This window comes from Coregonus clupeaformis, chromosome 21 (assembly GCF_020615455.1).
Source record: "Coregonus clupeaformis isolate EN_2021a chromosome 21, ASM2061545v1, whole genome shotgun sequence".
Classification (NCBI taxonomy): Eukaryota; Metazoa; Chordata; class Actinopteri; order Salmoniformes; family Salmonidae; genus Coregonus; species Coregonus clupeaformis.
This window is the reverse complement of record NC_059212.1, coordinates 14,075,661-14,147,749: the sequence shown is the minus strand read 5'-3', so window position 1 is coordinate 14,147,749 and position 72,089 is coordinate 14,075,661. Positions and strand designations below refer to the sequence as shown.

General features: G+C 43.4%; 1 protein-coding gene across 1 annotated transcript; it reads left to right on the top strand.

Annotated features, from left to right (window-relative positions):
- The first annotated feature begins 34,919 nt into the window (after positions 1-34,919).
- On the top strand, positions 34,920-67,440 carry LOC121534571 (carboxyl-terminal PDZ ligand of neuronal nitric oxide synthase protein-like). The gene is made up of 10 exons (XM_041841147.2): positions 34,920-35,293; positions 35,766-35,837; positions 45,254-45,346; positions 46,100-46,158; positions 46,293-46,401; positions 50,170-50,314; positions 50,666-50,790; positions 54,099-54,251; positions 59,398-59,566; positions 66,309-67,440. Exons 1-10 carry the CDS (start codon positions 35,189-35,191, stop codon positions 66,845-66,847), a joined length of 1,569 nt encoding a protein of 522 aa, XP_041697081.1. The 5' UTR covers positions 34,920-35,188; the 3' UTR covers positions 66,848-67,440.
- Positions 67,441-72,089: the final 4,649 nt, after the last annotated feature.

Below are 72,089 nucleotides of genomic sequence, written 5' to 3'. Positions count from 1 at the left end.
ACCCCTTGACTTTTTCCACATTTTGTTACGTTACAGCCTTATTCTAAAATTAATTAAAATGTTTTTTCCCCTCATCAATCTACCAACAATATCCCAAAAAGACAAAGCAAAAACTGGTTTTTAGAACTGTTTGCAAATTATAAAAAATACAAAACTGAAATATCACATTTACATAAGTATTCAGACCCTTTACTCAGTACTATGTTGAAGCACCTTTGGCAGCGATTACAGCCTCCAGTCTTCTTCGGTATGACGCTACAAGCTTGGCACACCTTTATTTTGGGAGTTTCTCCCATTCTTCTCTGCAGATCCTGTCATGTTCTGTCAGGTTGGATGGGGAGGGTCGCTGCACAGCTTTTTTCAGGTCCCTCCAGAGATGTTCGATCGGGTTCAAGTCCGGGCTCTGGCTGGGCCACTCAAGGACATTCAGAGACTTGCCCTGAAGCCACTCCTGCATTGTCTTGGCTGTGTGCTTAGGGTGGTTGTCCTGTTGGAAGGTGAACCTTTGCCCCAGTCTGAGGTCCTGAGCGCTCTGGAACAGGTTTTCATCAAGGATCTCTCTGTACTTTGCTCTGTTCATCTTTCCCTCAATTTTGACTGGTCTCCCAGTCCCTGCTGCTGAAAAACATCCCCACAGCATGATGCTGCCACCACCATACTACACCGTAGGGATAGTGCCAGGTTTCCTCCAGACGTGACGCTTGGCATTCAGGCCAAAGTGTTCAATCCTGGTTTCATCAGACCAGAGAATCTTGTTTCTCATGGTCTGAGAGTCCTTTGGTGCCTTTTGGCAAACTCCAAGCAGACCTTTTACTGAGGAGTGGCTTCCGTCTGGCCAATCTACCATAAAGGCCTGATTGGTGGAGTCCTGCAAAGATGGTTGTCCTTCTAGAAGGTTCTCCCATCTCCAAAGAGGAACTCTGGAGCTCTGTCAGAGTGACCATCGGGTTCTTGGTCACCTCCCTGACCAAGGCCCTTTTCCCCCGATTGCTCAGTTTGGCCGCGCAGCCAGCTCGAGGAAGTGTCTTGGTGGTTCCAAACTTCTTCCATTTAAGAATGATGGAGGCCACTGTGTTCTTGGGGACCTTCAATGCTGCAGAATTTTTTTGGTACCCTTCCCCAGATCTGTGCCTCGACACAATCCTGTCTTGGAGCTTTGCGGGCAATTCCTTCGACCTCATGGCTTGGTTTTTGCTCTGACATGCACTATCAACTGTTGGACCTTATAAAGATGTGTGCCTTTCCAAATTATGTCCAATCAATTGAATTTACCACAAGTGGACTCCAATCAAGTTGTAGAAACATCTCAAGGATGATCAATGGAAACAGAATGCACCTGAGCTCAATTTTGAGTCTCATAGCAAAGGGTCTGAATATTTACGTAAATAAGTTGTCACGAGTTACAAAGCCAGAACCCAGAAGCAGACCAGGACAAGGTAAGTTGAAACGAAGGTGAGTGTTTATTTACAAATTCAAGAGTGATGCTGAATAATCCAGGGAACAGAGCGGGCGGCGTTGATTAGTTGTTGGGGGTGCAGTGGTTGATCCAATCATGGCTCGGCAGCCGCCGACCACCAGGCAGAGGTTGGATGAAGGTTCCGGACGAGTGACTGCAGATGGAACAAAACGGAGGTAAGTAAACAACAAACCAACAAGGTGCAAAACAACAAAACTAACGCTAGAAGCTCTAAGACTGATACTCTGGTAAACCTACTGTTCATGGCTAACGATCCGGCAGGAATGGATGTTAGGCCAGAGCCTAAGAAGGGTGATGATCAGGACCAGGTGTGCAGATTGCTGATGGGATGCAGGTGCGGAAATCAAGAGAGCTCCCGCCTAGCAACGTTGCCCGGCAACCAGGCAGGGAGCGTTCCAGAACCCTCGGGAAACTGGAGATCATGAGCAGAAAAACTAGTACACAGACCGGACCCGACTCAGACTGCCGGGATCGTTACAGTACCCCCCCTCCGACGAACGCCACCGGGCGGACTCCCCGGAGCGCCAGGATGGAGGCGGTAGAAGTCACGGATGAGGTCAGCATCTAGGATCTGTCGCCGCGGAATCCAACTCCTCTCTTCAGGACCATACCCCTCCCAGTCCACGAGATACTGGAAACCCCGGCCCCGCCGTCTGGAATCCATGATGCGTCGCACCGTGTAGGCAGGACCACCTCCGATCATCCGAGGAGGAGGAGGAGGAGGCGGAGGAGGCAACAGAGGACTGAGGAAAACAGGCTTGAGGCAGGAGACATGAAAGGTGGGATGGACTCTGAGCGTCCTCGGGAGTTTGAGTCGAACTGCCACCGGATTGATCACCTTCTCCACCACAAACGGACCAATGAACTTCGTAACAACTTCCTAGACTCAGTCCGTAAAGGAAGATCCCGTGTGGCCAACCAGACCCTATCTCCGATGGTATAGGTGGGAGCGGGGATCCGGCGACGATTCGCCTGGAGCTGATACCGGTCCGAAACTCTAAGGAGTGCCTTTCTGGCCCGATGCCAGGTCCGGTGGCAACACGAATATGGGCCTGAACAGAAGGCACTGAGAGCTCCTTCTCCTGAGAAGGGAACAAGGGAGGTTGGTAGCCATACAGGCACTGGAAGGGAGACATCCCAGTGGCAGATGTAGGGAGAGTATTGTGGGCATACTCAACCCAAGGCAACTGAGAGACCCAGGAGGTGGGGTTGGAAGAGGCCAGGCAGCGTAGCGTGGATTCCATCTTCTGGTTGGCTCTCTCCGCCTGACCATTAGATTGGGGGTGAAAACCAGATGTGAGACTGACTGTAGCTCCAATGGCCAAACAGAAGGACTTCCAGACAGCAGAGGTAAACTGAGGGCCACGGTCGGACACGATATCACTGGGCAAACCGTGGACCCTGAAAACCTCCCTAACCAGGATCTCGGACGTCTCCGAGGCAGAGGGAAGCTTGGCAATTGGCACAAAGTGGGCGAACTTGCTGAATCTGTCCACGATAGTCAGAACGACCGTGTTCCCCTCAGAAGCGGGCAACCCAGTGACAAAGTCCAGGGCCAGATGCGACCATGGTCGCCGGGGAATAGGAAGGGGGTGAAGTAGTCCAGAGCTGGGCCGATTGGTACTCTTATTCTGCGCACACACTGGACAGGCAGCAACATAACCCCGAGTATCCTCGGCCATGGCAGGCCACCAAAAACGTCTGCGAAGAAACGCCATCGTCCGAGCCACGCCAGGGTGACAAGCCATCTTGCTGGCGTGGGACCATTTGAGGACCGCAGGACGAACCGACTCAGGCACAAACAACCGACCGGGTGGACCGTTACCGGGACCGGGCTGCGTCCGAAGGGGCCGCCATCACCTCCTCCTCAATCTTCCACCTAACAGCTCCCACGACGCAGTTCCGGGGGAGAATTGTCTCGGTCTTGGACCCACTCTCCTCCGTCTTGGAGAACATCCGAGACAAGGCGTCCGCCTTGCCGTTCTTAGATCCAGGTCGGAACGTCAGGGAAAAATTGAATCGTCCGAAAAACAACGACCACCTGGCCTGACGGGAGTTGAGACGTCTAGCCGATTGCACGTAAGCAAGATTCTTGTGGTCAGTCCAGACAATAAACGGTTGCTCCGCCCTCCAACCAGTGGCGCCACTCCTCCAAGGCAAGTTTCACCGCGAGAAGCTCCCCGGTTACCCACATCGTAATTCCTCTCCGCAGGCGAAAGGCGACGAGTAGTAGGCGCAGGGATGGAGTTTACTGTCCGTGGAGCATCGCTGCGACAGGATGGCGCCAACTCCCACATCAGACGCGTCCACTTCAACGACGAACTGACGGGCCGTGTCCGGTTGAGAGAGAATCGGTGCGTTGGTGAATCGCCTCTTCAAATCCAGAAACGCTCGATCCGCCTCCGGATTCCACTTGAAGCTCCTGATACTGGAAGTCAAGGCAGTTAACGGCGCGGCCACACGGCTGTAATCCCGGATGAATCTGCGGTAGAAATTCGCAAACCCCAAAAATCTCTGGAGCTGCAATCTCGTACCGGGCTGGGCCCATTCCAGAACCGCTCTAACCTTCTCCTGGTCCATCCTAATCTCTCCCCTGGAGATGATGTACCCGAGAAAGGATGTCGTGTGGGCGTGAAACTCGCACTTCTCGGCCTTCACGAACAGGCGATTCTCCAACAATCGCTGCAGAACCTGCCGGACATGCTGGACGTGGTCGGAAGGTTCCTTCGAGAAGATCAGAATGTCATCCAGGTAAACAAACACAAAGAGACCGATCATATCTCTCAGGACGTCGTTCACCATACTCTGGAATACCGCTGGAGCATTGGTCAGTCCAAACGGCATCACCTGATACTCGAAGTGACCCATCGGTGTATTGAAACCCGTCAACCACTCGTCTCCCTCTCTGATCCGGACCATGTGATACGCATTGCGTAGGTCCAGCTTGGTGAACACCGTAGCACCCTGTAAGGAGTCGAAGGCAGAACTCATCAAGGGCAGGGGATACTTGTTCTTGACCGTGATGTCATTCAACCCCCGATAATCAATACACGGTCGAAGAGAGCCATCCTTCTTACCCACAAAGAAGAATCCTGCCCCCAGGGGTGATGACGAGGGACGAACGAGACCAGCAGCTAGGGACTCCTTGATGTAGGTCTCCAAAGCCTCACGTTCAGGGCGGGAGATACTGTATAACCTTCCCTTGGGGTAGACAGCTCCAGGGAACAGGTTGATGGCACAATCATATGGTCGGTGGGGGAGGGAGTGACAGAGCCTTCTGCTTACTGAACACTTCCCCAAATCGTGATATGTCTCGGGAACCAGGGACAAATCTGGGGGTTTTAGCCTCAATCACCTGACTGGGAACCGAATGGGGACAGGCAGTCTTGAGACAGTTAGCATGACAATCAAGGCTCCAACTCGTTACCTTGCCCGTCACCCAATCGAACGTGGGATTGTGTTCCTTCAGCCAGGGGTATCCAAGGACCAGAGGAACATGGGAAGACGGCAGAATGAAGAATGAAATCATCTCCGAATGATTCCCCGACAACAGCATCTTAACCGGTTCAGTCCTCATCGTGATACGTGCCAGACTACTGCCGTTCAGAGTGGTCGCTTCAATGGCTTCCGGCAATTGCTCCTTGGAAAGCCCCAGCTGTTCCACCAACTCGGCATCAAGAAAGCTTCCATCGGCACCTGAATCGATAAAAGCGTTAATCGCTAAGCTCTGATTCCTGTTCACAAGGGTAGCCGGGAAACGGGGTCTGACAGAGGTATTGAGAGGTCGAAACTGGCTCGCTAAAAGTCCTCCCAACTTTAGTGAGCCGCGCAGTTTGACGACCGCCGGGAACAGGTGGCGAGGTAGTGTCCCGAACCACCACAGTAGAGGCAACAGTTAGTCCTACGTCTGAGTTGGCGTTCCTCCTTGGTTAACCCGTGCCGCCCTACTTGCATTGGTTCAGAATCGGGAGACAGGACCTCTCCACTAATCCTGTGTGGTGGACGATGATCGACGTATTCTGGTCCAATCCCCGACCCGACTGGAACCTGAGAAGCTGATCGATTGGACGGACCCCATTGCTTCTCCCTCCTTCGCTCTCGGACTCGATTATCCACCCGAATAGACAAGGCTACCAAGCTGTCCAGGTCACTAGGCTCCGGATAGGAGATCAACTCATCCTTGAGCTGCTCCGACAGACCCTGGTAAAAGGCCGCTTGCAGAGACTCCTCATTCCACCCACTCTCCACAGCCAACGTCTTGAACTCGATCACGAAGTCGGCCACGCTGCGAGTTCCTTGGTGAAGCGAAAACAGGCGCCTAGCTGCGTCCCTCCCTCGGACGGAATGGTCGAAGAGCTTCCTCATCTCGGCCGTGAACCCCTGGTATGAAGCCATGCAGGGGTCTTGTCGTTCCCAAACGGCTGAAGCCCACTCCAGCGCTCGACCACGCAGCAACTCAATCACAAAGGCTATCCTAGCCTTGTCTGTGGCATAAGAGTAGGGCTGTAGATCGAACACTAACCCACACTGCATAAGGAAAGAACGGCATCTTCCCAGCTCCCCTCATATTTATCCGGCGTCGGAACCTTGGGCTCACGGAAGGACACAGCTCCAGACGCGGCAGGCGAGATGGGTGAAACCGGTAGTGGATCCTCCACCGGAAACTTGCGCTGGTTCTGGACCTCCGTCAGACCGGTAGAAAGGTTCCGAACTGCCAACGCGATCTCCTGTAGCTCCGTGCTATGATGGCCCAACATCTTCTCCTGATGGGTAATGGCATGGCGAACAGAGTCCAGGTCCGCTGGGTTCATTACTGGCCGGATCGTTCTGTCACGAGTTACAAAGCCAGAACCCAGAAGCAGACCAGGACAAGGTAAGTTGAAACGAAGGTGAGTGTTTATTTACAAATTCAAGAGTGATGCTGAATAATCCAGGGAACAGAGCGGGCGGCGTTGATTAGTTGTTGGGGGTGCAGTGGTTGATCCAATCATGGCTCGGCAGCCGCCGACCACCAGGCAGAGGTTGGATGAAGGTTCCGGACGAGTGACTGCAGATGGAACAAAACGGAGGTAAGTAAACAACAAACCAACAAGGTGCAAAACAACAAAACTAACGCTAGAAGCTCTAAGACTGATACTCTGGTAAACCTACTGTTCATGGCTAACGATCCGGCAGGGAATGGATGTTAGGCCAGAGCCTAAGAAGGGTGATGATCAGGACCAGGTGTGCAGATTGCTGATGGGATGCAGGTGCGGAAATCAAGAGAGCTCCCGCCTAGCAACGTTGCCCGGCAACCAGGCAGGGAGCGTTCCAGAACCCTCGGGAAACTGGAGATCATGAGCAGAAAAACTAGTACACAGACCGGACCCGACTCAGACTGCCGGGATCGTTACATAAGTTGTGTTTTTATGTGCAAACATTTATAAAAACCTGTCTTCGTTTTGTCATTATGGGGTATTGTGTGTAGATTGATGAGGAAATCCATTAATTTAATCAATTTTAGAATAAGGCTGTTACTTAACAATGTGGAAAAAGGGAAAGGGTCTGAATACCTTCCGAATGCACTGTACAGTACCAAGATAACATCCCTGGTCATCCCTACTGCCTCTGATCAGACAGATTGACTAAGCACACATGCTTCGTTTGTAAATTATGTCTGAATGTTGGAGTGTGCCCCTGGCTATCCTTAAATAAAAAGAAAAAAAAGAAAATGGTGCCGTCTGTATTGCTTAATAACCTTTTACTTCAGTGTGCTAAATCAGAGTGTTTCTTGGTAGTCTTAAACAAATCTACTTTATAACAAAAATATCGTGTCAGATATAGAGTTGAAATGTATTCAATTTTGAGTTTCCATCCAAATATTACGCTTTATATACATCACAGAAGACTGAAATAAAATAAAACTGTGACATGGAAAACACAGGGTTTTCGGCGTTTCTTTTTGAAAAATGTTTATTAATTATGAAATTATGAAAAAGATTAATAACATTCCACCCATGAGGCCACTAGGTCATTTGATTGCATGGAAGGGATACTATAAGGAATTTGAAATTCTTTTTACTTTTGATACTTAAGTATATTTTAGCAATCACATTTAGTTTTGATACTTAAGTATATTTAAAACCAAATACTTTTAGACATTTACTCAAGTAATATTTTACTGAGTGACTTTCACTTTAGTCATTTTCTATTACGGTATCTTTACGTTTACTCAAGTATGAAAATTGGGTACTTTTTCACCACTAATTCTCTCTCTCTCTCTCTCTCTCTCTCTCTCTCTCTCTCTCTCTCTCTTCTCACTCTCACTCTCACTCTCACTCTCACTCTCACTCTCACTCTCACTCTCACTCTCACTCTCACTCTCACTCTCACTCTCTCTCTCTCTCTCTCTCTCTCTCTCTCTCTCTCTCTCTCTCTCTCTCTCTCTCTCTCTCTCTCTCTCTCTCTCTCTCTCTCTCTCTCTCTCTCTCTCTCTCTCTCTCTCTCTCTCTCTCTCTCTCTCTCTCTCTCTCTCTCTCTCTCTCTCTCTCTCTCTCTCTCTCTCTCTCTCTCTCTCTCTCTCTCTCTCTCTCTCTCCACACACACACACACACACACACACACACACACACACACACACACACACACACACACACACACACACACACACACACACACACACACACACACACACACACACACACACACACACACACACACACACACACACACACACACACACACACACACACACACACACACACACAAACCCTTAACTCTGTGAGCTAACTTGTAACAAATAAAGAACAACAGTCACATTTAACATGGTAAATTCATAAGCACAAATAAGAATAGTATCGAAAATGATATTTTTCAAGTAGAGAAAGTTTATATTGCAACGTGACTAGATGCACATATGTTATTTCTCAAAACGAGTGATAATTGGAAATGGTTATATTGGGCTTATTTTTTTGAGTCCCAAGACAACTTTGGTAGTATTGTAAACTTTGAAACAACTGATTTCTATTAAGCTACAGAATTAGAGAAGGGCTGTTTCTCCGAACCTCAGGCAGTAGGCTCAAGCAAGCCTGTTTCTCTTCTCAGTCAGAGGAAGCCTGCCTGTCTCCCAGTCTCTGACCAGCAGCAGCAATCTATCCTCCTTATTTATGTTTAGAAAACACATTTGAAGGCCAAAATTGTGGAAGTAAAACACTCGTCATGTTTATGCAACCTAATAATCACCCTAAGAATACCTCCGGAACCACCTTTATATATTTTATTTCAACTGAGAAAATCTACTAAAGATGCATGTGACATTGCACAGCAGTAAGCTGGTTTATTTCTCCTTTATAAAATTGTTCTTCTTGATTTCAATATGGAAGGAAACCAGGTACTCGTGTTTGTATGTATTGTTTCTTGATGAGTAAAAGGTATTTTTATACCAACACACCAGCCTGATAATCTGGAAGAATTTGTTGTTAGGCTAATTTTTTGAGGTGAAAATTACATTTTAATGGTCTCACCATAATTTTATTTTCATAAATTTTGGAGTAGAAAAGTCACCAGGGCTGCGTTCAGTATGAAAAAAATGTAATGCAACATTCAATTAAATGGCAACGGTGCTGTCCTGAATGACCAGTTGAAAAACGGGGAGAGACTCGTTTGTGGGTTGAAAATGCACCACTGCTCTTCAAATATGTCACTCATTGCTTCAAGCCACACCCGCCACACCCGCCACACCCGCCACACCCACCAAATTGAGAAAATGTTGGCTACCTCAAAGTCTGTTCAAGAACGTTGAATAATTTTTTGGGATACATTTCATTCAGTGCAAGCCGTTACGCAACGTAGCTAACATTCAGTCAAACTGAACACACCCCAGAACTGACTTTCTCACAGTCATTCTACAAAAAAATTGCCAAGTTTAAAGTAATACAGAAATTATTGGTATTTCAGTTGTGGTTGGGATATATTGAACAAACAATCAGGAAATGTATTTCCCCTTCAAAATTCACCAGAAACAACCATTTCACAGCTATAAATCTCCGGGGGGCATGCCCTCTAGAAGGGGGTTGACCCTGGAACCCATTGAACCTGACCCACCCAATATACAACACACAGTTACGCCGTTGGTCTCAGGGTTCTTGTGTATGTGGGGGGGGTAGACTGCAGGAACATCTGGAGGAGCAAATTCTCCAGTACACCCAGCATCCCTGAGGGGTTTTCCCAGAAAGCGTCTTCCGAGAGTATGGGCTGGCCGTGGTATTGCGATCACCCATTGCGCACCTCTTCAGGTTTGTTTGATGCGGCGCCACGGCCCACGAGTGAACCCCTCAGAGCCGCGGTGACTCACTTCACATACCCTCTCTTCCCCCTTTCCTTCCACACATCAACGCAGTATGCAATACAGACTCCCACAGAAAAGTGGGTTAGGGAAAAAAAGGGCTGTTAATCAAAGCCACTCATCACATGGAGAATGATGGTAGCCAACAGATGTCTCCGGTCAACCCGCTAACTCAGTGACTATAAGGTTAAAGATTAATGGCACATATTCCCAATACAGTGCACTACTTTTGACCAGGGCCCATCCTCTCTCCTAGGAGTATGTAATCCGACCAGAGGGCAATAGACAGAGCAGTAAAGCAAAGGATCTTTGGTCTGAACTATAGACATCACGTAATAGGATTTGATTGTAACTGTGGCAATAGTTGGAAGAGATGCATTATTTACATATATATTGCATACAGTTCATAGTATTGTAATGAGCATGAAAAAATTTATGAATGATTTAATGATTCTATGTCATTGTTGATTAGAAGCCCTGTATCTTCTACAGACAAGGTCCACTGGAGTAAGAATACAGCCCTCACTTGACTGTATAGGGAAAAAATATATATTTAGTATGGTGGTCAAATCCTATGTTTACCATTCAACTTGGTTGATCGATTACAGCTACTGAGTCTTAATCAAGGGCCTTGAAATCCCCTACTAGAAAGTGTCACAAATGTATTTCTCCCCAGTTCCACCTGTTCCTACACTCTTAGAAAAAAGGGTTCCAAAAGGGTTCTTTAGCTGTCCCCATAGGAGAACCCTTTTTGGTTCCAGGTAGAACCCTTTTGGGTTCCATGTAGAACCCTCTGTGGAAAGGGTTATCCTATGGGGACAGCCGAAGAACCCTTTTAGGTTCTAGCTAGCGCATTTTTTTCTAAGAGTGTAGAGATATTTAAATGACCTTCAACCAGCAGATAATCTTAACAACATGTCTAGACTAAGTCCTTAGTCAGGCCTAGACCAGAAGGAAGTAGCTGCGACTCACGTGTGGGTCTCAGACCACCATTTGAAACTCTATCCTAAGTGTCAGTCTATTGGGTCCAAGCAAATTTCCTTGGAAATGGTTTTACTCACTCACTACGCCATCCCTAAGGGAATATTTCCTGATTTCGGTTACTGGAAGTATGTTCCCCTTACAGTGTCAAACTCCTAACCCCTCTGGAAAGAAGTTGGCGAAGTCAGAAGTCTTTCCAGGGTAACAGTCACACAGTAGGAATTCCTTTGAGTACTCCAACTCTGCCCCGTTGTGGTGAGATGGATGGAGAACAATGCACTTTTGGCTCAACAGAGATTACCCTTAGTTTAAAATTTAGAAAAATCCAGGCCCTAGTTACAGGTATAGAGAGATTCCCCGGGCTTGGGTGATAGGAGTTTTTCCTGGTCACATAAAACATCCCTTCCCTATACAGCATAGCCTAGATGATCGGATCACTACTGAATCACTAAAAAACATGACTTATCATTAAAATAGACCATCAAACCACAGAGATATCAGCTGACTGTGCTTTCTGAGATTTAAAAATTAAAAAAATTAAAAAATTCAACGTTGGTCCAATTCACTGTGACACAGTGGACCTATTGGTGCATTGGTTGATATTTTATTTGGATTTATTTAAGGAAGAAAATTCCACCCATGTTGGAATATGTACTGAGATTTTATTTCATGAAATGGTTTGAAATCCACCCACAGAAGGCAAACAAACTGTAAACCAGGCTGTTGCTTGGCAAAAGGTATTTCCTGGCTTTCTGTTCAGGGCTTTCCTGTCTTTCTCTTCAGTAGAAACCTTGGTAGGGTTGGATTCTCTTGCTGTCTGTCTGTCTTTCTGTCTGTAGACAAGCAGTGCGGCTGGATCACCAAGGTCCAATGGTATATAACCAAAAGGAAACAATGGTAGGGATTTTCTTCTGGTGACTGTCTGTCTGTAGCTTTGCTGTGTTGTTCCCAAGGTCCAGGCGGAAGGCCAGGAAACTGAGTCACTGGCTAGAAGAAACAACAGACAGGTCCTTTCTCATTCCTGTCAAGCATAACAGTCATCAACTGCCTCTGTGAGCCCAACAGCCTTGTGAATCTGGAAAGTGTTTTGTCAATTCTCTAATTGACATAATAGAGACATAATACTTTAAAACCTTAAGCATCTCAAAAGAAACAGAATGTCAGAACAAACTGTTGGTTTGTAACAAGTCAAGTAGAAGAGATGGATGAACGAGTAAGCGTAGCTGTGAAGAGCAGCAGATGTAGGGGACTTACTATTACTGCATTGTTGGAAAAGGACCCGTAAGGAAGAATTTTACTGTTAATCTACAACTGTTGTTTACGAAGCATGTGACAAATAAATGTTGATTTGATTTGATTTTATTACTAGCCTAAGAGGGTCGTTATCTTTCTAGGGTCTATTTTCCAAGAAGATGGGTCATTGGACTTTGCAGTTGGGACAGAACAGCTTACTTCTCCACAAACCCCTTATGAGAACAAGTTAGTTATGTCTCATTGTCTTGTGTCCAAAAAAGCATGGTGGACTTCAAGGAGTTGCCAGTAAATCTGAAGCAGGTACAACAACAAGAATATGAACAAAAGAGTAGCAGGCCCATTATAGTTAGAGCTTGATCAGTACAAATTAGTCACATACTGGACATGTTTAATACATTGCTGGCTTACAAGTGGTGCTTGATGATTTTGCGCTTCTATGTATGATGTTGAGAGAGCCATGTTCAAAATACAGGGCCATAGTCATGGTAACAAGGTTACTAAGGGAACCAAGCCGACGAGTAGCGGAGTGGTCGCTTGGAGAACGTTCTCGAATTACATGACATTTGCCACACAATCGATGATATTAGATCCCCATGATAGCAATTGGCTTAATCAATTGTGGTTCATCTGATTGTAAGACAAATCAATGTTTTGCTATAAACAGTCCCTGTCATAACGGATAATAATCAATGTTTAATGTTTGCCTCATTACTGATATGTTCTCTGGCATCTGGTTTTAATTAGGTTCATATTTCTCACAGCATGGCATTTACAGTTTGCAGGGTGATTGCTTTTCCCCCCAATGCTTACAAAGACTTCCTGGAATGAGTGTAAGTTCCAGAAGGTAATCAGGTACCGGAAATGTGTTGGATGTTCATTGAAATACTCATTCAAAATACTAGAAATATTCATAATATAATTTAAATACTCATGTAAAGTACTTGAAATACTCATAATATAGCTGAAATGTATATTTTTGCATTGTTAAATTATAGCACCAGAGGATTGCAATTAGTTGTCATCACATTAAAAATGTGAACTCAAACTCTGAAAAATAGCATTTTTCATTGAGTGTTTGTGTTTTCTATTGAATACACATTCCTTATCTTAGTTTAACTGTGAAAAAGCAACAACAGAAAACATGCATTATTTATTTCCTTCTAGATTTTGCAGACTCATCCCTATAGCATTGAGGAAAGGGTTCATTTCAGATTGCTTGTTTGTGGACAAAAGTTGAAAAAGTAGGGTGGACATGAAAATGAAAAATCTTTGTGAACATGTCCTAGTTAACATGTTTTGCACAACAAACAACAACAAAAACTAAACTAAATCAAAACAAGTTATGTTTTTAAAATATTTTGTGGCACATTTGTGTGGCCAGATCCCAGAGGGTGAATGACCCCCTACATGAGTCCATGTCCTTTGGGATATAACTAATGTGATGTCAACATGAGCAGCCCAGATGTCTCCTCTCTCTAACTCTCAGCCTTCAGCTGGACCCAGTTCCTCTTCTTTAGGCCCTTGGCCAATAAGCTGTCTCTTCAGAACAGACCTTTTCAAAGAATTATGCTGAGGAGAAACTAATAAAGGAAACCTCAGAGAATGTGTAAAGGGTTTGCGGCCTTAAAGCAAACATGTCTTGAGAGGTGAGTACAGTTCTATATGGCCCCGATTCCGATCTGAGTTAAGCGTGCGTAAATGGAACGTAATTCATTTTTTATGCACTTTTCTCTCTATGCGTATTCTGACCTTGAATTTACGCATGAGAATAGAGTGCTATTCACCTGCTATTCGTTTTGGGTGGAGATCGAAGAAATGAAGGTGTGGCGGAGGTGTGTCTACAGACACGCCGTACTCTGACCTTGACTTAATTCCCTAATAAATTCCACCAACTTTACGCGCGAGGAAACATGAAAAAGGTCTAGTGAAACTGCCAGTTCCAAGTGGAACACCATTCTCCATGCACTGTAATTAACAACTTCATAAGAGCTATTGATAACAGCTCGGTAAATGAGTAATCCGTTTGGATAAAGGAATTGTAAATATATAAATGACAATTGTTTTAGATATGTTTAACCTTCTAATCGCTGGAGACAAATGTGAAACCAGTCATGTGGCAGCAAACTGAAGCATATCAACATATCAACAGTAAAGTTTATGAAATGCTGTGCCATTGTGCAGAATTTAAATTACATTGCCTTTTAACTTGCAGGGATGGGCACTGTCGAATGTCTTAATTATAGGCTACCCCGACTTTCTCTGTTTCCTATTTCTATCATGTTAAATACCACCATGAGTATCGACCATCAGTAGGCCTAATAACAAAACATATTCAACTGCCAATTTACACCTGCTCCCCATCATTACGCACACCTGGACTTCATCATCACTCTGATTACTATCCCTTTATTTAGTCCTCAGCAGTATCAGTCATTAGGTAGTATTATTTTCTCTCACGGTCAGTATGCTGCGCATGTTCGTTCAGCTGTATCGGTTCATTATTAAACTCACCTTCTGCACCTGCTTCCTGACTCCCGGTGTATATGTTACAGCTTCCTCTGTGAACGCTGTCACGGCCATGTGGTTGTTGGTGAGGATCAATAGTAACAGTTGATAATATGAAGAAAGACATGTAGGCCAATTAAATCGATATGGAGTGGAGCCTAAATTATCTACAAGATCAGAGTATTTTTTTAATCTACCAGTTGGTGTTGAAACGGAGACTAATATGCATATATTTAGATGGCTTTCTTTAATTGATTCCTATTTTCTGAACCCATTCTCTCGATGTATTCTAGTCTGTCGCCAAAATTCGAATTTAAGGTACACCGTGTTCAAAGGGATGGCTTAAGACAAATTTACTGAAAACCCTATTGAATGAAAACTCCACAAGAAAATCTGTTGGCCAGCAAGTGGGAGGGTTTTCAGTGTTTGAATTACATTTATTCAGCGTGTGCAAGGGAACCACGCCTGCAAAGCCCATTATGCACCTTCATAAGTTAAGTCTGAATACCAACTACTGAGAAGTGCGTACGAAAGGCGTGATGTCCTGAATTGGGCCCTATGAGCATTCTGTCCAAATAATATATATTCAGAATTAATTTTCACATCTAGGCTATGTAAATACATTCGCTCATTTTGATACAACAGTCGACTTTTAGGCCTCTGCTTGACTGATGATTTATTAATCCTATACAGGTTTTTGACTCTGATTTGCAATTGCTCTATCAGTGTCGTTAAAATCATGCCAACAGTTTAACACTGAAACCCTTTTTACTTGTTTAGCAGTTGTTGTTTAACACTTGTTTAAAGCTTTAACACTTGTTCTCCTGACTCCTGTTTGAATGGAAATGTCGGTATATGTGTGCCTTTCAAATGTACCCCATTCAATTTTAAAATGTTGAGAAATAGGTTATTTAGGCTGATGTTATTCTGATTCAAACATCAGAAATTAATTTAGTCTTTGAGTTGATGGTATGCCAGATTGTCACGTTCTCATTCTTCTCGTAGGGCCAAACAGATCAAATTCAAGTTTGGTACCCTGCTCCAGAGGCCAGACCATGATCACACTGAGAATGTCATCCCACTTCCAAAGAAACCTGAGAGATATCTGGAGATGCCTCCGAAGCATGGCAGGTAATGGAAAAACATCCAGAGAAAGTAATTCACACACCTTAATGCTGAAGTGTACTCTTCAAACAGACAAAGCATGCAGGCCCTAGAAAATGTGTCCCTAGAGAATCATTTATTGTAAAAGCTCAAATGTTGATTGCAATACCTTTCATTATATTAACCAAGTAATGTGCTGGATTATTGTCAAAAAGCTACATTTTTCTATATGCATAGAACGTGGATACATGGATGTGCGTCACAATCAGTGTTGATATTAGATTTAATTTCTTCCCGGTACGGGACCTGCTATTGGTGCATACTCTTGCACAATTATTTTATGGCCCAAATAGTAATTTTAGTATCAGTTTGTCTTTAGAATTCTCACATAGAAAATTCATTGGGAGGCAGGATGTTTGAAATGCTTTTTATACAAACAAAAATATAAATGCAACATGTAAAATGTTGGTCCCATGTTTCATGAGCTGAAATAAAAGATCCCAGAAATGTTCCATACGCACAAAGTTTATTTCTCTCACATTTTGTGCAGAAATCTGTTTACATCCCTGTTAGTAAGCATTTCTCCTTTGCCAAGATTATCCATCCACCTGACAGGTGTGGCATATCAAGAAGCTGATTGAACAGTATGATCTTTACACAGGTGCACTTTGTGCTGGAGACAATAAAAGGCCACTCTAAAATGTGCAGTTTTCTCACACAACACAATGCCACAGCTGTCTCAAGTTCAGGGAGTGTGCATTTGGCATGCTGACTGCAGGAATGTCCACCATAACTGTTGCCAGAGAATTTAATGTTCATTTCTCTACGATAAACTGCCTCCAAGGTAGTTTTAGAGAATTTGGCAGTTCTTCCAACCAGCCTCACAACTGCTGACCACGTGTAACCACGCCAGCCCAGGACCTCCACATCCGGCTTCTTTACCTGCAGGATCGTCTGAGACAGCCACCCGGACAGCTGATGAAACTGAGGAGCATTTCTGTCTGTAATAAAGCCCTTTTGTGGGAAGAAACTCATTCTGATTGGCTGGGCTTGGCTCCCAAGTGGGTGGGCCTATGCCCTCCCAGGCCCACCAATGGCTGCACCCCTACCGAGTCATGTGAAATCCATAGATTAGGGCCTAATTAAATATTTTAAATTGACTGATTTCCTTATATGAAATGTAACTCAGTAAAATCTTTGTAATTGTTGCATGTTTTGTTTATTTTTTGTTCAGTATACATTTGTATCACAAACCATAAAAATAAAAAAACATGATGAAAGTGGCAATTGTAGGCCATTTTTAGACCTATACATGCCTCCTGTAAGACCCTATGATCTTGGTGTCAAAAGAAATAGAGAGGGAGGTGGGTGTTTGCATGGCCACTGTGCCCAGGTAAATTGAGGCCACATTGTTGACAAAAAGGCCTTGAAAAAAGTAAATGAATCCATATACAGCCGAATAATAATTCATTATAGATCAATAATTTATTTAAATACAAATACTGTACATACAGTGCCGTGAAAGCATTTGCCCCCTTTCTGATTTTCTTCATTTCCAATTTGAATGTTGTCAGATCTTCAACCAAAACCTAATATTAGATAAAGGGAACCAGAGTTTACAAATAACAAAAATAAATTATACTTATTTTATTTATTTAATTAAGTTATGCAACCCCCAATTCCCCTGTGTGAAAAACAAATTGCCCCCTTACACTCAATAACTGGTTGTGCCACCTTTAGCTGCAATGACTGCAACCAAATGCTTCCTGTAGTTGCTGATCAGTCTCTCAAAGGACTGGAATTTTGCCCCACTCTTCCATGCAGAATTGCTTTAACTCAGCGGCATTTGTGGGTTTCCAAGCATGAACTGCTCTGTTCAAGTCCTGCCACAACGTCTCAATTGGGATTAGGTCTGGATTTTGACTAGGCAGTTCCAAAAATTAATTTGTTTTGCTTTTTAACCCTTTTCATGTAGACTTGATTGTGTGTTTTGGATCATTGTCTTGCTGCATGACCCAGATGCGCTTCAGCTCATAGACTGATGGTCTGACATTCTCCTGTAGAATTCTCTGATACAGAGCAGAATTCACTGTTCCTTCTATTAAGGCAAGTTGTCCAGATCCTGAGGTAGCAATGCATCCCCAAACCATCACACTACCACCACGATGTTTGACTGTTGGTATGAGGTTCTGTCACGCCCTGACCTAGAGAACTCTTGTTGGTTGGGTCAGGGTGTGAGTTCAGTTTGAGATCTATGTTATTGTATTTCTATGGTGGAGTCTAGTATTTGTATTTCTATGTTTGGCCGGGTGTGATTCCCAATCAGAGGCAGCTGTCGCTCGTTGTCTCTGATTGGGGATCATACTTAAGTAGCCTGGTTGCCTACCTTAGGTGTGGGATCTTGTTTGTTCCTGTTTGGCTTGTTGTGTGTATAGCCCATAGGACTTCACGTTTTCGTTGTTTTTATGTTATTTTGTCAAGTGTTTATTCTTATTAAAAAACCTGTACTCAAACCACGCTGCACCTTGGTCTGACCCGTCTCTCAACGATCATGACAGAAGATCCCACCACCAAAAGACCAAGCAGCGTGCCCAGGAGCAGCAGACACCCTGGACACAGGTGGGAAAGACATTTTGGACTTGGGAGGAGATATTGGCTGTTAGTGGACCCTGGGCGAAGGAGGAAGCCCAGGCAGGAGAGGAGAAACGGCGACTCAAAAGGACTCGGTTACGAAGAAAGCCCGAGAAGCAGCCCCAAGAAAACATTTGGGGAGGCACACGGGGTGGACGACGAGGCAGCAGGAGGCCGTGAAAGGGCTGACTATAGAGGAGGAGGCCGCTATTTTAGAGGTCCTCCAAGACCTGCGGATCGACAGTTTAAGAGAGGAGGCCACCACATTACGGGGGCTGATAGGGAGAATAGAGCAGGAGAGCTCCCTTAAAGAGGAGGACTGCAGGAGGCCCGTAGGGAGAAGGAAGTAGTGGATGCACGGAGAGAGGAGTTGGTCAGGCAACAAAAGGAGCGTGTGTTCATTGAGGAACCTAGGTATGCAGAGATACGCACTGTGTCGCCAGAGCGCATTCACAGCCCAGTGCGTCCTGTGCCAGCGCCCTGCACGTGTCGTGCGAAAGTGGGCATCCAGCCAGGACGGTTTGTGCCAGCTCAAAGCTCCTGGTCTCCAGTGCGCCTCCACGGTCCAGTATATCCTGCGCCAGTCTTACGCACTGTGTCGCCAGTGCGCGTTCACAGTGCGTCCTGTGCTAACGCCACGCACATACCTTGCGGAAGTGGGCATCCAGCCAGGACGGGTTGTGCCAGCTCTACGCTCCAGACCTCCAGTGCGCCTCCACAGCCCGGTACGCCCCGTACCTGCTCCCCGCACCAAACCAATGGTGTGTGTATCCAGTCCGGTACGGCCGTACCTGCTCCTCGCACCAAACCAGTGGTGCGTGTCGCCAGCCCGGTACGCCCCGTACCTGCTCCTCGCACCAAACCAGTGGTGCGTGTCGCCAGCCCGGTACGCCCCGTACCTGCTCCTCGCACCAAACCAGTGGTGCGCGTATCCAGTCCGGTACGACCCGTACCTGCTCCCTGCACCAAACCAGTGGTGCGCGTCGCCAGCCCGGTACGCCCCGTACCTCCTCCCCGCACCAAACCAGTGGTGCGTGTATCCAGTCCAGTACGGCCCGTACCTGCTCCTCGCACCAAACCAGTGGTGCATGTCGCCAGCCCGGTACGCCCCATACCTGCTCCTCGCACCAAACCAGTGGTGCGTGTTGCCAGCCCGGTACGCCCCGTACCTGCTCCTCGCACCAAACCAGTGGTGCGCGTATCTAGTCCGGTACGACCCGTACCTTTTCCCTGCACCAAACCAGTGGTGCGCGTCGCCAGCCCGGTACGCCCCGTACCTGCTCCCCGCACCAAACCAGTGGTGCGTGTTTCCAGTCCAGTACGGCCCGTACCTGCTCCTCGCACCAAACCAGTGGTGCGTGTCGCCAGCCCGGTACGCCCCATACCTGCTCCTCGCACCAAACCAGTGGTGCGTGTTGCCAGCCCGGTACGCCCCGTACCTGCTCCCCGCACAAAACCAGTGGTGCGTGTCGCCAGTCCAGTACGGCCCGAAACCTGCTCCTCGCACCAAACCAGTGGTGCATGTCGCCAGCCCGGTACGCCCCGTACCTGCTCCTCGCACCAAACCAGTGGTGCGCGTATCTAGTCCGGTAAGACCCATACCTGCTCCCCACACCAAACCAGTGGTGTGTGTCGCCAGCCCGGTACGCCCCGTACCTGCTCCCCGCACCAAACCAGTGGTGCGTGTCTCATGTCTGGCACGACCCGTGCCTGCTCCTCGCACCAAACCAGTGGTGCGTGTGCCCAGTCCAGCTCCGGTCAGCGGCTCCACTCCGGAGCCAGAGCAGTCCGCTCCACCGGTGCCTAGTCCAGCTCCGGTCAGCGGTTCCACTCCGGAGCCAGAGCAGTCCGCTCCACCGGTGTCCAGTCCAGGTCCGGTCAGCGGATCCACTCCGGAGCCAGAGCAGTCCGCTCTACCGGTGTGAAGTTCAGCTCCAGTATTTCTATGTTTGGCCGGGTGTGATTCCCAATCAGAGGCAGCTGTCGCTCGTTGTCTCTGATTGGGGATCATACTTAGGCAGCCATGTTGCCTACCTTAGTTGTGGGATCTTGTTTGTGTTTCCTGTTAGGCTGGTTGTGTGTATAGCCCAGAGGACGTTTGTTGTTTTTTTGTTATTTTGTCAAGTGTTTATTCTTATTAATAAACATGTACGCATACCACGCTACACCTTGGTCTGACCCGTCTCTCAACGATCGTGACAGGTTCTTAATGTGGAATGCAGTGTTTGGTTTTCGCCAGACATAATGGGACCCATCTCGTCCAAAAAGTTGACTCAAGTTTGTCAAAAAGCACCTGGAAGCACCTGGATGATCATCAATATTTTTTGGAAGAATGTTCTATAGACCGATGAGTCAAAATAATAACTTTTTGGACGATGATCAACAACCAACTTGACAGAGCTTGATATTTGTTTTAAATAATAATGTGCAAATATTGTACAATCCAGGTGTGCAAAGTTTTTAGAGACTTACCCAGAAAGACACAGCTGTAATCGCTGCCAAAGGTGTTACACAACAAAATATGGATTAAGGCAAGGGGTATGAATACTTTCTGAAGGCACTGTACACACTTACAGGGATAGAAATATACATCCCTATTTTCCTGGGCGTCCTTTATAAATACAACACATTATAAAAAAAGATTTATCTTTCAAGACCATCAAGAGAGGAAGCATCACAGGGAAGGCCCTGGACAATGTACTGACCAACAGCTGTAAATGTCAGCAGACATACAATATCCCTAATTAGACCATGTTGCAGTCAGTCATTTACATTTACATTTTAGTCATTTAGCAGACGCTCTTATCCAGAGCGACTTACAGTTAGTGAGTGCATACATTATTTTTCTATTTTCCATACTATTTTTCAGACCCCCGTGGGAATCGAACCCACAACCCTGGCGTTGCAAACGCCATGCTCTACCAACTTATGGTATGGGCAGGCATAAGCTACGGACAATGAACACAATTGCATTTTATTGATGGAAATTTGAATGCACAGAGATACCGTGAGGAGATCCTGAGGCCCATTGTCGTGCCATTCATCCGCTGCCATCACCTCATGTTTCACCATGATAATGTCGCAAGGATCTGTACACAATTCCTGGAAGCTGAAAATGTCCCAGTTCTTCCATGGCCTGCATACTCACCAGACATGTCACCCATTGAGCATGTTTGGGATGCTCTGGATCGACAGCGTGTTCCAATTCCCGCCAATATCTAGCAACTTCGCACAGCCATTGAAGAGGAGTGGGACAACATTCCACAGGCCACAATCAACAGCCTGATCAACTCTATGTGAAGGAGATGTGTCGCGCTGCATGAGGCAAATGGTGGTCACACCAGATACTGACTGGTTTTCTGAACCACACCCCTACTTTTTTTTTAAGGTATCTGTGACCAACAGATGTGTATCTGTATTCCCAGTCATGTAAAATCCATAGATTAGGGCCTAATTTCTTTATTTCAATTGACTGATTTCCTTATATGAACTGTAACTCAGTAAAAAAATATTTATTTTTGTTCAGTATAGAAAAGGTAAATGTCTTACCCAGTACATTTTGTAATATCTGTGCTTAACTACACATCACATACACCTGAACTCTGTCACATAGGATACACTGAAACATGGACCTTCTCTTTATTATTAATCTATCAGAGTCCAAAACGTGTATGCGTACGCACAGCAGTATTCTAGAATATTAGACGGTTGGCATTCATACTTTCCGAATTCTCAGCACGGCTCAAGCAATTTCTCCACTGTCAACACATTCAAATGAATAGAGGACGCGTACGTGGAGCCACGTTGGTTGGGAATTTTGGTGAGGTGCTCGTTCGGGCTGTGCGTCCGCCCGCGGGTGGTGATCTCAGAGCCATGTAGCTATGTCACAATGGGACGCTGGTCTATCACTTTTCTGCATCTTTGCACTATGAATTGCTACATCCATTTTTGGACTTAGAAATGAATCATATGTACCCATTGATTCTTGAAGAATATAACTTATAAATGGCTCATGAGCTTAGTTTTAACTGTCACACCCCATCAGAACCCAAAATATAAGCTTGTTTAACTCCAATGTTTGTAAATAAAGAAAACGTAAGCAAACACTATAGTCTCAAAACATGGTTAAAACTCTAAATTAAATCATGGATGATCAGTCTTTGCATCCATAGCTCTGTCTATGAATTTGAGAGAGGTTACATTTCTCCAGACCCATCCCTCAGCTTTTTACTGAATCAGGGGTGGGGCGACCACTTTGTTATTGTTTCTGCTGCTGATTGCCGCTTTAAGGCACTATCCCTGAGGTAATTTGGTTCTAATGCTCAGCTGACTGCCTCTAACAGGTAAACATTGACCACTTCACATTGAGGAACCTGGGCCGACTCTCCTATGACCTTTGACCTGGCCCAGAGACAGGTATTTGCCCTGATGGAGAAAGAGTCATATGGGAGGTTCCTCAAATCCACCAGGAGAAAGTAGCATCTCAAACACTGGTTGGCTGGAGTCATGTCATCGGACTGATTGAGTGGGTGGGTGAGTGGATTGATTGGTGGGTTGGTAGGTTGATTGATCAGACTGATTGGATGGTTCTTAGGTTGATTGATTTATTGATTGGTCTGTTGGTACGTTTTTGGAACCGGATATGTACAGTGCCTTGCAAAAGTATTCATCCCCCTTGGCGTTTTTCCTAGTTTGTTGCATTACAACCTGCAATTTAAATTGATTTGTATTTGGATTTCATGTAATGGACATACACAAAATAGTCAAAATTGGTGAAGTGAAATTAAAATATAACTTGTTTCAAAAAATTCTAAAAAATCAATAATGGAAAAGTGGTGCGTGCATATGTATTCACCCCCTTTGTATTGAAGCCCCTAAATAAGATCTGGTGCAACCAATTACCTTCAGAAGTCACATAATTAGTTAAATAAAGTCCACCTGTGTGCAATCTAAGTGTCACATGATCTGCCACATGATCTCAGTATATATACACCTGTTCTGAAAGGCTCCAGAGTCTGCAACACCACTAAGCAAGGGACACCCCCAAGCAAGCAACACCATGAAGACCAAGGAGCTCTCCAAACAGGTCAGGGACAAAGTTGTGGAGAAGTACAGATCAGGGTTGGGTTATAAAAAAATATCCGAAACTTTGAACATCCCACGGAACACCATTATATCCATTATTAAAAAATTTAAAGAATATGGCACCACAACAAACCTGCCAAGAGAGGGCCGCCCACCAAAACTCACGGACCAGGCAAGGAGGGCATTAATCAGAGGCAACAAAGAGACCAAAGATAACCCTGAAGGATCTGCAAAGCTCCACAGCGGAGATTGGAGTATGTGTCCATAGGACCACTTTAAGCCGTACACGCCACAGAGCTGGGCTTTACTGAAGAGTGTCCAGAAAAAAGCCATTGCTTAAAGAAAAAAATAAGCAAACACATTTTGTTTAACACTTTTTTGGTTACTATATGATTCCATATGTGTGTATTTCATAGTTTTGATGCATTCACTATTATTCTACAATGTCGAAAATAGTAAAAATAAAGAAAATCCCTTGAATGAGTAGGTGTCTCCAAACTTTTGACTGGTACTGTATATATCGTTTTTTTCCCCCCAGTCGGATAAGCACTCCAAACAGCCTACCCGACTGCTTGAAGGCGTCCTCATGGTCCTAAATCCCACCGTTGCCTTGTTTTGTATCACATTCCAATAATAAAACTTGGGGGGGACAAAAATGCCATTTCAAAATGTAGGGGGGACATGTCCTCCCCGTCCCCAGTGAACGTTGCGCCCCTGGTAGCAAATTATATGCTACATGACAGTCTCCTTGCAAGGTTTGAGGGAGGATTAGGTGACAGTGCACTGACAACACAAGTGAACCTATATCACTAGCTACACACACTGCCAACGGATGATATAGTTAGTACATCAGAGCTTTAAATGATACATGCATGACACCTGAAAATAGAAAGTGTTTTAATTAAATTTACATTTTAGTCATTTAGCAGACGCTCTTATCCAGAGCGACTTACAGTTAGTGCATACATAATTTTTTTTCATACCCCCTGTGGGAATCGAACCCACAACCCTGGCGTTGCAAATGCCATGCTCTATCAACTGAGCTACATCCCTGCTAAATCATTCTGCAATAAAAAGATGTCAAGCAAGGTAACCTTTTTTCAATCTGTTTAACACTTTTTTTTACATGCTATAGCAAATGTTCTTGGAGAAAGCTAAATCTCAAGTTCGAACAATTCCAGCCCTGTTCCTAACTGTATTTCACTGTTAGACATCCAGAATATTGCTTATCTAGTAAAACCTAGTGTCTGTAACTCTCATCATGGCCTTAAAAACAGATGACTTGTTTTGGGAAGGGGCTTTCAAGCTGAAGCAAAGATTATATATTTGGGTTGAATTTAGAAAATTCACTTTTTCAGCTGCCCTGACAAATCACCAGCACAGTCACTATCCAGACTGAAGAATAACTGAATACCAACCTTTGTGTCAGGTTAGGGATTTGAAGATGCTGTATGAACATTATTCTCTTGAGGACATGAGCATGACATGTCACATAAGAAAGTGTGTTATTTTGATATTGGTGTATCAGGCTTTCTATGCCTCACAAAGGAGGCCATCAATTTCAGAACACTAAGGCAAGAAAGAGTGAGGTTACAGTGACGGTGACTGGCAGACATTTTGGTTCAGTGATTTATTTCAGATGTCATTCCCAACTCAACATGGTCAAACTCCATTTCCATCAAGCCAAGGACATTTTGTCAGTACTTACTGTGTCAAACTCTAAGTGAATTCAAAATGTGGAACTAATATAATTCGATAAGAAGAACCATTGAGCCAATTTCCTGGTTATTGTTCACTATTTCTATTGAAAATCAATCTGAAATGGTACATTACGCTTGCACTACATTTACATTTACATTTACGTCATTTAGCAGACGCTCTTATCCAGAGCGACTTACAAATTGGTGCATTCACCTTATGATAGCCAGTGGGACAACCACTTTACAATTTTCAAAAAAAAAAATTTGTTTCATTTTGTCTTACTTTTTGTATATAAAAAAAAATATTCTTCATTCTGTGGTCCTCTGTAGCTCAGCTGGTAGAGCACGGCGCTTGTAACGCCAAGGTAGTGGGTTCGATCCCCGGGACTACACAAAAATGTATGCACGCACGACTGTAAGTCGCTTTGGATAAAAGCGTCTGCTAAATGGCATATTATTATATATATATATATATATAGCAATTCTTTTTCTAATTGTATATTATTTTTCGAGTATATTTATAATTTTCAGTCGTTTTATATATATATATATATATTTTTTTTTTTTTACTTTTATTTTTACGTTTGTTGTTGTTTTATTTTATTTTTTGTGTTATGTTTTATATATATATATATATATATATATATATATATATATATATATATATATATATATATATATATATTATTATTATTATTTTAAATTTATATTTTTGTGGGGGTGGGGTGGGGGGGGTTAGAAGGATTACTTTTATACGATCCCAGGTATTCCTTAAAGAGGTAGTGTCTCTGGAAGGTGGTCAGGTGACTCCGCTGTCCTGGCGTCGTGAGGGAGCTTGTTCCACCATTGGGGTGCCAGAGCAGCGAACAGTTTTGACTGGGCTGAGCGGGAACTGTGCTTCCGTAGAGGTAGGGGACCAACAGGCCAGAGGTGGAAGAACGCAATGCCCTCGTTTGGGTGTAGGGACTGATCAGAGCCTGAAGGTAAGGAGGTGCCGTTCCCCTCACAGCTCCGTAAGCACCATGGTTTTGTAGCAGATGCGAGCTTCAACTGGAAGCCAGTGGAGTGTGCGGAGGAGCGGGGTGACGTTAGAGAACTTGGGAAGGTTGAACACCAGACGGGCTGCAGTGTTCTGGATGAGTTGTAGGGGTTTAATGGCACAGGCAGGGAGCCCAGCCAACAGCGAGTTGCAGTAATCCAGACGGGAGATGGCAAATGCTTGGATTAGGACCTGTGCCGCTTCCTGTGTTGAGAGAAATCCGGCATGTGTTATAATGTTGTTGAGATTTGTCAGCATGTAATCGTTTCCAGTTTCAAGTTGTAATGTCACATGCACAAGTACAGTGAAATGCCTTTCTTGCAAGCGAACCCCAACAATGCAGTAATCAATAACATTGTAATGCAAAAATTAACAAGGTAGAACCAAAACTTAGAAATAAGAACACAATAAAGTAAGTAAGGGTACTGTAAATCGCTTTGGATAAAAGCGTCTGCTAAATGGCATAGTATTATTATTATATACAGGGTCAGTTCCAGTACCATATTTACAGTGTGCAGGGATACTGGATCGATAGAGGTAGATATGTATAGGGAGAAGGTGACTAGGCATCAGGATATATGATAAACAGAGTAGCAGCAGCGTATATGATGATTGTATATGAGTGGGTGTGCGTGTGTGTAGAGTCAGTATACATGTACACTACGGGTCAAACGTTTTAGAACACCTGCTCATTCAAGGGTTTTTCTTAATTTTTACTATTTTCTACATTGTAGAATAATAGTGAAGACATCAAAACTATGAAATAACACATATGGAATCATGTAGTGATGAAAAACATGTTAAACAAATCAAAATATATTTTATATTTGAGATTCTTCAAATAGCCACCCTTTGCTTGATGACAGCTTTGCACACTCTTGGCAGTCTCTCAACCATCTTCATGAGGTAGTCACCTGGAATGCATTTAAATTAACAGGTGTGCCTTCTTAAAAGTTATTTTGTGGAATATCTTTCCTTCTTAATGCGTTTGAGCCAATCAGTTGTGTTGTGACAAGGTAGTGGGGGTATACAGAAGATAGCCCTATTTGGTAAAAGACCAAGTCCATATTATGGCAAGAACAGCTAAAATAAGCAAAGCGAAACGACAGTCCATCATTACTTTAAGACATGAAGGTCAGTCAATCCGGAAAATGTCAAGAACTTTGAACGTTTCTTCAAGTGTAGTCGCAAAAACCATCAAGCGCTATGATGAAACTGGCTCTCATGAGGACCGCCACAGTAATGGAAGACCCAGAGTTACCTCTGCTACAGAAGATACGTTTATTAGAGTTACAAGCCTCAGAAATTGCAGCCTAAATAAATGCTTCACAGAGTTCAAGTAACAGACACATCTCAACATCAACTGTTCAGAGGGGACTGTGTGAATCAGGCCTTCATGGTCGAATTGCTGCAAAAAAAAAACACTACTAAAGGACACCAATAAGAAGAAGAGACCTGCTTAGGCCAAGAAACATGAGCAACGGACATTAGACCGGTGGAAATGTGTCCTTTGTTCTGGAGTCCAAATTGGAGATTTTTGTTTCAAATCGCAGTGTCTTTGTGAAACGCGGTGTGGGTAAATGGATGATCTCCGCATGTGTATTTCCCACCGTAAAGCATGGAGGAGGAGGTGTTATGGTGTGGCGGTGCCTTGCTGGTGACACTGTCTGGGATTGATTTAGAATTCAAGGCACAATTAACCAGCATGGCTACCACAGCATTCTGCAGTGATACGCCATCCCATCTGGTTTGGGCTTAGTGGGACTATCATTTGTTTTTCAACAGGCTGCGTAAGGGCTATTTTACCAAGAAGGAGAGTGATGGAGTGCTGCATCAGATAACCTGGCCTCCACAATCCCCTGAACTCAACCAAATTGAGATGGTTTGGGATGAGTCAGACGGCAGAGTGAAGGAAAAGCAGGCAACGAGTGCTCAGCATATGTGGGAACTCCTTCAAGACTGGGTGAAAAGCATTCCAGGTGAAGCTGGTTGAGAGAATGCTAAGAGTGTGCAAAGCTGTCATCAAGGCATAGCGTGGCTATTTGAAGAATCTCAAATATTACATATATTCTGATTTGTTTAACACTTTTTTGGTCACTACATGATTCCATATGTGTTATTTCATAGTTTTGATGTCTTAAATATTATTCTCCAATGTAGAAAATAGTAAAAATAAAGAAAACCCCTTGAATGAGTAGGTGTTCTAAATCTTTTGACCGGTAGCGTATGTCCATATCAGTGGAGGCTGCTGAGGGGAGGACGGCTCATAATAATGGTTGGAAAGGAGCGAATGGAATATCATCAAACACATGGAACCCATGTGTTTGATGTATTTGATACCATTCCACCTATTCTGCTCCAGCCATTACCACGAGCCTGTCCTCCCCAGTTAAGGTGCCACCAACCTCCTGTGGTGCATATTATGTGTTTGCGTGTGTGAGCAAATTATGGAGTGAGTGTTTTTATGTGTGTTGGAGTGTCTGTGTGTGTAAGTGTGTAGGGCCCTGTGAGTGTGCATAGAGACTGTGCAAGAATAAAATACAAGGCTCAAGTCAGTCCGTGTAGCCATTTTGTTAGCTATTTATTTATTCTTATTTTATTTAACCTTTATTTAACTAGGCAAGTCAGTTAAGAACATTCTTATTTACAATGACGGCCTACACCGGCCAAACCCGGACGACGCTGGGCCAATTGTGCGCTGTCCTATGGGACTCCCAATCACGGCCGGTTGTGATTCAGCCTGGAATAGCACCGCCCTTGATCGCAGTCTTATAAAAGCTGTTCAGGGATAGAAGCTGTTCAGGAGCCTGTTGGTGTCAGATTTGATGCACCGGTGCCATTTGCCGTGCGGAAGCAGAGAGAACAGTCTATGGTTTGGGTGGTTGGAGTCTAACAATTTTCTGGTCCTTCCTTTCACACCGCCTGATATAGAGGACCTGGATGGCAGGGAGCTCGGTCCCAGTGATGTATTGGGCTGTTGGCACCACCTTCTGTAGCGCCATGCGATCCAGGGCGGTGCTGTTGCCATACCAAGCAGTGACGCAGCCAGTCAAGATGCTCTCAATGGTACAGCTGCATAACCTTTTTGAGGATTTGAGGGCCCATGCCAAACCTTTTCAACCTCCTGAGGGGAGGAGGGGCTGTCGCACCTTCTTCACAACTGTGTTTGTGTGTTTGGACCATTTTAAGTTCTTAGTGATTTGGACACCAAGGAACTTGAAGCTCTAAACCCACTCCACTACAGCTCTGTTGATATGGATGGGAGCGTGCTCGCCCCCCCGTTTTCTGTGGTCCACGATCAGCTCCTTGGTCTTACTGACATTGAGGGAGAGGTTGTTGATCCGGCCCCACACTGCCAGGTCTCTGACCTCCTCCCTGTAGTCTGTCTCATCGTCGCCGGTGATCAGGCCTACCATATCGTGTCATCAGTAAACTTGATTATGGTGTTGGAGTCGTGCGTGGCCACGCAGTCATGGGTGAACAGGAAGTACAGGAGGGGACTAAGCACACATCCGTGTTGAAGGTCAGCGTAGCGGAGGTGATGTTGCTTACCCTCACCACCTGGGGTAGACATGTCAGGAAGTCCAGGATCCAGTTGCAGAGGGAGGTGTTCAGTCCCAGGGTCCTAAGCTTGGTGACAAGCTTGGAGGGGACAATGGTGTTGAATGCTGAGCTGTAGTCAATGAACAGCATTCTCACATAGGTATTCCTCTTATCTAGGTGGGTGAGGGCAGTGTGGAGTGGAATTGAGATTGCATCGTCTATGGATCTGTTGGGGCGGTATGCAAATTGGAGTGACTCTAGGGTGTCTGGGATGATGGAGTTGATGTGTGCCATAACCAGCCTCTCAAAGCATTTCATGATTACAGATGTCAGTGGTACAGGGCGGTAGTCATTGTGGCATGAAACCTTTGAGTTCTTGGGAACAGGAATGATGGTGGTTATCTTAATAAAACATGTGGGGATTACAGATTGGGACAAGGTGAGGTTGAAGATTACCTTGAATATGCCTGCCAGCTGTTCTGCGCATGCTCTGAGAACGCGCCCTGGAATACCATCTTGCCCCGCGGCCTTGCAGGTGTTGACCTGATTAAAGACTTTACTCACGTCGGCCTCAGAGAGCGAGATCACCCAATCTTCTGAGTCGGTGGCGGCCCTCACACCCGGCACAATGTTGTTATTGTCAAAGTGTGCATAAAATGCATTGAGTCCGTCTGGTAGAGCGACATCGTTAGGCAGATCACGCTGGGTCTTCCTTTGTAATCCAGAGATCTGGTGCCATCCTCTGGACACTGTGAGAGTGTGGCCATGACAAAAAATTATGGAGCAGTCAAAACTACAATACTGTATAAATAAGGTTTGTGTCAATCACTCAATACATTCGACTAATATAGAGGATTGTCATTTACATTAGACAATTATTTTTGCATCCCAAAGTATTTATAATATGAGTTTTCTCCCAAATGTGTCTATTGTGATGGACATTTCTACCTGTGGTAACTGAGATATCCAGAGCAGTTGAATAAACCAAGCAGACTAAATCATAGAAGAAATCACAAAGTCAAGACTGTAAAACACTTCAAAACTGACTTCCACAGTGCAACTCCAGGTAGACAAACAGATTTAGCCATGAGGCAAGGGGTATCACTTTTGACCGAAAAATGAAAGTTACAAATAAATGCATTCCGGCTAGTAGGTTCATTGGGTACGTTTACATGGACAGATTATTAGGAATACTCAAATTAATAAAATAGTTTGATTAAAATGCTTTGCAAGAGGAAAGATTTCCCTAATAATCCTGTTTACATGGTCAATCAAAACCCTTAAAGCCGCAGGGGCTTTTTTACAGCAGCTATTTAACCACATCTGTCCTCCAGGTACATTACACATGGTCTTTGCCCTGTTGGCATTGTGTAGCAAATCCATTCTGGGGCCCATGGCTTGGTCCTTGTGCCTAAACCTATCAAATTGATTATGTGATTAGTTGTTGCCAAACAGTACCATCTGCATAGGCCTACTTTGTTAATCTGGAGACCAAATAGTGAAAACAGTAGGCACGTTTGAAAACAGCAGCTGTGCTATTTCCAGATTATACCACTAGATGTCATACAACCCTTATTACATATTGTGTGGTTTTATCTGAATTGGAGAGAGAGTTGTACCAAAGATACTGGTAACTAACCCAATATATCTCATCGGCGTTGTTTCTAATGAGAGCAAATGAAGCATAGTGGGCAGAATAAATGGGCAGAGCCAAGCACGAGCTAGTGAGATCCTATTGGCGCGTTTTAGTATGTATTTGCATATTTCCGTTAGGGAACACCTTCTCTGTGAAGTGTTTCCCACTTACCACAGCCACAAAGTCATAATTGGCTATATAGTAAATATTAATGAAAACAAACATTTGCTTTTTGGTCTTCATTTAAGGTTAGGCATAAGGTTAGCACTGTGGTTAAGGTTAGGGTAAAGATTAGGTTTAAAATCACATTTTAAGAAAATACATTGGAGAAATAGGCAGGGTTTATCGTTATGACTTTGTGGCCGTGGTAACTAGTGACGATCCTGTGAAGTGCGCTTGTGCAATAACATTAAAAAAAAAAAACTTTAGCAAAGGGTCAATTCTACACTCTGTTCATAACAGATACTTGTTTTGGGAACAGAAAACTTCATTGAGATCGAATGTTTCATTGCCAGTTTTCAGTAAATGTGAAATAGAATACGGCTTTGTAGTGAATTCCCATTAATATTATTTTTTCAACAGAACAGTCTCAACAGCCAATTATTGCAGGATATTCGAGCATATGCAGAAACAACAACCACCAGTATTTCAGTTCTCAAACGGGGGTGCGGGGGTGTCCGGTACGCTAGTGGCTGCTGTGCTCTGTTCCAATGAAAACAGTGGAATCTACCGATTTAAAAAAACCCACAGCTGGTCTTCAAGAGGACGATGCTTTCAAGACAACTGGGAACTCTGGGAAAAAAACAAGGTCAATAGTTTGATAATTGAAAACGTTCTTTCCCAGTCGGAGCTAATTTTTTCCCACAGTTCCTAGTTGTCTTGAACGCAGCATTAGATGCTGGGAGGCAGGTAGCCTAGCAGTTAAGAGCGTTGGGCCAGTAACCAAAAGGTTGCTGATTTCAATCCCTGAGTCGGCAGTTAACCCTCAACTACAACTTCTCCACAGGCGCCGATGATGTCGATTAAGGCAGCCCACCGCACCTCTCTGATTCAGAAGGGTTGGGTTAAATGCGGAAGACACATTTTAGTTGAATGTATTCAGTTGTGCAACTGACTAGGTATCCCCCTTTCCCTCATTTGTCACAGGCTCCGAGACAGCTTCTACCGCCAAGCCATAAGACTGCTAAATAGTTAATTAATGGTTACCCGGACTATCTGCACTGACCCTACACACACACTCACTAAATTATACTGAGTGCACAAAATATTAAGGAATCCTGCTCTTTCCATGACATAGACTGATCAGGTGAATCCAGATGAAAGCTCTGATCCCTTATTGATGTCACTTGTTAAATCCACTTAAATCAGTGTAGATGAAGGGGAGGAGACAGGTTAAACAGATTTTTAAGCCTTGAGACAATTGATTGTGTATGTGTGGCATTCAAAGGGAGAATGAGCAAGACAAAACATTTTAGTGCCTTTGAACGGGGTAAGGTAGTAGGTGCCAGGCGCACCAGTTTGAGTGTGTGGGGGGGTGCAACTCAATATTAGGAAGGTGTTCCTAATGTTTGGTATACTCAGTGTATATATACACAGGCCGGTTCCAGGCATAAGCAACAGTCGGGGTTGCAACTTACTATTAAGAGAAAGAATATTAGAATACACAAGGTGCAATTTCTAAATTTGGTTGTGCATCAGCAGTTTTTCTCTTGTTATGTCAGTCATTGACAGTCACTCAATTAGCCATGTGAGCTAACAATTTTTGATTGGTAAGTTAGCCTAGCCAGCTACAGTGCATTCGGAAAGTATTCTGACCCCTTGACTTTTTCCACATTTTGGTACGGTACAGCCTTATTCTAAAATTGAATATATTGTTTTTTTCCTTAGCACACAATACCCCATAATGACAAAGCAAATGACAAAGCAAAGACAGGTTTTACGAAAAATTTAAAGCTGAAATATTGCATTTACATAAGTATTCAGACTTTGTTGAAGCACCTTTGGCAGCGATTACAGCCTCAAGTCTTCTTGGGTATGATGCTACAAGCTTGGCACACCTGTATTTGGGGAGTTTCTCCCAGTCTTCTCTGCAGTTCCTCTCAAGCTCTGTCAGGTTGGATGGGGAGAGTCGCTTCACAACTATTTTCAGGTCTCTCCAGAGATGTTCGATCGGGTTCAAGTCCAGGCTCTGGCTGTCAATTGAAATCATGTCCAGTCAATTGAATATACCACAGGTGGACTCCAATCAAGTTGTAGAAACATCTCAAGGATGATCAATGGAAACAGGATGCACCTGAGCTCAATTTCGTGTCTCATAGCAAAGGGTCTGAATACTTATGTAAATAAGGTATTTCTGATTTTTAAATTTGCTAAAATGTCTAAACCTGTTTTTGCTTTGTCATTATGGGGTATTGTGTGTAGATTGATGAGGGAAAAAAGTAATTTAGTCAATTTTAGAGTAAGACTGTAACGTAACAAAATGTGGAAAAAGTCAAGGGGTCTGAATACTCTCTGAATGCGTTGTATCTAAACTTGTTGTAATCATGGACAAATGCCGACCAGGCATGCAGGGTACATGCCTAGGGGCCCTGACCTCCAGTGGGCCCCCATTGATATTGTTAGTCATTCTCACTCAGATATCATATTAACATGGCATAAGCCATTACAAAATGTGTAGAATTGCACAAAATTAGCTTTACAACGGTAAACATGTCTCTCCACCCGATGGCAAAATGGGTAGAATTGCAGGAAATTAGCTGTAAAACCGCACAGTTTTCTCTTTGCCCCATGGCAAAATGTGTAGAATTGCAGAAAAACTTGCTTTAAAACTACAACATTTTCTTTACACTCATCATTTGCTGCTGATACTCTGTTCTTTATTTTATTTTATTATTATCTATCCGGATACGTAGTCACTTTACCTTGACTTCATGTACATATCTACATTAAATAACTAATTGATCTGGTACTGGTACTCCCTGTAGCTCCATTCTTATTATTTTATTCCTCTTGTTAATCTTTTTTCTTTTTATTATCATTTTTAAACTCTGCATTGTTAGGGAAAGGCTCGTAAGCAAGGATTTCACGGTAAAGTATACATCAGTTGTATTCGGCGCATGTGACAAATACAATTTGATTTGATTTGGCACGCCCGTAAACTGCGCATCACCTGTTGTTTTTATTTATGGTTATACAGGAAAAACGGACAACCTTGGCTTGATTCGATTAATCTGCCCGGGACCCCGGTTAGGCATGTTTTGCACCGGGTGAAAGTTGATTGCATTAGTTTTGGAACCGGGCTGCCTCCCAGGCTTGAGCCAGGTGCCCAGTTAAAAGCACACGCCAAAGTCGGCTCAAAACAAAAGTGAATGTGGAGTAAGGAGTAGGATGCTATGTTTTCACATGTAAATGTGATTGCTTTGATAAAATCGCTTTATCTGCCTTCCCAATGAAAACCAGTTTGACAATTCAAACATATATTTCATGGAAAAGAGATGTATGTTTCTGGACGATGCACCATGCTGCCTTGTTGACAACATGACCGGGGAAGATAAATGTTCGATTTGAGAAGTTCGCTCCTCCCTCACCGCTTTTGCCCGTTTCAGTCATAGACCGGTGCCCCGCGGCTCAGCATAATCGAATCCGGCCCTTGAGAATTGTGCGTCATCCAAAACGCCACTAGAGCGGCAGATATTCTAGCTCGGACTGTATCAAATTGGACCGCTAGACGCATATGGTGTTAACATAATTAATTTGTCGCGCACAGTGGTTCCATCCGAATGACCTCTGGGAGCTAGGCGACTAACCAATCAAAGACCTTCGTGAGTGTTGAGCGAGATGCGCGTATTTACAGTCTTCTAATAGCGTTGGCATAAAACTAGTGTCGGACTAGTCGTGTATCAGAAGGGCGATGCCAGGGATAACCAAGTATAATTTAGTGGATGATGCACAGGACTTGAGGATCCCCATGCACAACGAGGCGGCATTTCAGCATGGGGTCTGCTTCGAGGCAAAGGTAAGATTACCTAGTAGGCTATAAACAGCAGTAACTGCTTATCAATGTGGGGCAACAATGTAGCTAAGGATAGTAGGAGTGACCTGGCGTCGGGCTTAGTAAATAATGTATTGATATCCAAAATTATATTCTTCCAAAATATTATGACAATATAATGCAATGAGGATAGATTTACATATTATTATTTTTTGAATCGTACCCTAATATTACACTGTGCTTGTTGATTGAATTCTAAATGCACTGTGTTAGATTATAGGTTACAGTGCGCTTTTTGACATCTATTCATACATTTTATTAAGCTATATACCCACTTGTTTGCTATTCAAATCCATTTACAGTACCCTAACAATTTCTTCAGAATGTATAGTGAACTCCTTTTGACAAGAAGCAGTTGAGATCAGAGTAAGAGTTGAAAATATCAATAGGCTACTTGAATTACTAATGACATCTCATAACTTTGTAAATATTATAGTACATTGGCAGTCTGGAAGTCGGTCGTCCCAATAGCCGAATGGAGATAGTGGCTGCAATGAGAAGGATACGGGTAAGAGACTTTCAACAATACTTCAACACAATTATGTAGTTGTTATCTGTAGGCCATAATATTACATGTTTTTCTCTCCCTTCCAGAAATGATACTTTGTCTATATTAGGAGTATTGCAATGCCCTTCAAAACTTGGACTGTATGTGTGTGTGTGTGTGTGTGTGTGTGTTCATGTGTGTGCATGCCGAATATATTTTTAAGAGACTAATATTCTACTCTCTCACATTGGTATGGTATCTGCATATCAAACAGAATGACATTGCTTCTTATCAAATATTGCAAATCAATCATACTATTCTAAGGCTATAAGACTATAATAACAGTCTAAAGGCCCGCACAGACTGTACGATCTTCGCCATCTTTTGCCACGATTTTGTGGACCCAGACAAAAGGTCCACGTTTTGGGCAAATTCTTAGGTCATAAATTATTGTCGGACATCTTGGCTAGTTCAGTGTGACAGAAGCTGTGTTCGAATACCCATACTAACATACTGTATACTACATACTTATTGAGCATATACTACATACTATTAGTTCATTTAAGTATACTGTAAACAAATGGTATCTTTCAGTTGAGCATACTAGCGCTTCACCTGTCTACCGGAAGTTGATGCTGTTGCTATGCAACCTCTTGCTAGCTTGTTAGCATAACAAATTACTAGCTAGACATTTTACGATTCCGGGTGTGTTCGCAAATTCAATCTGGAGTGCCAGAGAGCGCTCAAAGTAGGAGGAGTAGGATTGAACCGAGCGTTCTGACCTTACAACGGCAGTCAAGCCCCCAAGCTAATTGGCTAACGTTGGCTAGCTACTTCCAGACACAAATGAGAGAATACCAATTTTCTCGCCTTAGCAGAGCTGGTTAGGCTGTTTTCATGTTATCCAGAGCATTGGTGACTGTAACTGTGCTGCTGGCAACAATTTAATTATGCTTTTTTTTGGCAACATTTAATACTGACACCGGCCATATTCAACGGGTGTTGAGCGTTCGTAAATTAATCAGTTATTCTGCGCTCTGGCACACTCAGACGAGAGTGCTCTGAAATCGGAGTAGATAGCCAGAATTAACAATGTCCATTGAGAACGTACAACGACTTAGCTAAGAATGACATGAATAATCAAGACAATAAACGTTGGGTAGTTAGTTAGATAGCATATAGTTAATATACTGCCTGGCAAGTTTGATGTATTAGTAACCAACTAACGTTAGGTAACTTGCTAACATACCGGTACATACTGCTGTAATGCTATGCGGTTCGTAAGGATAGCGTAGCTAACAAATTGTCAGCCAACATAATGTGTAACATAACTTATTTGAAAAGTCAGTACTTTATTACTTTGTTCAACATTTTCTTAACATTTGTCATAATTAGTTAAAGCAATGAATTTATATCCGCTCTCGTCGGACTTCGGCTGCATATTTTCCACCATTTTATTCAAATCTGAAAATGTGAAGCCACACCCATTTTCTGAAGAATTGCATTATGGGCCCTAAAAGCACGGAAATAGTGTCCACTGCTTGTATACTTCGTATTTTGTCAAATTTAGTATGACATCCGGGAACTTTTGGCATACTAACTATATCCATACTATGACCAATAAGCATTACTTACATACTCAATTTACGTCACAAATAGTAAGGTTAGTGCAGTTACTATGAGTATTCGAACACAGCTAGAGTCTAGGTCTGCCGATTAAGTACCACTACGTGCGGTCGTAGGCTCGGACAAAGTTATGGCAGTGTCAGAACTTTCTAGCATTTATAGTGTAGTGTTCCTGGTGTTACGAGCCGATCCCGGTGACTGACCAATAGTCATAGACTGTTCTCTCTGCTACCGCATGGCACGCGGTACCAGAGCGCTAAGTCTAGGACCAAAAGGCTCCTTAACAGCTTCTACCCCCAAGCCATAAGACTGCTGAACAATTAATAAAATGGCCACCCGGACTATTTACATTGACAAATACATCGCTGCAGTTGACGTAGCAGTCAGCTGACGTAGCCTCGCAAGACAATCGCAGAATGTGGCGACAGAACTGAAGCAAATCGTACGATCTGGCCAGGTTGTTATCAAGATTTTAATTTGGTAACATCGCACAGTGTGACGGAATAATCGTAAAAGACTGAATCCGATGTACAGTGTGGGAAGGCCTTAAACCAACCATCTCTTCTAATCTTATAAAACCAATATATACTAACCATCTCTGTATGAAGAGTCCTCTTTCTAAGTCTTAAAACCAATATCCCTAACAATCTCTTTAAGAGACGTCCTCTCCTCTGGAGAGATGAGACAGAGATGGCAATGGTGTCTGGCATTAACGGATACTGCAGTGGCCAGAATATTACAGTGTTACAGAGATGATTTAACTGCTGCAGAGTCAGCTGGGAGAGCCAAATGTTACATTTAATCTAGTGATGCCTCCTCGTCTGTGTCACACAGAGGTTGGCCAGTTCCTCAATGACACCCAGAGAGAGACAATTTCTATAAGTTCAAGTTTTATTGTCACATGCACAAGTACAGTGAAATGCTTAAGTTGCCTGCTCTACCCAACAGTGCAGTAATCAATATCAAAATAGTAAAAAAAATATATATATATATACAGTACCAGTCAAAAGTTTGGACACACCTACTCATTCAAGGGATTTTCTTTATTTTTTACTATTTTTACTATTTTTACTATTCTGTAGAATTATAGTGAAGACATCAAAACATTGAAACAACACATCCGGAATCATTTAGTAACCAAAAAAGTGTTAAACAAATCAAAATATATGTTATATTTGAGATTCTTCAAATTAGCCACCCTTTGCCTTGATGACAGCTTTGCACACTCTTGGCATTCTCTCAACCAGGTTCACCTGGAAGGCTTTTCCAAAAGTCTTGAAGGAGTTCCCACATATGCTGAGCACTTGTTGGCTGCTTTTCCTTCACTCTGCGGTCCAACTCATATCAAACCATCTCAATTGGGTTGAGGTCGGGTGATTGTGGAGGCCAGGTCATCTGATGCAGCTCTCCATCACTCTCCTTCTTGGTCAAATAGCCCTTACACAGCCTGGAGGTGTGTTGGGTCATTGTCCTGTTGAAAAACAAAATGATAGTCCCACCAAGTGCAAACCAGATGGGATGGCGTATCGCTGCAGAATGCTGTGGTAGCCATGCTGGTTAAGTGTGCCTTGAATTCTAAATAAATAACAGACAGTGTCACCAGCAAAGCACCCCCACACCATCACATCTCCTCCTTCATGCTTCAAGGTGGGAAACACATATGCGGAGATCATCCGTTCACCTACTCTGCGTCTCACAAAGACACGGCGGTTGGAACCAAAAATCTGACCAAAGGACAGATTTCCACCAGTCTAATGTCCATTGCTCGTGTTTCTTGGCCCAAGCAAGTCTCTTCTTCTTATTGGTGTCCTTTAGTAATGGTTTCTTTGCAGAAATTCATCCATGAAGGCCTGATTCAAACAGTCTCCTCTGAACAGTTGATGTTGAGCCTGTGTTTCAGACATAAGGAAGTGGATGGCTGAAAACTTTTTACTTTTAAACTCGGACAAAACAGAGATGCTTGTTCTAGGTCCCAAGAAACAAAGAGATCTTCTGTTAAATCTGACAATTCATCTTGATGGTTGTAAAGTCGTCTCAAATAAAACTGTGAAGGACCTAGGCGTTACTCTTGACCCTGATCTCTCTTTTGACGAACATATCAAGACTGTTTCAAGGACAGCTTTTTTCCATCTACGTAACATTGCAAAAATCAGAAATTTTCTGTCCAAAAATGATGCAGAAAAATTAATCCATGCATTTGTTACTTCTAGATTAGACTACTGCAATGCTCTATTTTCCGGCTACCCGGATAAAGCACTAAATAAACTTCAGTTAGTGCTAAATACGGCTGCTAGAATCCTGACTAGAACCAAGAAATTTGATCATATTACTCCAGTGCTAGCTTCCCTACACTGGCTTCCTGTTAAGGCAAGGGCTGATTTCAAGGTTTTACTGTTAACCTATAAAGCGTTACATGGGCTTGCTCCTACCTATCTTTCCGAGTTGGTCCTGCCGTACATACCAATACGTACGCTACGGTCACAAGACGCAGGCCTCCTAATTGTCCCTAGAATTTCTAAGCAAACAGCGGGAGGCAGGGCTTTCTCCTATAGATCTCCATTTTTATGGAACAGTCTGCCTACCCATGTGAGAGACGCAGACTCGGTCTCAACCTTTAAGTCTTTACTGAAGACTTATCTCTTCAGTAGGTCATATGATTGAGTGTAGTCTGGCCCAGGAGTGTGAAGGTGAACGGAAAGGCTGGAGCAACGAACAGCCCTTGCTGTCTCTGCCGGGCCGGTTCCCCTCTCCACTGGGGTTCTCTGCCTCTAACCCTGTTGCAGGGGCTGAGTCACTGGCTTGCTGGTGCTCTTTCATGCCGTCCCTGGGGGGGGTGCGTCACTTGAGTGGGTTGAGTTACTGACGTGATCTTCCTGTCTGGGTTGGCGCCCCCCTTGGTTTGTGCTGTGGTGGAGACCTCTGTGGGCTATACTCGGCCTTGTCTCAGGATTGTAAGTTGGTGGTTGGGGATATCCCTCTAGTGGTGCGGGGCTGTGCTTTGGCGGAGTGGGTGGGGTTATATCCTTCCTGTTTGGCCCTGTCCGGGGTTTCTTCGGATGGGGCCACAGTGTCTCCGGACCGCTCCTGTCTCAGCCTCCAGTATTTATGCTGCAGTAGTTTATGTGTCGGGGGGCTGGGGTTAGTTGGTTATACCTGGAGTACTTCTCCTGTCTTATCCAGTGTCCTGTGGAATTTAAGTATGCTCTCTCTAATTCTCTCGTTCTCTCTTTCTCTCTGAGAACCTGAGCCCTAGGACCATACGTCAGGACTACCGGGCATGATGACACCTTGCTGTCCCCAGTCCGCCTGGCCTTGCTGCTATTCCAGTTTCAACTGTTCTGCCTGCGGCTACGAAACCCCTACCTGTCCCAGACCTGCTGTTTTCAACTCTAAATGATCGGCTATGAAAAGCCAACTGAGATTTATTCCTGATTATTATTTGACCATGCTTGTCACTTATGAACATTTTTGAACATCTTGGCATGGTTCTGTTATAATCTCCACCCGGCACAGCCAGAAGAGGACTGGCCACCCCTCATAGCCTGGTTCCTCTCTAGGTTTCTTCCTAGGTTTTGCCTTTCTAGGGAGTTTTTCCTAGCCACCGTGCTTCTACACCTGCATTACTAGCTGTTTGGGGTTTTAGGCTGGGTTTCTGTACAGCACTTCGAGATATTAGCTGATGTAAGAAGGGCTATATAAAATAAAATTGATTGATTGATTGATTGATGTGTCTGTTACTTGAACTCTTTGAAGCATTTATTTGGGCTGCAATTTCTGAGGCTGTTAACTTCTGCAGCAGAGGTAACTCTGGGTCTTTCTTTCCTGTGGCGGTCCTCATGAGAGCCATTTTACGTATTTTCTGTATTTTCTGACCTTTATGTCTTAAAGTAATGATGGACTGTCGTTTCTCTTTGCTTATTTGAGCTGTTCTTGCCATAATATGGACTTTGTCTTTTACCAAATAGGGTTATCTTCTGTATACCACACCTACCTTGTCACAACACAACTGATTGGCTCAAACGCATTAAGAAGGAAAGAAATTCCACAAATTAACTTTTAACAAGGCACACCTGTTAATGGAAATGCATTCCAGGTGACTACCTCATGAAGCTGGTTGAGAGAATGCCAAGAGTGTGCAAAGCTGTCATCAAGGCAAAGGGTGGCTACTTTGAAGAATCTCAAATATAAAATATATTTTGATTTGTTTAACACTTTTTTGGTTGCTACATGATTCCGTATATGTTATTTCATAGTTTTGAAGTCTTCACTATTATTCTACAATGTAGAAAATTGTAAAAATACAGAAAAACCCTTTAATGAGTAGGTGTGTCCAAACCTTTGACTGGTAGTGTATATATACTTTTACTTTTACTTTTGATACTTAATTATATTTTAGCAATTACATTTACTTTTGATGCTTAAGTATATTTAAACCAAATACGTTTGGACTTTTTCTCAAGTAGTATTTTAAGTAGTATCTATTAAGGTATCTTTACTTTTACTCAAGTATGACAATAAGGTACTTTTTCCACCGCTGCTGCCAGGTCTCTGACCTCCTCTCTGTAGGCTGTCTCATCGCCGTTGGTGAGCAGGCCGACCACTGTCGTGTCGTCAGCAAACTTAATGATGGAGTTGGAGTCACACAGTCGTGGGATAACAGGGAGTACAGGAGGGGGGCTAAGCACACACCCCTGGGAGGCCCCTGTGTTGAGGGTCAGTGTAGCGGAGGTGTTGTTGCCTACTCTTACCACCTGGGGTCTTCCCGTCTGGAAGTCCAGGATCCAATTGCAGAGGGGGGTGTTCAGTCCCAGGGTCCCGAACTTGGTGAGAAGCTTGGACGGCACTATTATGTTGAACGCTGAGCTGTAGTCGATGAACAGCATCCTCACATAGGCATTCCTCTTTTCTAGGTGGAAGAGGGCAGATTGGAGTGTAATTGAGATTGCGTCGTCTCTGGATCTGTTGTGGCAATATGCAAATTGAAGTTGGTCCAGGGTGTCTGGGATGATAAAAGGAGGAAAGTGAAGGGGGAATATTTTTTGTGAACATAATGGAATAAAGCCCAGTAAGAGAGATAACTTCTAAGGAGGAAAGTGAAACATATCCGTTGTGAACATTAAAGCATGGCACCCAACAAGTGTTTATTTAAGTCATGCTTATTGGATTAGGTTCCACTTCCTCTGTTGGCGTACAAAAGGGGGAAAATTAGGAAAGTAAAGTGTCCTTTCTCAGCATAATGGCATTGGGCCCAACACGTGTTTAGTGTTTATTGAAGTCATACATCTTGGGCCAGGTTCCCTTGTTGGCATACAGTAGAGTACATGTCCTACTGTATGGTGGAAATGTTAGCCTGGTCCCAGATCTCTTTGTGCTGCCAACTCCTATGGTGATTTCTGGCAAGACAGTACAAGCATATCTGAAACCAGGCTAGGTAAGACTGCATCAGCTGGGACTAAAAAACACCACATCCGTTCTACAGGCGTTGCTGTCTTCTAAATCCCATACAATAGCATAAAGAGAGGGGAAATACCCACTTTGCTCTATTCTCTATTTCTAGGCTTTGTGAGGCAGAGCTTTGTTGATACACATGAATATAGGAGACCCATCCTCTCTATGTTCCCCCTCATTTCCCACTTTCAGAGGATAAGGGAAGGAGGTGGATGATGCTGTCTAGCCCCAGTGTCTATAGGGCTGTGTGGGGGTGGATGGTGGTGTGTAGCCCCAGTGTCTATAGGGCTGTGTGGGGGTGGATGGTGGTGTGTAGCCCCGGTGCCTATAGGGCTGTGTTGGGGAGGCAGTAGCAGGGATGCCCTGACATGTCTAATCTTTCTGGTTGTCCATCCCTTCCCCCACCTCAGGCATAATATCATTTTCACACCACTGAACCTGTGCTGAGCCAGGCTGTACTGTGCTGGCCTGGTTACGCATCTTTGATTGACCACGTTCCGAACCCGGATATCCTGTGTAAAACAAGACTGTGTTAACCTGTTAAGCTAACGCCTAGGCATTAGTTTGGGGCACCAACATAAGTCTTCATGTCTACTGCACTCTTCAGGTCACGCTATAATGGTCAGTTAGCACTAAACAGTTTACCACTAATAGAAAAATAAGGGAGAAAATAATTATGTGTATTTACAGTTGAATTAGCTGGCATACAGAATCAAAGCAAAATCCCCCACAATCTACATTTCTACATTTTAATGATTTAGCAGATGCTCTTATCCAGAGCGACTTACAGGAGCAATTAGGGTTAAGTGCCTTGCTTAAGGGCACATTGGCAGATTTTTCACCTAGTCGGCTCGGGGATTGGAATGAATAGGCTCAGTGTCTGAACAAAAATGCACAATCAAGTCTCTGTTTTAGTTGAGCAACAATGCCTCTGTCCTCCAATAAAAAATCCATCAAGAAATCCCAAAAATGAAAAAATGCAATGAAATAATAATTCAGCCTAAAATAAAATGAAATAAGGCAAGATCTTACCAGTTCAGTTGCTAGGAAAATACTCCACAGAGAAAACCCCCACATATATAAGTTGGCTTTAGAAATAGCCTTCCACACTTTGGTTCCTGTAAGTCAATAGTCCACACAAAGGAAACTTCTCTTGATGATCAATACAATATCCCTAAGTTTTGAGAAAGTTTTCACTTGTATGGGTGAGAACTATGCTTTTAAACTATTCCTTGTTTTACTACGGTGTGCGACTAATGAATACACCCCAGGAAGTGATTGTGGGTGTGGCTAAGGTGTGACCACAGGAGGAGCCCACAGCCTATACATATCTAAAGGAACCATGAAATCTTGAAGGTTACAACTTTAATGAGCATCATTTATTCCAGTGGGGCAATTATTGCTGGCAGGCACAGGATATATTGAAAGACAATCCTATAGAAAGCAAGACAATACAATCAAACGGCAATACAGTGAAATAGTTCACACAATAGTACGGTCCATAAATTAGTCCATAGTCCAATACTAAAAATTAAGTAAAAAGTCAGCCAATAGAACAGGCAGAATATCATATATTTTTACAGGAGAAGAAGAGCAGCAGGGAGAATCTTCAAACCTTTGACATGAGAGAATCCTGATTAGTCTTTTGGTTGAGGATCGGAGGGGGGAAAAATGCTTTTGATAAAAGTCCTCATTTGATCAAATCGACTTCTGATGTTGTATTTCCTCATTTGGGGAAAACATGTTTATTTTAGATGAGTATTTGTTGTTTTGATGTCTGGCCCTGATCTCTGGTCCCTTTTGACTGCAGTGAGGCAGCGGCAACGGTTCTAACTAATCTAACTAATCTAACTAATCAAGGGCAAGGATAAAAGCGGTGCACACTGCTGAGTCTTCCTTCATGTCTAATGCACTCTGAGGGGAGGGGGAACATTGTTGCTGGAGACTTTGCCAGCTCTACAATCTGACTTTGCCCGTTTTCTTCAGCCTTTGTGTTGACTCAAACTTTGATTTACTCTCAGCAGCAGATGGTGTCTTGTAGGGACAATGATGCTAAATACTTAAGTACTCACTCCCTGCCTCAATATACATGTTTCCATCCCTTTGCATCTCAACAGGAACTGTATCTCTGACAAGGTTGAGGAAAATTGGAATTGGAATCTGAGTTTACTTCCTGAATAGGAATAAATTGAAATGGAATTTACCCCAACCCTGCTCTGTGGTTATGTGCAAACTATAATGACATGATACACATACACAAAGTCCATGATGTCACACCTAGGCTATATAGCGTGTGCTTGTATGGATCATTTTATATTCCAGTTTCATGTACAAATCTATGGAATTTACATTTCCCCTCACAGTATGAATTTAAATTGAAGAACATCAAGAAGAAGAAAGTCAACATCATCGTGTCTGCGGATGGTGTAAGGGTGGTTTTGCGAAAAAAGAAAAAGGTAAGTCTCCTTCAAAATATGAAACGCTGATGAAGTCGGAGTAGCTACCAAAACTTTGGTATTCGTGATGAATCAATGTATTATTGAATTATTGCATTATTGTATTATTTAATTATTGAAATATTGAATTATTGCATTATTGTATTATTGAATTATTGTATTATTGAATTTTTTAATTATTGTATTATTGAATTATTGTATTGTATTATTGTATTATTTACATTTACATTTTAGTCATTTAGCAGACACTCTTATCCAGAGCGACTTACAGTAGTGAATGGATACATTTCAATTTCAACTTTTGTACATCAACTATTATATTGCACCAAGGTCAATGATACAAGTAACTGAAACTGTTATGTTATTTCTTAGCCCATCATATTGAAGGGCTAGATTTACTAAATGTTTCCACCAGTGTGAAGTGTGCAACTGTTATTTTCCAGACGCAGTAAAACAAAGAAAATTCATCATCAATGATGAAAAGGCGGTTTTATTGTCAAATGTTAAACAGGCTTTCTTTGCATATGGAGGCGGAATGGCTTATGGTTGTGAAATGTGGTTATTTGACAAATGATTGAATGCCATAGCTCTTTGTCCTTCATGGAAGCTGCAAGGTCCCTCATCTTGAGTGTCTCTGCAGATGGAAAAAGTTTAAGACCGTCCATATATATTTCTTATAGGTGAAATACCTATAAGTCATAGAAGTGAATTTCAGCATTGTGTAAGTGTTGTTGTTCTGTGGTTGTGTTCCAGAGGAAAGAGTGGTCGTGGGATGACAACACCGTGATGATAACACAAGACCCAATCTACAGGTAAAGACAGGCGCAAAGTGGCCTCAAACAAAATCTTCTTTAAGACTATTCTTTGGTATGTCCATACAGACCCATTGATGATTTTTGGTTGAGTAGTTAAGATTGAAATCAAGACATTTCCCCGTCCCATTTAGGATTTTCTATGTGTCACATGATGCCCAGGACTTGAAGATATTCAGTTACATTGCGAGAGATGGAAAGAGCAACATGTTCCATTGTAATGTCTTCAAATCCAAGAGGAAGGTAAGACCTTGGAGATCCTATAATTCGACAGTATATGTTCTATGTGATTATATGGGTAAGCCAGTGTGTAGCTCTGTGGGAATGGGCTGGGTATGAGATGAAAGTTATCCACAGGTTCCAGATCAGTGATATATAATCCGCTTATTTCTACAGGGTATCAGATCGTGGCAGCAGCTGCTTAGGGAAGGGGGCTGGGTATAGGGAATGTGCCATGATTCATTATATTTTACTTGGAGTCTTGGGACTCTTGGATCAATAGGGATCTTCGAGAGCTTTGTCTATACAAACACACACACGCACACACACACATTTTTTTCTCCTCTATACACAGTATACACACCTGATGAATTTCAATTTCACACAACCCTGCATGCAAGAAAAATTCGACCCCATAGCTGCATATGAAACAGCACCAATTTTCAGCATAACAAAGCCTGGATAGCATCCCCACCAATGAGGTTGGCTCTCATCACTTCACCATGGATACCAGTCATGTACTGTAGACAGTGACTGAGTGAAGCAGCATACTAATGAGTGTCTGTGTCCCAAATGGCACCCTATTCCCTATTGGGGATTATGGGCCCTGGTCAAAAGTAATGCACTACATAAGGAATAGGGTGCCATTTTGGACGCAGTCAGTGAGTGAGGTGGGAAGAAAAAGGCTTTTAATTCTGTCCTTAATGTCATCTTCAAGCTGTACCACCCACCATCTTTACTTACCAGAGAACAGAGACACAGTCTGTAATCCTGTATAGTGTAGTCGTGCCATTCAGATGATTCCAGCCTTGAAGCTCATATCTCAGGCTTCCAGATCGAACTTTGGCCATTGGAGGGGAGGGTGAACCGCTGATACTGGACTTGATTTACTGGCCTTCATGTGGCCTCCCATGGATCACTGTATAGGGTTTATAGTACCCCCGGAATCTTAGAGCTTGCCTTGTCATCCAGGTGGCTCAGTTGGTTGAAGCACAGTGCTGGTTTCACAAAGGTTGTGGGTTCAATTTCAGCAGTGGCCATGTCAATACAAAATGGGTGGTGATCTACCGAAAATGAAAAAAATATTGTTATACAGTATAGAACAGTAGTACATACTTTACATAGCATACCATGAACATATAACTATGTTTAGGACTATATTACACCATAGAAACCCACAGTCACACACAACATTTGCTCTGGCTTAGTGAATGACAGCATTGTGGCAGCATACCTCCGCTAAGCTACAGAGACGTGTGAATGTGAGGTCTTTTAAAAGCACACTGTCAATATCCCACTGAGAATGAAAACAACCAAGACAAGCCGCCTTCAGACCTTGCAGTATTATTGCTCTAGGTTGGATAACTATATATAACTATAGATAACTATAGATAACTATATACAGTGCATTCGGAAAGTATTCAGACCCCTTGACTTTTTCCACATTTTGTTAGGTTACAGCCTTATTCTAAAATGTATTAAAAAAAAAAATTCTTTTCATCACACAACCCCATAATGAAAAAGCAAAAACTGGTTTTTATACATGTTTGCAAATTTATAAAACATAACAAACTAAAATATCACATTTACATAAGTATTCAGACCCTTTACTCAGTACTTTGTTGAAGCACCTTTGGCAGTGATTACAGCCTCGAGTCTTCTTGGGTATAACACTACAAGCTTGGCACACCTGTATTTGGGTGATCCTCTCAAGCTCTGTCAGATTGGATGGGGAGCATCGCTGCACAGCTATTTTCAGGTCTCTCCAGAGATGTTCGATCGGGTTCAAGTCCGGGCTCTGGCTGGGCCACTCAAGGACATTCAGAGACTTGTCCCGAAGCCACTCCTGCGTTGTCTTGGCTGTGTGCTTAAGGTCGTTGTCCTGTTCGAAGGTGAACCTTCGCCCCCAGTTTGAGGTCCTGAGCGCTCTGGAGCAGGTTTTCATCAAGGATCTCTCTGTACATTGCTATGTTTATCTTTCCCTCAAGTCTGATTAGTCTCCCAGTCCCTGCCGCTGAAAAACATCCCCACAGCATGATGCTGCCACCACCATGATTCACCGTAGGAATGGTGCCAGGTTTCCTCCAGAAGTGATGCTTGGCATTCAGGCCAAAGAGTTCAATCTTGGTTTCATCAGACGAGAGAATGTTGTTTCTCATGGTCAGAGTCATTAAGGTGCCTTTTGGCAAACTCCAAGCGGGCTGTCATGTGCCTTTGTCTGAGGAGTGACTTCCGTCTGGCCACTCTACCATAAAGGCCTGATTGGTGGAGTGCTGCAGAGATGGTTGTCCTTCTGGAAGGTTTTCCCATTTCCACAGAGGAACTCTGGAGCTCTGTCAGAGTGACCATCGGGTTCTTGGTCACCTGTCTGACCAAGGCCCTTCTCCCCCGATTGCTCAGTTTGGCCAGGCGGCCAGCTCTAGGAAGAGTCTTGGTCGTTCCAAACTTCTTCCATTTAAGAATCATGGAGGCCACTGTGTTCTTGGGGACCTTCAATGCTGCAGACATTTTTTGGTACCCTTCCCCAGATCTGTGCCTCGACACAATCCTGTCTCTGAGCTTTAAAGACAATTCCTTCGACCTCATGGCTTGGTTTTTGCTCTGACATACACTGTCAACTGTGGGACCTTATATAGACAGGTGTGTACCTTTTCCAAATCATGTCCAATCAATTGAATGTGCTACAGGTGGACTCCAATCAAGTTGAAGAAACATCTCAAGGATGATCAATGGAGCTCAATTTCGAGTCTCATAGCAAAGGGTCTGAATACTTATGTAAATAAGGTATTTCTGTTTAAAATGTTTAATAAATTTGCAAAAATGTCTAAAAACCAGTTTTCACTTGGTCATTATGGGGTATTGTGTGTAGATTGATGAGGATTTTTATTCATTGAATCCATTGTAGAATAAGGCTGTAATGTAACTTTCCGAATGCACTGTATAACTGTATATAACTATATATAACTATAGATAACTGTATATAACTATATAACCAATGAATTCCTGAGAGCATTGCGCCTTGTTGGGTCTCAAGGAAAAACGGCTCTGGAATGAACCAATCAGTTACAACGCCAGCATGCACCTACAGCAGATGAGTAAGGAACTGAATTACCTCGCTCTTTCTTTTGTTCTCCTCCTCTTTCTACCCCTCACTCCCCCCTCTTTCTATTTCCCCCTCTTTCAACTGTTTCTTCTTCTATCTCCTTCTCACTACCCCCTCTATCTCCCCCCCCTCCTCTTCCCCCTTTCCCTCTCTCTTCCCCCTCCTTCCTCTTCCCCCCTCTCTTCCCCCTCCCCCTTTCCCTCTCTCTTCCCCCCTTCCTCTTCCCCCTTTCCCTCTCTCTTCCCCCTCCTTCCTCTTCCCCCTTTCCCTCTCTCTTCCCCCTCCTTCCTCTTCCCCCTTTCCCTCTCTCTTCCCCTTCCCCCTTTCCCTCTCTCTTCCCCCTCCCTCCTCTTCCCCCTCCTTCCTCTTCCCCCTTTCCCTCTCTCTTCCCCCTCCATTCCTCTTCCCCCTTTCCCTCTCTCTTCCCCTTCCCCCTTTCCCTCTCTCTTCCCCCTCCTGCCTCTTCCCCCTTTCCCTCTCTCTTCCCCTTCCCCCTTTCCCTCTCTCTTCCCCCTCCTGCCTCTTCCCCCTTTCCCTCTCTCTTCCCCTTCCCTTTCCCTCTCTCTTCCCCCTCCCTCCTCTTCCCCCCTCCTTCCTCTTCCCCTTTCCCTCTCTCTTCCCCCTCTCCTCCCTCCACTCACCTACCCCCCTCCCCTCCCCTCCCTCCCCTCCCCCATGCCCACCTCCAGTCCCAGGCCATGCGCATCGTGCAGACGGTGGGCCAGGCCTTTGACGTGTGCCACCAGCTGACCCTGCAGCAGACAGGGGAACAGAGCTCAGAGGATGTTGGGGACTCCAACACTGTCGACGCAGAGGGGGCAGACGCCGTGCCAGGTGTGACTCTTATCCAGAGCGTCTGCTACACATACTGGCCCCCCGTGGGAATCAAACCCACAACCCTGGCGTTGCAACCGCCATGCTCTACCAACTGAGCTACACGGGGCCCATGTGTGTTGTGACTCCAGCGAGTGTGGAGAGCAGCCAAGTTTGAATTCCATGTTTCAGTTTTTGGGTCTGAGAAAAGCGCTATAAAAATACTATGTACTATTTATTTGTATATAAGGAATGGGTTATGTTATGCGTTTTTGCTGGTGATAGTTGGTTCTTTTGTTTGTTGATAATTTTTTTCTCTCTCTATCACTCTCATTTCTCCTCTCTCTCTCTCTCCATCCTTCTCTTTCTCAGCCAAGAAGAGGTTGGCATTGTCTGATTCGACCGACCTTGAAGCCACTACAGAGGAAAGCATCGACTGTTTGTCATCCGACCTGGACAAGAGCAAGAGCCAGGACCTTCTCAGTAAAGATGGAAAGGTAATGTATATGACCTGGGTTGTGTTTATTAGAGCAAACCGTTGCAAAATGTTTTACAAAACAAAACACAAATATGTGTTTGTATTGGACAAGTTCAGGTAGTACATTATTTCACTCAGTTTCAAAACCGTTTCGCCCTACTATATACACTGCTGGAAGAAAGGGTGCTATATAGAACCACAAAGCACCTTATTTTTAGCAGTGTAAAGTAGTGTTACCCAACATATACAGTGCCCTACAATTCCACAACCAAAGCTCATCCTTACTACTTAAGACACGTTTGACTAAAATAAGGTATTGAAATCACCATCATCTAACAATTTCAAACCTCATAAATACTGTAAACAGAACATGTTTTCTGCATATGATGTCGCCCTCAAAGGAGCTTTATACAAATCAACAGCCGCTACTGAAGGATATAGTGTGGAACTGGGTTGTTATCTCATGTTTGTTGTCATAAGGTTGAGAAATATTTCATAGGGTTGTGTTGTAATATTGATGTGTTCCTATGGTTTATTGATGAAAACGCACAGCATGATGCTATCCAGTGCTCTACTAACCATCGTGTCATACCACCCGCTATCTCTCTCTCTCTCTCTCTCTCTCTCTCTCTCTCTCTCTCTCTCTCTCTCTCTCTCTCTCTCTCTCTCTCTCTCTCTCTCTCTCTCTCTCTCTCTCTCTCTCTCTCTCTCTCTCTCTCTCTCTCTCTCTCTCACTCTCCCTCTCTAATCTCTTTGGCTCATGTAATTGAGTGAAGTCAATTATTCCATATTGATATGATAAGGACGACTGTTGCTTTAGTTTACAGTAAATGTCTTATAACAAGGACATTCTCTCAGTCAGAGTACGGTTGAACGGTCTGTCTTTTATTGTATACCATCAATATAATAAACAAATAAACGGGTAAACTAAGGATCATCCTAAAAAACAAACCATACCTATATCTGAAATGAGCTGAGATTGACTCTTAACTCTATCTAGACTCTAGATAAGTTGTTGTACTGTAACGTGGTAGATGTCTGGCTAGCATGCTGTACAATACAATGACACTCAAAGACATCCATATTTACTATAAGACTGATAACAACCACTCTCTTTCAGTCCAATAGTCTATTTTTCGATTTCAGTTTCGATCATTTTTGAAAGATTAAATGCACTACACACTAAACGCAGAATAAAACTATTAATAAAGGTCCCATGATGGTAGTGACTGCCCATTACTGCTTAACACTTATTTACCATAATTTATTCACATTACTTAACTTTAATTAAATATTTCAGCTGTTGTGTATATTACATTTGTTTATTTGATGACTTTATTATTTCATTCCAAGTCATCATATCTATAGAGGTGCTGCCTATGCTGTCTGACAAAATCACTATTTTGTAGTTCTTCAAAGTAAATAAGGCATACTTCTATGACTGCTGAATACCAACTATCAATCACTTAGATCATGTTTTTCAGGTAGAGATACTGTACCTCACGAAGCAACAGCTGCTCTCTGTATCACCTCATGATATTGCACTCTTCTCTCTTCCATAGGAGCAGTCGTAAAAGAAACACAGACCAGACAAGTAGCTGCGCAATGGTCATTGTAGTTAATTACCATGTTTTTAATGCGCTAAACTATGCAGAATATTGGCCTGTTGGAAACTACTAATTCCCTACTACATCGCACAGTTCAGGCTGTATCTGATTTATCTCTAGACAAACTGTGCGATGTGTGCATTGAGCTCACCAAAAAATAAAAAATATGAAATGGAATTCAAATAATTGAACCGACATTGTTCAATTAGTTGTTTAAAAAATGAAAAAAATAATCGCTCAGCACTAGTCTCTTGTAAGAGGTCTTCTTTCCCTCTCTCTCTCTCGCTCTTCCGCTTTCTCTTTCTCTCTGCTTGTCAATAGCTTTATCTTGGCTGGCTAATTGTATGACACTGTATTGTAGCTTATTGTATTGTATTAAATTGCATTGTATTGTGTTGATTCCCAGACAGATGTATTCAGAGCACAGAACTACTATTATTATGGATCTGTCCTTGTCCTTGCTTTATGATGATAGGCCTATAGGTGAAGTGCAATAGCTTTCCAAATAGAGCTTTACCTACTGTCATATACACAATTATAGCTCGCAGTAACATAATGACAGTGATGGAAAAAGTGCCCAATTGTCATACTTGAGTAAAAGTAAAGATACCTTAATAGATACTACTTAAAATACTACTCGAGTAGAAGTCTAAAAGTATTTGGTTTTAAATATACTTAACTATCAAAAGTAAATGTAATTGCTAAAATATACACTACCGGTCAAAAGTGTTAGAACACCTACTCATTCAAGGGTCTTTCTTAATTTTTTACTATTTTCTACATTGTAGAATAATAGTGAAGACATCAAAACTATGAAATAACACATATGGAATCATGTAGTAACCAAAAAAGTGTTAAACAAATCAAAATATATTTTATATTTGAGATTCTTCAAATAGCCACCCTTTGCCTTGATGACAGCTTTGCACATTCTTGGTATCATTTCAAATTCCTTATATTAAGCAAACCAGACAACACCATTTCCTTGTTTTTTATTTATTTAGGGGGGCACTCTCCAACCAGGGGCACACTCCAATACTCAGACATCATTTATAAACTAAGCATGTGTTTAGTGAGTCCACCAGATCAGAGCCAATAGAGACGACCAGGGATGTTCTCTTGATAAATTGGAAAATGTTCCTGTCCTGCTAAGCATTCAAAATGTAACGAGTACTTTTGGGTGTCAGGGAAAATGGATCGAGTAAAAAATACATTATTTTCATTAGGAATATAGTGAAGTAAAAGTAAAAGTTGTCAAAAATAAAAATAGTAAAGTAAAGATACTCCAAAAAATGACTTAAGTAGTACTTTAAAGTATTCCTACTTAAGTACTTTACACCACTGCATAATGATACCATTCACCAATGGGAAAATCAAGGCTTACTGTCAGATGGAAAAGAAATCATGAACATTTTGCTCAACATAAAGATAGTAACTAATTTCTGCCTGAATGCACATAGGGTAATGTACAGCATGGGGTTGCAAAATTCCAGTAACTTCCTCAAATTGTCCTGGTTTTCCTGAAATCCTGGTTGGATTCCCGGAATCAGGAGGGAATAATCAGCAAATCTGGGAATCCTCCAATCAGGATTTCTGGAAAAGCAGGGAATTTTGGGAAAGTTACTTTAATCTTGCAACCCTAGCAGTATGTATGCAATGTGTATTCTCAGTCATTATAGCTCATTAATCACTGACCTGGTCTTCATTTTCCCCATCCAAGGACCCAGCCCAGCAGCTGACCTCCTCCAGGTCGGGGCCACCTGTGTCAGGCTTGCTAGACGTGGACTCCCCCTGCTCTGTGGAGCACCAGGTGCAGCTGCTCCAGAGACAGCTCCAGCAGCAGGAGCAGCAGGCCCAGGCTGCTGCAGCACAGGTAGACACACGTTTCCAAACAGTTCCAAATTATGGTTTGCCTTGTTGAACGCAGCTCATGTGTGGGGGTCTGCGTTATTCAAACATGTTGATGTTCAGTTTGCCAAAGTAATGTACATGTCACGATCGTCTAGAACAGACGAGGACCAAGGCGCAGCGTGGCAGGCAAACATACTCTTTATTAAGAGACACGATCAAAACAACAAACGATACGTGACAGTTCACGGTCTACCATAAACAGACTAGAAACAAAATCCCACAAACACGAATGAAAAACAGACTGTATAAATATGGCTCCCAATCAGAGACAGCCAGCAACACCTGACACTCGTTGCCTCTGATTGGGAGCCACTCTGGCCAACATAGAAATAGCACCCATAGAAACAAAACACATTGATCTACACAACCTGGCTCAACATAACAGTGTCCCCAGAGCCAGGGCGTGACAGTACATTTCACTGTTTTTTTTTGTTGTTGTTTTTTTTAGGGGGTAGATCAGCTTTAATATTGCAGATAGATTGTAACTTCCATCAATGTAATTGTCTGCATCACTTCCAATCCCCCATATGTTATCTTTTTTCTCTCGCATATATACATATATATATATAGATATATATTTACATATATACATATACACATACATACATATATACATACATATCCTTTAAAAATATATATATTTCCCTTTATTACTTTCCAACCCCACAATCCCCTCCCCAATTGGAGTAAACCAGCGAACATATATACTTATTATGGACACAGCATGTCTTACACTAGTTATCTTGTTGTTATTAGTTGTTGATATTAGTCCCATCCTTCAGCTCCATTCAACACCTCCCATCTATCTCTTAACACCATCCATATTGGATTTCTATTTGCCATATATTTTTCAACTGTACTGTGGTGTTTTACAAAAGTTCTGAACCTTTCTATTCTCATTGTTTCTACAGTTTGTGAATTGAAAATAAACATCTTTGCTAAAAGTATTATTATATTATTGATCTATTGACTATGACTTTTCAGATCTGCAGGGTCAGCTCCATGCAATATTGCAATCCTTCAGCCATTCCTGGACCTGTGTCCAGAAACAAGCTACAAATGGACAGTACCAAAACAAATGATCTAATGATTCTGTCTCTTCACAGCCAAATCTGCAGAGCTGTGAAGATTGTATCCCCCATACAAATAACATTCTATTGGTAGCAAGAATTTTATATAATAATTTACATTGAAAAATTATAAGTTTTGAATCCGGCGTCGTTTTGCGTATCAGTTCATAAACACTATGCCATGGAATCGGTACATCAAAAATCTCTTCCCAACTATTTTGTAATCTATATGGGACGGCTGTCAATCTTTTGGTCCTTAAATGAAACTGATAAACTTTTTTATTTATCACAATTTTCTTTAACCAATTATGTTCTTTAATGCAAGGCCGACAGACAAGTTCCTTACTTTTTCCTGCTTGAACTTTCCACTTACATTTTTGCGGTAATGCTGCAATTATTTGGTTGTAATTTTGGGTAGAGCAGACATTTCCATATGTTTTTGTTAGCTGCATGTGCGACATAACTCCACCATTCCTACTGATAAAATAATTTACGAAGATTATATATTATATTTTTTATCAATTAGTATATTTTAGCTTAACCACAATATTTGTTGCAATATTTGTTCTGTCATTTCTGGAGGATTAAATTGAAATTGCATCCAACTTTCAATGGCTTGTTTTAGAAATAGTGATATTTGGGAGATGATTTCCTTTTCAAATACCTGAAAGTGAGGGGTTGTAATCTGAATAAAGGGAAAAAGTCCCTTCTTGAACATTGGGTGAGACAATCTTACTAGTTTGCTAGAGAACCAGTTCGGATTTAAATGTATTTTTTGTATAACTGAAGATTTTAGTGATAGGTCTAATGCTTTAATATTTAATAATTTTCATTATATAAATAGGCCCGTTTAATTTTGTCTGGCTTGCCGTTCCAAATAAAATGGAATATTTTTTTCTCATATAATTTAAAAAACTGTTCGCTAGGCGTAGGCAAGACCATAAGCAAATAGGTGAACTGGGATAATACTAAAGAGTTAATCAGTGTGATTTTTCCACAAATTGACAGGTATTTACCTTTCCATGGTAGCAAGATCTACTTTTGCTAACTTTCTATATATATTTTTTGGAGTGAGATCATTTATTTCATTTGGGATATGTATTCCGAGTATATCCACATCACCATCAGACCATTTTATTGGTAAACTACATGGTAATATAAAAATTGTATTTTTTAGTGATCCAATACGTAATATAGTAAATTTATCATAATTTGGTTGTAATCCAGAGAGGTTAGAAAATGTATCTAGATCCTCTATGAGGCTGTGGAGGAATTCAAGTTGTGGATTTAAAAGAAAACATGAATCATCAGCGTACAATGACACCTTTGTTTTTAAGCCCTGGATTTATAATCCCTTTATATTATTGTTGGATCTGATTTTAATAGCTAACATCTCGATGGCAATAATAAATAGATATGCCGATAGTGGACAACCTTGTTTCACTCCTCTTGACAGTTTAAAACTTTCTGAGAAATAGCCATTATTTATTTATTTTTCACCTAGGGTTACTATACATGATTTTAACCCAATGTATAAGAGGTTGTCCAAAATTGAAATGCTCCAGGCATTTATATATAAACCCCAGTCGTACTTTATCAAATGCCTTTTCGAAGTCTGCTATGAATAGTAGGCCTGGCTTCCCAGATTTTTCATAGTGTTCTATTGTTTCCAGTACTTGCCTTATATTATCTCCAATGTATCGCCCATGTAAAAAACCTGTCTGATTAGAATGAATAATGTCCGACAATACCTTTTTAATTCTATGCGCTAGACATTTTGCTATAATTTTTGCATCACAACACTGAAGTGTAAGGGGCCGCCAATTTTTTTAATGGACTGGATCTTTATATTTTCCACTTGTATCCTGTTTCAGTAATAATGAAATCAGGCCTTCTTCTTGAGTGTCTGATAATTAACCATTTACATAGGAGTGGTTAAAACATGCTAATAACGGTCCTCTGAGTATATCAAAAAAGGTTTGTTATACCTCGACTGGTATGCCATCCAACCCTGGAGTTTTCCCGGACTTAAAGTCTTTAATTTCATCCAGAAGTTCCTCCTCTGTAAGTTCCTCCACCTTCACATGAGTCTTTCTGTATGGCTGTTAGTTTTACATTATCAATAGAAAAATTCTCTACAATTTGCTTCAGTTAGAGGAGATGGAGGCGACTGAAACGAAAACATATGCCTAAAGTACTTTGTTTCCTCCTTCAAAATATCATTTGGTGAATCATGGGTGACTCCGTCATTTGTAACCAGTTTCAATCAATTATTTTTGGTAGCATTCCTATGCTGAAGATTAAAAAATAATTTGGTGCATTTTTCCCCATATTCCATCAAGTTTGCTTTATTTTTATAATATATTACACTTAATCTTTCTTGAATAAGTTTCTCAATTTCTTTTTGTTTTTCCTCTAATTTATTCTGAGCCTCTATGTTACAGTTTTTATTGCTATCTATCTGTTCTGTTAGACCTTCTATTTCCTTTGTTAGTGTGGACTCTTGACCTAAATTGCTTTTGTTTTCGAGATGAGTACTGAATTGCATGGCCTCTAAAGGCACATTTAAAGGTGTCCCATACAATAAGGGGATTTGCTGTACCTATGTTATATCAGAAAAAATTAATTATAAATTCCTCTGTCCTAGTTAAAAACAAGTTACATTTCACTGTTTGTAATGGCAGTTAGACCAGAAACAGATGCTTGGACTTGTCATGCACTACAGTACCTTTTCAGATTGTTAGCTAGCAACTTTAAACTGCAGTGTGTGTGTGGAGCACAAGTGGCTCAACTAGGGTTGCAAAGCTACCGGGAATTTACCAAAGTTACTGGATATTCTGTAATTTTGATAATTAACAGGTAATCTTTGGCAATCTATGGTAACTTTGGTAATTTATACTTGAATAATTTTTTAAAAATGTATTCATATATAGTATTCCGTTTTTTGTAACTTTGGCCATATTGTCCACGAGTTTCTAGTGGATACACCATATGGTTCAAGAGAAAATGTATAAAAAAAGCATCTAATCAACAATGGTATTATTTTTCAATTAACGCTGCAACTCTTCCAACTATTGACTTTTTATACAACTGCCACCAGTTTGGCGCCAAAACATTTATAAAAAAAGAAAATAAACAAAAGTGTGTAAAAAAATTTATAAAGGATATTTTATGCTGAAACCCTCATATTAAACACCAATGGGATTCACTAAGTTTATGGTTTATATTTAGGGTGATGTTTTACAGCCTTGTCATAAAAATGTGTATTTTTAAATCATCTTAGCTATTTGATTATTTTATATATTTTACATGCAATAAGGCCAGACAGAGGACCAGAGATAATTACAGACACCTGTGATAATCTGAAGTACCCTAAAAGGTCACTAGATGTCATATGATAAAATAAAAACATGAAAGTTAGCAAAATTCAGGTAAATTACTGGAAAACGTAGAAAGTTTATTTCCAGTAACATACCTTCCCTTTGCAACCCTTGGCTCATCTATTGTCACACACTCAAACCTTTGATTTAATTCGTTTAAGGTTGCAACCCTGAGGTACCCCTCTAATGATTGACAGTTCATCAAGGGAGAGGTATTGCCTTTTGCTGCTGTAGCTGTAAGCGACGACAAGACAGTGCTTTTCATCAAAGGTAGCTCTCAGCTCTGCTGGTGTAATAAGACATTCCTTATGGCTAATGAGCAAGCCGGCTCAAAGGTGTCACTCTGTGCTCTCTTATCTGTTTCTCGTTCTCTCGTCTCTTTCCTATAATCACATGGCTTTTGGTCTAATGAGTTTTGGGCTTGCTTTTGATTATAATGAGGGATTCTATCTAATGCTGAGTGAACAGCGTTAGAATTGTAGGAGTGAAGAAACATTTGATCAGTGGGTGTGTGTCTGTGTGTCCCGTGAATTTCAATTAGATGATGTGTGTGTGTGTTCGCATTTGTGCGTGCCCCTGGTGTGTGAGCATGCACACAAACATACCTACATACATATGTGTATACACTCTCACCTCCCTTCTACATGTGCCTACCTAGGTGTGTGTGCTCCAGGACCAGCTGTCAGTGGAGGTGTGTGCCAGGACAGATGCCCAGGCCCGGGTCCAGAGACTCCTACTGCAGAACACTGACCTACTGCAGCACATCTCCCTACTGGTCAAACAGATCCAGGAGCTGGAGCTCAAAGCTGCTGGAGGACTCAGCACCAGTGAGTTCTTCTTCTTCCTCTTGTTCTTGTTCTTGTTCTTGTTCTTGTTCTTGTTCTTGTTCTTGTTCTTGTTCTTGTTCTTCTTCTTCTTCTTCTTCTTCTTCTTCTTCTTCTTCTTCTTCTTCTTCGTAAACCAGGTCAGAGTCAAATAGGTACAGGATGGCAGGCAGACTCGAGGTCAGGGCAGGCAGAATGGTATGGCAGGCGGGCTCAGGGTCAGGTCAGGCAGAAATGGTCGGAACCGGGAGGACTAGAAAATAGGGACTGGAAAAACAGGAGCACGGAAAAAACGCTGGTAGGCTTGACAAGACAAGACGAACTGGCAACAGACAAACAGAAAACACTGGTATAAATACACAGGGGATAATGGGGACAAATGGGAGACACTTGGTGGGGGTGGAGACAAGCACAAGACAGGTGAAACAGATCAGGGTGTGACAGTAACCCCCCCTCCCCCCCCCCTAGGGGCGCCACCTGGTGTCCTACCCGGGCGCATACCTGGTTGACCGGGGTGCTGGCGGTGAAGGTCAGCGATGAGGGCTGGGTCCAGGAAGTCCTTAGCGGGGACACAGCACCTCTCCTCCGGGCCATAACCCTCCCAGTCAACCAGGTACTGGAAACCCCTGAAAGTTTACGGGATTCCACTCTGAGGGACAGATCCCGAGTAGAGAGCCATACCCTCTGCCCAAGACGATAGTGGGGAGCTGGGGTCCGGTGGCGGTCCGCCTGTCGCCGATACCTGGAGGTGTTCTTAAGAAGAGCGGACCGGGCTCTCTTCCAGGTACGCCAACAGCAACGGACAAACATCTGGGCTGAGGGGATGCTGACCTCTTGCTCTGGGAAGAGCGGAGGCTGGTAACCCAGGGAACACTCGAAAGGCGAGAGACCAGTGGCCGAGCAGGGTAGGGTGTTCCGTGCGTACTCCACCCACATGAGTTAGTGGCTCCAGGTGGTGGAGTTGGCCGAGACGAGGCACCGAAGAGTCGTCTCCTGGTCCTGATTGGCACACTCCGACTGGCCGTTGGACTGAGGATGAAACCCGGAGGACAGGCTGGCCGACGACCCAATGAGGGTGCAAATCGCCTTCCAGAATCGGGACGAGAACTGAGGACCATGATCGGAGACCATGTCGACCGGAAGTCCATGGATTCGGAAGACGTGCTGCACCATGAGCTGGGCCATTTCCTTGGTTGAAGGTAACTTAGGGAGGGGAATGAAATGGGCGGCTTTAGAAAACCTATCCACCACTGTAAGGATGTTGGTGTTGCCATCAGATGGAGGGAGTGACAAAATCCAGGGATATATAGGACAAGGGGAGATAAGGCACAGGGAGTGGTTAAAGGAGGCCAGCCGGAGCTTGCCGCTGAGTCTTGTTCTGAGCGCACACAGTGCAGGCGGCGACGAATGAGGAGACGTCAGAAACCATAGTGGGCCACCAAAAACGTTGTCGGATGAAAGCCAGGGTCCAGCAGAAGCCGGGATGACAGGTAAGCTTAGAGGAATGGGCCCATTCCAGGACCGGGGAGTGGGCCGAATCAGGGACGAACATCCGGCTAGCCAGGAACGCTGCGCCTTCCGGACCAGGCTCTTGATTCCCCAGACAAGTGTAGCAGCGAGACAGGAGGTAGGGAGGATGGTCTCAAGGTCTGATGGTGTAGCCACATAACTATACAGGCGAGAGAGAGCATCAGGCTTAACATTCTTGGACCCAGAGCAGTAGGTGATAGTGAAGTTAAACCGAGTGAATAACAGAACCCAATGAGCTTGTCTAGAGTTGAGGCGTTTGGCGGTGCGGAGATATTCAAGATTCTTATGGTCGGTCCAAACCAAGAATGGGTGTTCTGCCCCTTCAAGCCAGTGCCTCCACTCCTCCAGTGCCATCTTGACCGCAAGAAGCTCCCAATTACCAACGTCATAGTTCCTCTCAGCAGAATTCAGGCAATTAGAGAGGAAAGCGCAGGGGTGCAACTTTTGGTCCTGGGCCGAACGTTGGGACAGAAAGGGCCCCACTCCAACATCCAAGGCGTCAACCTCCACCACGAACTGACGGGACGGGACCGGATGGGGATGGGGGCTGTGGTGAAACGATACTTAAGATCCAAAACGCCCTGTCAGCAGCTGGGGACCATGTGAGCGGCACCTTAGGAGAGGGGAGTGCAGAGAGGGGAGAAGCCAGTATGAAAAATGTATGCACTCACTAACTGTAAGTCGCTCTAGATAAGAGCGTCTGCTAAATGACTAAAATGTAAAATGTAAGCCAGGGTGCTGTAGCCCCGAATGAAACGGCAGTAGAAATGTGCAAGTCCCAGAAAACATTGCAACTGCACTCTAGAGGTGGGTTGGGGCCAATCCACCACCGCTCTCACCTTGTCGGGATCCATCTGAGCGTTCCCTTCAGCCATGACGTATCCCAGAAAAGAGATAGTGGAGCGATGGAATTCACACTTCTCTGCTTTCACAAACAACTGGTTCTCCAGGAGGCGCTGGAGGACTTGGTGGCCATGGAGGACATACTCTTGAGCAGAACGGGAGAAAACAAGGATGTCATCGAGGTAGACAAACACAAACCGATTCAACATGTCACTGAGCACATCGTTGACCAGGGCCTGGAACACTGCGGGAGCGTTGCTGAGTCCAAACGGCATGACTAGGTACTCGTAGTGCCCGTTAGCTGTGTTGAAGGCTGTCTTCCACTCGTCTCCTTCCCGTATCCGAACTAGGTAGTAGGCGTTCCGAAGGTCCAACTTAGAGAAGATGGTAGCACCCTGGAATGGTTCGAAAGCCGAGGAGAGGAGTGGTAGAGGGTAACGATTCTTAACGGTGATGTCATTGAGGCCCCGGTAGTCGATACATGGACGCAGGGTCTTGTCCTTCCTTTCCACAAAGAAGAAACCTGCGCCGGCAGGGGAGGCAGAAGGACGAATGCTCCCAGCCAGAGAGTCCTCAATGTACTCCTCCATGGCCTTGGTCTCAGGGCCAGACAGGGAATGTAGCCGCCCACGAGGCGGTGTGGTGCCCGGGAGGAGGTCAATAGCATAATCGTAAGGACGATGCAGAGGAAGGGAGGTGGCGCGAGCCTTGCTTAAAACCTCCAGGAGGTACTCCGTGGGAACGGCGGAGAAATCCGAGGCTTTTCCAGAGCCCGCAGGTTGACGTCTCGGGGCAGGCTGCGCCGCCTTAAGGCAATGTGAGTGGCAGAACGGGCTCCAACCCAGGATAGAACCAGTGGTCCAGTCAATCAGGGGGTTGTGCCTCTGGAGCCATGAAAATCCCAAAACAACAGGAACATGGGGAGATTCAATAAGGAGAAGTGTATGGACTCACTGTGATTGCCCGACACTCGCAGGTTAATGGGAACCGTACTGTGAGTGACCCTGCCAATGGAGTGTCTGTCCAGTGCACTAACGGAGAGGAGTTGAGTGGAGATACCCAGCTCAGATACTAGAGTAGCGTCCATGAAGCTCTCGTCGGCCCCAGAGTCAACGTGCACCCGGAGAGCAGGTAGCTTAGTGGTTAAGAGCGTTGTGCCAGTAACCGAAAGGTCGCTGGTTCTAATCCCCGAGCCGACTAGGTGAAAAATCTGTCGATGTACCCTTGAGCAAGGCACTTAACCCTAATTGCTCCTGTAAGTCGCTATGGATAAGAGCGTCTGCTAAATGACTAAAATGTAAATTTATACCGGTCACCCCACAGCAGGATAACAGGGAAAGGGATACGAGTTAGAGGACTCCCAGTATGGCCCACCAGTGTACTCGTACCTACTGATGAGCCTGGTTTTTTTACTGGACAGGTGGATATGTAATGCCCTGTAGCACCACAATACAGGCAACTGTTGGAGCTCAGCCTGCGTAATCATTCCTTAGGCGACAATCTAGCCCTGCCCAGTTGCATAGGCTCTGGAGTAAATGAGTCGCCCGTCCCCGATGATTCCCGAGGGGGCTCGGGTGACTTCGGATCCTCTCTGGGATGCAGGTGTCGGGGACTTCTGGGGTTCTTTGAAGGCGAGAAAGCAGCCGCGGGCGAGCGAGTGTGGCCGAGAACAGACCTCCTCTCCCTCCTGTGTTCCTGTAGGTGCCCATCAATCCTTATGGTTAAGGCTATGAGGGAGTCGAGGTCCAAGGGTAACTCCAGAGTTGCGAGCTCGTTCTTAATCTCCTCCGATAATCCATGAAGGAAGACGTCGAACAGGGACTCCGGGTTCCAGGCACTCTCGGCGACCAACGTGCGAAAGTCTACCGCGTGGTCTGACGAAGTAGAAGTAGCTTTCTGGCCGCCTCTCTCCCAGACACCAGAGAATCGAACACCTTCCTCTCCGTTGTGGCATGCTCCCTGATAGATAGTCCACGGGATTGCTCCAGTAATGATTTTAAACCCTGGTCATGGCTTTCCGCCAAAGTATGGAGTCCTTCCATAAGGTTCTGGAGTAGCTCCTCATGTCTTCCAATGGTGGCTCCATGCAGGGAGACAGTGTTGCGGAGCTGGTCCGAGTCTGCTGTGTCAGTCATGGCCAGTTCGTAACATAACGACACAGGATGAGACACAGATGCAGACACAGGAGGCAGATGGTTAGAGTCTCCGATATTTATTAATAGACAAGGGGCAGGCAAGAGGCAGGTCGAGGACAGACAGAAGTTTGTAAACCAGGTCAGAGTCAGATAGGTACAGGACGGCAGGCAGGAGCACGGAAAAAATGCTGGTAACAGACAAACAGAAAACACTGGTATAAATACACAGGGGATAATGGGGACAAATAAGAGACCATCTGTACGTGTGTGTAGAGTGTGTGTGTTATCATGTGTATGCATGTGTCTGTGCCTGTGTGTGTGTGTCTCTTCACAGTCCCCGCTGTTCCACAAAGTGTATTTTTTATCAGTTACCTGATGTGGAATAGAGTTCCGTGTAGCCATGGAATAGAGTTCCGTGTAGCCATGGCTCTAAGTAGTACTGTGCGCCTCCCATTGTCTGTTCTGGACTTCGGGATTGTGAAAAGACCTCTGGTGGCATGTGTTGAGGGGATTACATGGGTGTCCGAGCTGTGTGCTAGTAGCTTAAACAGACAGCTATGTGCATTCAGCATTTCAATACTTCTTGCAAAAACAAGTAGTGATGAAGTCAATTTCTCCTCTACTTTGAGCCATGAGAGATTGACATGCATATTATTAATGTTAGCTGTCCGTGTACCTTTAAGGGTCAGCCGTGCTGCCCTGTTTATTATAGACAGACGTCTCCCCATCTTACCTATTGTTGCATCAACATGTTTTGACCATGACAGTTTACAATCCAGGGTTACGCCAAGCAGTTTAGTCACCTCAACTTGCTCAATTTCCAGATTATTCATTACCAGATTTAGTTGAAGTTTAGGGTTTAGTGAATGGTTTGTCCCAAATACAATCCTTTTAGTTTTGAAATATTTAGGACTAATTTATTTCTTGCCACCCATTCTGAAACTGACTGCAGTTCTTTGTTAAGTATTGCAGTAATTTCAGTAGCTGACGTGTAAAGTGTTGAGTCATCCGCATACATAGACACACTGGCTTTACTCAAAACCAGTGGCATATCATTAGTAAAATTGAAAAAAGTAAGGGGTCTAGACAGCTGCCCTGGGGAATTCCTGATTCTACCTGAATTATGTTGGAGAGGCTTTCATTAAAAAACACCCTCTGTGTTCTGTTAGACAGGTAACTCTTTATCCACAATATAGCAGGTGATGTAAAGCCCCGTGTAGCTCAGTTGGTAGAGCATGGCGCTTGCAACGCCAGGGTTGTGGGTTTGATTCCCACGGGGGTCCAGTATAAAAAAATAATAAAAATGTATGCACTCACTAACTGTAAGTTGCTCTGGATAAGAGCGTCTACTAAAATCTAAAATAACACATATGTTTTTCCAGCAGCAGACTATGATCGATAATGTCAAAAGCCGCACTGAAGTCTAACAATACAGCTCCCACAATCTTTTTATCATAAATTTCTCTCAGCCAATCAGTCATTTGTGTAAGTGCCATCCGTGCATGTTGAATGTCCTTCCCTATAAGTGTGCTGAAAGTCTGTTGTCAATTTGTTTACTGTAAAATAGCATTGTATCTGGTCATACACATTTTTTTCCAAAAGTTTACTAAGGGTTGGTAACAGGCTGATTGGTCGGCTATTTGAGGCAGTAAATGGTGCTTTACTATTCTTGGGTAGCGGAATGACTTTTGCTTCCGTCCAGGCCTGAGGGCACACACTTTCTTGTAGGCTTAGATTGAAGACATGGCAAATAGGAGTGGTACTTTTTCTTCATCCCTTCTCTCTTTGATTGTCTGCCTTTCTTTATTCCTCCTTCTCTCTTCATCCATCTGTCTCTCTTCATCCTTCCCTCTCTCTTCTCTCCCCCTCTCTTCATTCCTCCCTCTCTCCTCTCTCGCCCTCTCGTCATGTCTGTTTTCTCTTCTCCTCTCTCGCCCTCTCTTCATCCCTGTTTCTCTTCTCCTCTCTCGCTCTCGCTTCATGCCTCCCTTTCTTCTCCTTCTTTGCTTCTCTTGCTCTTCGTCTCATTCTGTACTGTCATGTATTTAATAATGATCAACATTGACATCACAGCTCCTCAGCAACACTGTCATCTTGCCCTTTTTAATCTATCATCATGCCCTCCCTCAACTCACCTCATCTCTCTCCTCTCTCTATATTCCCTCCACTCATCTTCTTTCCTCCAATCTCACTAATTCTCTCCTGCTCTCTCTCCTTCTTCTCTGTTCTCTCCACAGTGGGCTCCCAAGACAGTCTTCTGGAGATCACCTTCCGTGCCAAGCCCCCCTCTGTGCTGCGTGACATTGCCCCCACCTCCATGGGCCCCCTGCAGGGTCAGCCCCAGCCCCAGATCACGAATGGCCCCTGGGCCTCCATCCTACCAGGGGTCTCTCCACCAGGGACCAGGGCATTGGACAGTCACTCTCTGGGTCCGGGCGGCAGCGCCGTGAGGCTGGAGTGTTTCCGCTTCCCCCGCAGTGGGGGAGGGGACGACCACCATAGCCAGAACCAGGACCAGGAGGCTGAGAGTCCAATCTCGGGTTGCCCAGGCGGGGGCTCCCCTCTTGGGGGAGAGGAGGTCCTTGGAGCCCTAGAGCTCCTCTGTTTCCGGGAGTCGGGGATCGGTTCGGAGTACGAGTCCAATGCAGATGAGAGCAGTGACAGGGACAGCTGGGGGCAGGGCGAGGGGGCAGGGGCTGAGGGCGCGGCACGCCTCTTCAACGTAATGAATGCGGAGAGCCCCGCGGACTGTCTGGGTGATGAGGTGGCCGTGTAGCATTCCGCGGCTTCGCTTCACCCAAGAACAAAATCATATCACGCAGTCTACAGTTCCCCTATGGTGTTAACTGCTCACCACCCTCCAAACTCTGCTCTGCAATCCTTTTGTTTGATATTTGTTGTTTGTGTGTTGCATTGTTTTTATTTGTTGGATATTTTATTATTTGTTTGTATTTGCCGTATTTGTTTATATTTGGTCACATTTGTCCGATGTTTGTTTATATCTGTTGCAGATGTTTACATGTGTTTGCATTTGTTTACATTTTTTCATATATATTGTCTCAGCTCTTGACTTGCTGCTGCGGTTCCTGCTCTCCTAGGCTTACTGCAGTGTAGTCTGTGTCACAGCTATCTAAATATATGGCTCTGGTCTGTGTTATTGGACCATTGTGTAACAGTGAAACACACCCACCCAGCATGGCCAGTCATTGGCATAGTTTTTTTTATGAAAATACTTTGAATGGGTTGAAAATGAATAAACGTCCAATGTGAAGACCGTGAACTTCAAAAGCCTGCTGTACTAGTACTGTATTATGTGAATGGCTTTAATTTGTGATGGACAATTGATTCAAGACAGTTTACATTCAAGTTTTCATACACCATAATGCTCCATGCAGTATGTCCTATTTCCCAAGACTTTGGTACAATTCACTTTTGAGCCAACTCAATATCATACAGCCAAAAAGTTATTAAGCATACTGTAAAGGCTTCCGCATGCTTCGGTTAGGCTGGCGGCTAGGCGAACCGAACGAATGTGCTCGCATACTCCCTTAAAATACCTTAGCTTGAAAAATGAGAAAAAGCGGCAATAGTACTTTTTGTCCATTTTGAGATGCCGTAGCCATTATACACTTCCTCAAAATAGTCGGAATTAATCTAGGATAACTCAAGAAATCTGATATTAATTTTGACATTTTTGTTGAGGAGATATTTGTCGCGCAATTTTACATCTATCTAAGATGTTTGGTGCAATTGAAAAAATGTGCATGAAAATGAGTTGTCTTTTGTTGAATGACAACAAATAGTTCATTGAAGAATCCCTACTCTTGACCAATGACTGATGAAGGGGCGTAGACTTCGGCTAAAAACGTTGGCTTGCCTCAATAATTTTTTTTAGTGTACATGAACAGCCGAAAAACCTGTGGCTGAAGACCAAAATGAACAAAAACGTCACAAAATGTCCCGGTTTTAAGCCAATTGAATATCACATAGCCAAAATGTTATTACGACTATATCTACAGTAGCTCAACATAGCTATGTTCTGTCTCTCCCAAGATTAAGGCTGTTAGGATTCAGTTTGGGGCCAACAATATATCACTACTCTTTAGACATTTACTGACTTTATCGTCCCCCTAAGGACAATTTGTTTGCAGCACAGAGGTGTGTGTAACAAAATCAGCAGCAGCATATTTAGCAGGTTCTGCTCTCCCTGCAGCTTGGCTGTCACTGCTCCCTCATGTCTTTGTACTGCACCACAGCAGCACTGTCATGTTCTAATGGCCCAGCTGTCAAACAGCAGGACTTTTTGACTGGGCTCCAAGCCTCTGACTCATCCTATTGGGGCCACGTCTTTGAGCACTCTCCAAATTGATAAATCTCTCTCACTCTCTTTTTTGTGTGTGTTTTACTCTCTCTCTCTCTCTCTCTCTCTCTCTCTCTCTCTCTCTCTATCTGCATGCTGGGAGTGTTTGGTGCATGCTGGGAATTGTAGGAGCGAGTGCGAGTGTTGTCTGGAGTTAGATCGCCTGTGTTTTCTTTCTTGTTTCCTTTTCTTGGTGGTTTTCCTTTTTCTATGCATGATTACGTTGTTGTTTTTTTGTGGTAGAATTAGTTATATTGTATTTCTTGTTGGAATTTCCCTGGTTTTGGTGGGGATGGCGGATGGCGGGATTCTCCGTCAACAAGGGTAATGATTTCGAATGTACCGCCGTTTATTCCCAATGAGCTATTGGAGCGTGAGTTATTGCGGTTTGGGAAGTTTGCAAGTTCAATTAAGATTGTCCCGCTGTGTTCCAAACACCCGGCTCTGAAATAGGTTAAGTCGTTTCGGCAACAGGTGTTTATGTTTTTGGACTCACCGGAGCAGACTTTGGAGTTATCGTTTAAAGTATAGTATGACAACAGTGTTTTGAGTGTAGGGATGTTGCTTGCCCGAAAAGGGAGAAGGTGGAGGGAGGGGCGTGGGTGGTCCTCGTAACGCCTGGGCCCACTGATGTAGGGAGAGGTGGGCCAACAGTGGTAGAGCAGCCACAAGCACCTGTTGCTGAGGAACAAGTTGTCCGTGTTGAGGGTACTGAGTTGCAGCTTGTACCAGAGGGGAACATAGCGTCTGATGTGCAGCAGAAAAATATTGTTGTAGGAGGTAAGGACGGATCTGGGGAGCCTTCTTCTACCCCTTCCCCCCCCTCCCCCCCCCCCCCATAAAAAAAAGAAGAAAAAAAGTGGTTGTCCCACTGACTGTCATAAGTTGAATGCACCAATTTGTAAGTCGCTCTGGATAAGAGCGTCTGCTAAATGATGTAAATGTAAATGTATTTCCACCCAACTGGTGAGGAGATGCCCAGTACGAGTGATGGGGTACAGGAGGGGGTTCAGATGGAGCTAGTTTCCAAGGTAGTGGAGGAGATGTCCATTATGAGTAATGGGGTACAGAAGGGGGTTCAGGTGGGGCTAGTCTCCCAGGTAGTGGAGGAGATGCCCGGTACGAGTGATGGAGTGCAAGTGGGGAGTGTTGAGAGGGATGTGGCAGAGGGGAGTCAGGGGTCTGTGGCCTCAGTTGAGGAGGATCAGAAGAAAGATATGGACATTTCTGATATCTCTGTTGATATGATAGCAGCTGGCGACGACTCAATTTACAATCTAGATGAGGTAAATGGGTTCCTGGACCAGACTTTTGGGAAATCTGTTAAATTGGCATATTTTTTTGTGAGGTCAGCTGTGGTGTTACAGAAGACGGTGGGGTTAGATGAGTTGAGTGTGAAGAAGCGTTTCCGCTTGAGGAAATGTTTTACTGCTGTCACGGCAGCAAAAGGTAGTGGGAAATGTGGTAAGGTTAAGAGAAAATTAAAACAATGATGACTATCATGCCGCAATGTAATAGGGTGCTTTTTTCTCTTTGTCCGGTTTCTCTGTGGTTTCTTCTGTTTATCCTAATGGTGGAAGGGACAGGAATAAGAGGGCCCGGGTATTAGAAGTAATAAAACAGAAAGGGCTTAATGTAGTTTTCCTACAGGAGATACATAGTGATGAGGCTAATGAGGTTGACTGGGGTATGTGGTGGGAGGGGCAGCATATACTCAGTCATGGTACTAATTTCAGTGCTGGGGTGGCAATTTTGCTTTCCTCAGGCTTAGGGGTGACTGTGGTATCTACAACAAAGATTGTCAAGGGTCTGATTTTATTGGTCAAGGCGGATATTATGTTTTTATTTGTTTATGTTGATGCTCCTAATGAGGGTGCAGAGCGTATTGCTGTATTTGATCAAATAAAGGAAACCTTAAGACAGTGTGACCAAGAGGGGTGTATGGTTTTAGGGGGGGACTGGAACTGTACAGTGGATTTTACTGTTGACCGCGCTGCTGAAGAACCTCACCTGCGGTCAGCAATTTGTCTCTCTGGTCTACAACTGAGTTTGAGCTTTCTGATGTGTGGAGAGTAAGAAATACAAAAGTTAGGCAGTACACATGGCTAAAGGTTAATGAAGGTCATGTCAGTGCATCCAAGGTTAGACAGGCTGTGTGTATCTGAGCACTACTGTGGTAGGGTTGTAAGATGTGACATTACTCCTGTGCGTTTTTCTGATCACCATATTGTTACTGTTGATATTCACTTGTCCTGTCCACGAAGGTCATCACCTTATTGGTATTTTAATGTTAAGCTATTACATGACGCCATGTTTTGGGAAAAGCTTTTGTTGTTATGGGAAAAATGGAGGGTTATTAAATGGAATTCTGAGTCCTTGAGGCAATGGTGGGAGGTTGGGAAGGCCCAAATACATGTGTTTTGTCAACAGTATACTGCTCTGTCTAGTATTGAAGTTACAAAATGTATAGCGCATAGAATTAAAAAGTTATTGTCAGACATTATTCATTCTAATCAGACAGGTTTTTTACATGGACGATACATTGGAGATAATATAAGGCAAGTGCTGGAAACAATAGAACACTATGAGAAATCTGGAAAACCAGGCCTGCTATTCATAGCAGACTTTGAAAAGGCATTTGATAAAGTATGACTGGAGTTTATATATAAATGACTGGAGCATTTCAATTTTGGAGAATCTCTTATAAAATGGGTTAAAATTATGTATAGTAACCCTAGGTGTAAAATAGGTTGTAAAAAAAAGGTTTTAAACTGTCAAGAGGAGTAAAACAAGGTTGTCCACTATCGGCATATCTATTTAAATGTTAGCTATTAAAATCAGATCCAACAATAATATCAAGGGATTAGAAATCCAGGGCTTAAAAACAAAGGTGTCATTGTACGCTGATGATTCCTGTTTTCTTGAATCCCTCCACAGCCTCATAGAGGATCTAGATACATTTTCTAAAGTCTCTGGATTACAACCAAATTATGATAAATGTACTATTGGTAAACTACATGGTAATGTAAAAATTGTATTTTTTTGTGATCCAATACGTAATGTATTAGATCACAAAAAAATACAATTTTTACATTACCATGTAGTTTACCAATAAAATGGTCTGATGGTGATGTGGATATACTCTGAATACATATCCCAAAGTAAATAAATGATCTCACTCCAATAAATTTAAAAAACAAAGTTAGCAAAAATAGATAAGATCTTGCTACCATGGAAAGGTAAATACCTGTCTATTTGTGGAAAAATCACCTTGATTAACTCTTTAGTATTATCCCAGTTTACCTATTTGCTTATGGTCTTGACTATGCCTGGCGAACAGTTTTTTAAATCATATGAGAAAAAAATACTCAATTTTATTTGGAACGGCAAGCCAAACAAAATTAAACGGGCCTATTTATATAATGAATATGAATTCGGAGGACAGAAATGATTAAAAGCTTCAGTCATACAAAAGTTATACTTAAATCCGAACTAGTTCTCAAGCAAATTAGTAAGATTGTCTCACCCAATGTTCAAGAATGGCCTTTTTCCCTTTATTCAGATTACAACCTCTCACTTTCAGTTATTTGAAAAGGAAATAATCTCCCAAATATCACTATTTCTAAAACAAGCCATAGAAAGTTGGTTGCAATTTCAA

What these genes read in the sequence shown, in the direction of transcription:
- LOC121534571 (XM_041841147.2), top strand. Translation starts at nt 35,189, where the DNA reads ATGCCAGGGATAACCAAGTATAATTTAGTGGATGATGCACAGGACTTG. An exon ending in GGGGGCAGACGCCGTGCCAG is followed by an intron (nt 50,315 to 50,665) that starts GTGTGACTCTTA and finishes TCTCTTTCTCAG; the next exon opens with CCAAGAAGAGGTTGGCATTG. An exon ending in TGCTGGAGGACTCAGCACCA is followed by an intron (nt 59,567 to 66,308) that starts GTGAGTTCTTCT and finishes TTCTCTCCACAG; the next exon opens with TGGGCTCCCAAGACAGTCTT.